The sequence below is a fragment of the Moschus berezovskii genome, chromosome 7 (assembly GCF_049115385.1).
Source record: "Moschus berezovskii isolate FMDL1 chromosome 7, NW_MosBer_1.0, whole genome shotgun sequence".
NCBI classification, from domain to species: Eukaryota; Metazoa; Chordata; class Mammalia; order Artiodactyla; family Moschidae; genus Moschus; species Moschus berezovskii.
The window spans coordinates 119651361-119722113 of record NC_142466.1 but is presented as its reverse complement, the minus strand read 5'-3'; the positions used below and the strand labels follow the sequence as shown (position 1 = coordinate 119722113).

Sequence of the window (70753 nt, the reverse complement as noted above, 5' to 3'; positions counted from 1 at the left end):
TACAGACGGAGTAGAGGCAGGAGTGGCCTGTGCTCCCTCTGGGTCGGCCTGACCGCTGGGTCGGCTGAGTGGTCTTCTCAGGGCACCCCGCCTGCCCCTGCCCGCCGACTCCGGACTCCCGCCGCTCGCTCTCCTGCGCCCCCTCCTCGTCTCTGCGTTGTCACAACTTCGTCCTCGTGGCTGCAACTCTCCTCCTTTCTGCTGGGGGCAGAAACCCGGGTCCCTTCATCCTAGAAGACCTGGCAGGAAGGGCTCTGAAACCACCGAACAGAGGAGGGGCAGCGGAAGGACCTGAATCACCAAATTCGAGCTCGGGGATTTCGAAGCGAACGCGACCCCGAAGAAAGCCTCAGCTCCAGGCAGACAGAGGAGCCGGTCTGGGCGGCAGGCGGAGACCGTGGCGCTCGCCAGCAGTGGGGCCTCCCCGGGCTTCTCGGGGAAGCGGGTGGCTGCAACGTCACCCTTGGCGCCAGGGTGGGGCCCCCGCCTGCAGCCTTGCGGCGGCAGGGGCGGCGGGAAGCGGCGGGGCCGGGCCCGGAGTCCGCGGGCCCGCGGGGACCCGCCACGCGCAGCCGGCAGCGCCACGTGCTGGCCGCGCGGAGCCACCGCCGCGCCGGCCTCCGGAGGGGAGCCGGGCTCTGGGCCGAAGGCGCCCAGCAGAGCGGGAGCCGCCGGCTCAGCAGGTCTCCCCTTCAGGCGAGTCTCAGCAGACGCTCCGAGAGCGGCTCCGGCCCAGGCAGCTGCCTGAGCGCCGCAGCCCTGCGGGGGAGAGCCAGTCCCTCAAAACCCAGAACCGAGCCCTTGGTCCGCCTGCGCCCACGGGGTCTTGCAGCGCAGGCCTCCTGTGCTTGAGCTCGGGAAACGCAGACAGAGCTCCAGCGAGCTGAGACTGGAGCCGAACCCAGCGCAGAGCTGGGCGCCTCCGCCGACCTCACGGCCCGGCCGCTCTGCGCCCAGCTGCGCCCTGACGGCAGAGCCACAGGGAAGCCGCCATCCTGACTGCCGCCTCCTGGCTTAGGGCTAAACTAGAGGTTACGCCTGTGTGTGGTTGCTGCGAAAGCGAGCTTAAACATGTCATTTAGAGAAACAGGAATCAGTATCTTTCAGTACCCAGCAGAGCAGCCGTGCTTGGAGTCTGGGTTGATTGGGTTTCGTCCTGCAAGCACTTGGGTTGCCAGGTCTGGGCCCCTTGTCACAATCAAGACGGTTGACATTCACGTTGTTTCAAGTAAACCACCAGCAATGTGCTTTCAGTGATGAAATTGTGAAACAGCTCAATGGACTTTTTTTTTTTAACTGCACCAAACCTCTCTGCTTTACATTTCTCACACACCGACCTCTTTTTCCCCCGGAAACTGCTATCGTCTTTTTCTTCCTCTACTGGACCACAGCCGTGTCCAGCAGCTCACTGAGGGCAGGACTGCCTGCTCTGTCCACCCTCCGAGCAGCGTTTCGTGCAGCACTGACCCAGTGACCACACCATAGGGATTACAGGGTGATGCATCAACAGCTAAATGAAATGAAACAAGCTTGTTACATTTTCACCTCCGACACCGAATTCCAAGCGGGAGGCCTCTTCCTCACAGCAAGCAGATCAACACAATCTGACACTGGCTGCCTGGAGTAACCTAGGACAAAGGGCTCGGGCCACAAGACGACCCCTTCCTTAGCTGCCACTGGGCTTCCAGGTCATCTCCCGGGCGTCCCACTACCAGTCAGGGCTCCGGGTCTACTGGGGCCTTTGCCAGGCACCTGGGGGTGAAATCAGCACATCACAGTGCTACACCAGGTCCCTACAGTGGCAGGGGTAACTGGGAAATCCTGACCATTAAACGAGAGAGTGAAAAATGCTGCTGCTGCATTAGTAAACAAAGGAGGCTGCGCCATCCAGCCTCGGAAGCTGCCGAAGGTGAGGCCTAAGGAGACTCAGGGTGGAGAGGGGACGCCCCCATCAAACCGTCAGTCACCCCGGGGGGCCCAGGATGGGCAGACACAGGCCACTGGGCCCAGGCAGCCAGGGTGCAGGTCAAAAGAAAGGTGTCAGTGAGCCCAGACTTCGCACCTTCTCACACATAGAAAAGGGCGAAGTTCCTTAACTAGAGGCGTCTCGCTTCCTTTTGTGGATAGTGATCTTTTGATGTTGCGACTAGCTGGTCTTTGTTGCAAACACTATAGATCCTGGCTCCCCCTCACCTCTTTGGAGCCGTCCCTCAGAGCCATCTGAGAGACTGTGTCCAGGGCTCAAGTTTTGTCCTCTGAATAAAGCATAATTCTCAGCTTTAAGGCTGTGCAATTTTTTTAATTGACATACATATGCACAAATTTGTATAATAAACACACTCATTGGAAAAGACTCTGAGGCTGGGAAAGATTGCAGGCAAAAGGAGAAGGGGCAGCAGAGGACAAGATGGTGGATGGCATCAGCGACTCAATGAGCATACTTTCAGAGATATTATAAGACAGAGGAGCCTGGTGTGCTGCAGTCCATGGAGTCTCAGAGTCAGACACGACTCAGTGACTGAACAACAGCAATGCGTAACACGCGGGTCTACAAGTTATAACTGATATTCTTTTCTAATATAGATTTGGCAAAAAAAAAAAAAAGGTAGAGAAGAAGAGGGACTCTGAGCGGAGCAGGGGCCCAGGCACTTCAGAGACAGGTGATCAGAGGCACTGATGGTGAGGCTGCTCCTCCTCTGCCCGACTGCCAGGTCCCGCAGGATCTGCAGGTAGGGCTGCATTCCCCTGGTCAGTGGGCTCGGGACTGTGCGGGTCACACTTCCTGGCAACCCTTGCTCACATCGATGAGGTAATATTTTCTAAAGGACTCTGAAATGCATCTTTAATGAATTAAGTACAACACACCTGCAGACAATTGAAGTAACACATACCTTTAGGTGCAATCTCGAGCTCTCAGAAACCACACATTGTTATGGGAATCAATACCCTGGTCATTTTGTATTCCCGAAATACGGGCTTTGTGCCAAGCACATCTGTCTTGGTAGAAAGAAAATAATTTTCTCCAATTTTCATGCCATTGCCTTTGCTAAAATACCCTTTTGAACATATAGTTCAGTGCAAACATCTTATTTTTTTCTGTAGACTTCATACGTCTATAGTCAGAAAACAACTGGGAAGAATTACTTTAATTCTTTGGTAAATATTTACTGGACGCAACTCCAGGTGCCATGAGAATGTATGTATATGCCACATATACATAATGACGCAAGTCCTGGATCTTAAAATAACTAAAAGCACTTTCTATTTGAGTTTTTGTGTAATCTGGTCCATTCCTGCATGGAAATGATTCCCTGGTTAGATAATATACAAGCATTTAAAGAGATGATTAAACCCAAAATAACATGAGCTGGTGTTTGATACGTAATGCCGATATGCTGCACCCCAAATCAAATGTACGTGTCCCATGATGCTCCCTAATCTTTGCTGAAACACGACGGGTGGGTGTCAGCCGTCCCTTTTCCCAACCGAAACTTAGGCCCAGACGAGTCACCTCTGAGAGATGACCCAGCTTCAGGAGGAGCATTAGCAGTGGGGGTGGGGGGGTGGGGGGTGAAGGCAAGGGGACAGGAGGGCGGCATTTAACCCAAGATTTAAAGACCCAGGATGCAATGAGTGTGGAAGGGTTCTGTTGGATCCTGTCAGGTCTGGCCCAACAGTCACAGGCTTAATGCTGCCTGGGTCAGCCTGAGGGACTTGGGCCCTAGCCTGGCCGCCTGTAGCTCCCTGGCCTGCAGAGATCTTGGCATCTGTCCCGGGGTAGCCCAGCCTCTGGAAGCTTCAGCTGGAGCCCCCGGGCCCCACAGGCCTCCCTTCATGGACCAGCCCGTTGCCATGGGAGCAGGAGCAGTGATGACACCACGCAGTTTCCCATTGACGACGGCTGTTTCCTGCTCGGTCCCCTGTGGCTGCGGGGAGAGTGTGTGTTCATGGCCCTCACGTGGACAAGGAGGGGAGCGGGCCCTCTCCTCCTAGGTCGTGATCGTTAGACTGTCCAGGGGGCAACCAGACCCCCGACCTCCAAAGGCTGGACTCTGCACCGAGGGTGTCACCCTGCACCTGCCTCCCGCAGCCTGGAGGCACAGCGTACATGGCACCCCGGGTCCTGTGGATGGTCATCGGGCAGTGAGCCCCGGGAGAGTCTTCCTCTCTGGGCACCGTCCGCAGAGGCTGCAGGGAGGACAGCTTCGCAACACGGCTGCTTTCCCGTCTTCCCTGCTCTGAGCCCATTAGGGGTTCGTGTGATACCAAATCATGGGAAACACTAAGTGTTCAGATGATTTGTTTACGCGGGTGGATGCAATTGAATCGATAGCAGTTGTGCCCAGAGCCTGGGGAGTGATTTTCTGGAATGGATTCTGAAATTTCTGCTGCCCGGGGGGTGGGCGTGGTCAGGCCGTGTGATGAAGTGTGGGTCAGTCAGAGAGAGCGGCGCTCTAAATCACTGCCACGTGACGCTGTGCTCAGACTGCTGAGCAGACCGCTGAGCAGCCCATGGTTCTTAAAGAGCCTTGACAAAGGGACTTAGCGGCCTGTTTCCCCTGCCTTGGGCCCAGGATGAAAAGATGATTCTGCAGAGTCCAGATTTAACACTGGTCATGTTTTGGCCCTGGGACTGCAACGGGTATAGCTTCTCAGGGGTCCACCACCCGCTCCATGTGGTACCAAGGGACCACGGGAGCTGGTTCTATTCCCTTCAAACTTCTCCCAACAAAGAACCTGGCAGTGTCGACAGAAAACCAGGGTTGAGCTAAATGTGGGGAAAGAGCAAATTAGCCAAGATGGTCGGGCTCTCTGGCCCCACGATCTGTCAGTGTGGTTCTGTAACAGCTGGGATCACTCACACCGCTGTGCGTGTGCATTGCCGTGTACCCCTTCGGCTACGGCCACATCTGTCTGTATGCGAAAATAAGCTCCTCTGAAAAACCCCTGAAGTTGCGTTCTGTCTGTGTCCGCCGGGTCAGTCCCAAGAGGAGGGAATACAGCGTGTCTGCTGCTACGGCTGCAGCCCCAGTCAGGAGAGTAAACGTGCCTGCAGCTCCCACGGCCCCTCGAGGGTCCTCGCAGCTTCCCCGCTCACGCCTGCCTGCCCTGCTCAGCAAACAGTGTGAACAGGGAGACAGCTGGCATGGTTGGCAGGACCAGCGAGACAGGTCTGACACTTGTCTCAGCTCGAGAGTCACCCCGGGGCCCACCAGGTACGAGGCCTGCTGCCCCTGCTCAGACTTGTGTCCGCGCAGGATGAACAGCGAGAGGAACTCTGGCGGGGGGAGACGGACCATGAGACCCTCTCTGGCCCCAAAGTCTGGAGCTTCGCCACGAGCCTTCCCTGGTGAGACTGTTTCTACGTGTCCTCGGAAAAGCTTTGCTGGCTGTTGAAGGGTTTTCATCCAAAACGATATAAAACAAGGCCAGGTGAGGAGATGCCCCTGAAGACGCAGACTTAGCTCATGGGGTGCAGAGCCAGGACCCAGGCCGACCGGGGCTCCTGTGTTGCCCTCTGGGGTCCCGGGAGGGTGACCCAAGGCGGTGCTACCAGGGTCCTCCACGAGGCCCCCCCGGAGGCAGGACAGCCTTGTGAGAACCTGACCACAAAGCAGAGACAGTTCTGAGGCAAGAAATGGGCCAGTGGCTCACTTTTCGAATGGGGCCGTCTAGGCTCCCAGTCCACTTGGCCAGACCTGAGCCCACCCCAGACCCCCGGGGGCTCAGTGCTTTGCTCCAAAACTCAGTGTCCGGGTGCCTCACAGGGTGACGCCCGCGCCGAGCCTTCTGCCGCCAGAAGCGCTCGGCTGGGGTCACTCAGACTTGTGGGCGGGTGGGCCTCCCGCCTTCTGAGCACAGGGAACCGCCTTCCCATGTGGCCTTTTCCTAACACCACTTCTCCCACCCAAGACCCCGTGCCACCTCTGTCCCCGCCAGTGTCCATCTTCTTATGGACCTGGCAGTCTCTTCTGGAGAGTCTTCAGCCGGAGCCCTGGTCCTTCTGCTTCCTGCACGTGGAGTCTTGAGCATCTGGGCTGCGCCAGAGCAGTGGGCACCAGGGACATTCCCACCAGGGACAAGCCCCAGACAGGAGCCAACTCCTCAAGCGTCCGCATCTAGGAAACAAGAGAAGAGGCATCTGGGTGCAGGCACATTGTCTAAAGGGTGACTGGGCATTTGCCTGCTATCATTTTACTGCAAACTATGGCTTACTTGACATTAAATGGGATTTTTTTTCCTCAAAGTTGAACTTGGCAGAAATTCACTAAAAATGCTAGCTATACTCCTAAACCACAGGGCACATAAAACATTGAAATCAGAAGTGTTTCCAAGGAAATTGCCATTTAATTTTCTGAAAAGCAAGTGAAATACAATAACAGGTATGCACCCGCCTCAGGATCAGGCTGTACTGGCCTGTGAAGGGGTCTGCAGAATCAAGGCCTTGTGGGGGGCGATACCCTGGTGAGCCTGACTAATCAGGCGGGACTCCAGGAAGCCCTGAGGCAGCAGGTGGGGCAGAGAGACCCCAAATCTGCCACCAGCCCAGTGCACAAGCAAGGGGACCCCGGGGCCTGGATGAGGCCCGGGCACAGCTTTCCGAGCTCACACCGCAATGTCTGTTGTGCAGAGAAGCCTAAAATGAAGTCGCTCAGTCGTGTCTGACTCTTTGCGACCCCATGGACTGAAGCCTACCAGGCTCCTCTGTCCACGGGATTTTCCAGGCAAGGGTACCGGAGTGGGTTGACAGTTCCTTCTCCAGGGGATCTTCCTGACCCAGGGTTTAAACCCAGGTCTCCCACTTTGCAGGCAGACGCTTTACCCTCTGAGCCACCAGGGAAGATCAACTAAGGCAGTTGCTAAAACTTGAATTATTTGCTGTCATTTCCCAACAAAATTCTCTACAACCGCTGCAGTGCAAGTGAGAGCTGTGTGTTAGCGTCAGGGTGGCTGTGCTGTCCCCGGGCTGCCCTCGGGGCGCAGGCCTCGAATGCACCTCTGGCTCGGCCACACCCTCCTAGTTCTCTGATGCCTCATCCCCGACAGAGCTGGGGCTGTGGGTTTTTCCAGCCAGGACTGCAAGAGGAAGGGAACCGGAAAACTGCAAACCGCGTAGTTGGGTTGCTGTGGGTCCGAGATGGCCAGGGCTGCAGAATTCAGCGCTCCAGTGTGAGAATGAGGCCCAGGGACTCACCGGGCGGGGGAGGGGGGCGAGAGGGGGTGCAGAATTCTGACAGCCCTGCTTATGTCATGCATCTAGAACAGGCAGCATTAAAGTGCTTGGGCCATGAAAGCAGGACACCGACCCCTCTGAGGGCAGGTGGCTCCTGAGATGGCGCTGCACCCCTTCCAGGAGCCCTCTCCTGGGAGAGAGTCCTTGATGAGGACAAAGCGGGGAGCCCTGGACAGCACAGTGCAGACGCATCTGAGGACCACGGCCCGTGTGTGTGTGTGTACTGTGGGGGCGGGTGTGGGGCTCTGCTTGTGAAGGCCCGTGATGCTTTGGAGCCCCCAGCATCTCTGGTGTCAGGCACACAGGCCGGGAGGCCAAGGGAGCTGGGTTGACCCAGTGGGTTGGCTCTGGAGACGACAATCAGCGTGGTCTCACTCTGAGCTCATAAGACCCCTGAGACCCCTGGAGTCTGGTGTTGAACCTACGTGGCCTGCACCCCAGGTGGAGAGGAGGCCCCTCGGCAGGGGCTCTGCACAGAGGCCGTGTTAAACATCTGGGTGTGCAGTGACGCGTCTACACCGCTGGCTTGTTCGTGACTCTGTCTCCTCGGGCTCAGCATGAGTCTGTCTGGCCGTCTGCCTCGCACTCCCCCGCGAGAGAGCTGGCCGTAGGCCCGCCCCTCATCCTGAGGGAGAGGCCGGCCATGGGCGGGAGCGGTGGGCGCAACCAGGCCTGTCAGAGGAGCTTCCAGAAGCAACAGGTCATTGTCCAGGGCGGGGCAGCTTCGGCACCCGAGTAATACGTGAAGATGTCTTAAAAACACGATGTTTCCAACTAAGACTCCAAAACACCCAAGCAAGCCAATGACTGAAAAACAGCAAAACAAGTTAACCTGTTGTGTGCTGTCATAGAAAAACATTGCTTTCTCCCAAAACTGGGTTTGGGTTGCTACCCACATCAAGTTATATGTAAACCCTGAATTTGTAGCCCCTTTATTGGGACACAAACAACTGAACCAGCTTTTACTATTTTTTGAGGTTGAATCTTGGGAGAATTCCAAATCACATTTCCTGTTAGGGGTGATCATACACCGTGTGGGCTTTCCCTGCGCGACAACTGTTTGGCATCTAAGACGACAGCGACGGGGGTGGGGGCGGGGGCGGGTCTGCGGCTCCGGAGACCGGGGTCCCTGCGTCCCTGTGCGCGAGACCCCCGGGCCACGGCTGCGCCCCTTCCCGGCGAGCCCCGCGGCTGAGCTACATCAGGATCCAGGCACAGGCCGGGCCCGGCGGGCGTCAAGGCGCGCCTGCGTCTCTGCAGCCCGTCCTCTGCCTCCGCGCTGCTTCTCAGCCACTCACAGTTCCAACCACGAGCCTTCCTTCCGGTCTTATTGTAGAAAAAGGGAAACAGCGTACCTGGAGAACTGGGCTCTGAAGCGCGCGGAAGCGGCTCCCGGGCCCCGCGGCCGAAGTGCTGCAGCGCCGCCTGGAGTCGCCGTGCAGACGCGCCGAGCCCGGGACGGCTCCGCCCGCCGCCCCGGCCCCGCGGGGCCCGCCAGGCCCGCGCCTCCGCTCCCCCTCGCTGGGCACGCGGGGAGCCGAGAAGTCAGAGCGCCGGGCGCCTCCACGCGAGCCTGAGGACTAGACAAACCACGGCACCACCAGCCGAGCGAGAGCGGGCGGGGAAGATGCACGCCCGTCGGACGTCTGGACCCTCACTGTGATCCAAGGCAGACACTACGGCTCTCTCACAAGGGAAACTGAAATCCAGAAAAAGTCGGTGCGCTTGGCCGATCACGCGCGCCCCCAGACAAGTTCAGAGATCCAGCAGTCAAGCCTGCCTCTGACCCCAAAGACCACTGACCCGGGGTCTTGCTTCCCAGGGAGGGCCATGGTATGCGCTGTATGCGTGTAAGCAGACCTGCGCCCTGGGAACGCCCTGCGCGGTGGCTGGGATCTCACAAGGCAGAGACACTCCAAGGGAGCCTGGGGGCTGAGACCCAGCACAGGGGGGCCCCTCCCTGGACCACGTCACACACGCACGTGCCTCCAAGAGCACCAGCTGTTCATGAACACATGTCCGTCCTTACAGTCACCGTGCACTACGCAGGGAGCTCCACAAGTGTCCTGTGGCTCCTGTTCCTGACTGGAAGTCAATTGTGCAAGTGTTTTAATTTGCCGGGGGCAGAGTCGACAGCTCAGCCCACACGCACCCCAACTTGCAACCTCTGTCCTTTTTCTGTGTCTCAATTGTTCTGCTCAAGGTGGAGACTCCAGGCGGTAAACGGCAGGTGCTCTGCACTGGTTAGGCACGCCCCTCGGCTGGGAGATGGATCACCTGGTCACCAAACCCAACCCAAGCAGGCCATCAGTCACAAAAGTCAGGTGACGACTGGGCGTTCTGCTGCAAAAAAGGGAACAAAAGCCCCACAAATTTCTACTAAATTATGTCAAAATTTTAAATCTTCATATAATACACCAAGCATGTTTTCAGATTCTTGGATAAACTTTTATACTGTCAAAATATAAACTGCCTGAATTTACAACTTTAATTTTGCAACTTTTACCATTAAATGCTTGTAACTTCAACACTCAAGTCTGACTTCGCTTACATTGAATCTACTATTTTGTTTAAATATCAGTAAGACTTGCAGAGCATAATTTAAAGCGCAAAAAGCCTGTCTTGAGTAACTTCACAGCAACGCCTTGTTTCCCGTGGTTTGCACAATGATTCTCGGCAGGCAAACCTGTCAGGAAGAGACACTGGCCCTGGCGTCCCATCCAGGGATGCCTGCTGAGCTGCAGGGATGCGGAGGTGACAGCCAAGCGAAGTGCAGTTTGCTCAGAACAGCCACAGACACGGCGTCATCTTCACAGTCGTACTTCTTTATTTCACATAACCAGGAACCCTTCTCTGGCTCCAAATCCACGCCCTTTTGCTCAAGCTTTGGGGTGACACGGGACTGCAGGAAGCCGTGATTGGAGATGTGCCTTCCTTCACCGACCGAGACCCCCAGCACAGCGAGCTCATGCACCCCAAACCCTCTAAAAGGGGCCACAGACTGCACTCTTCAAAGTGCTGAAGTGTCTGGCACAATTCTGGCTTGTAGGACTTCCCCAGCAGCAGGACAGTGTTAACACTGCAATTTAAACCTCTGAATATGAACTTACTAGAAAATTAAAAAGTAAAAGCTTGTGTTTGCGAAAACAAAACCTAACTATTCCAAAACAGACTGCACACACCAGTGAATGAAAAGGCCCATGCCACGCCTTTAGGTTGATGAGTCATTAACACCAAAGTTAACATGCTGCTGCTACTGCTGCTAAGTCACTTCAGTGGTGTCCGACTCTGTGCGACCCCATAGACGGCAGCCCACCAGGCTCCCCCATCCCTGGGATTCTCCAGGCAGGAACACTGGAGTGGGTTGCCATTTTGGTTAAAAAAAGTTAACCATATTATTACACTATTATCACAGGGAAACTGCAATTCAGTCAGTCCCATATTAAGACAAACTGAATAATCAGCCGCTGAAAATGCCCCCACAACCTCCCTAGCTTCCACAGGGCTGAAACCAAGATGTTCCCATCTGTGTGTCCTGTCCCTGGGGCCCCAGCCTGACTGCAGGGGACCAGCCATCGTCTTGGCTCACAGGGAACCGGCCGGCTCGGTCCTGCGCTCAGAGGATTACTCTGGACACGGTGGACTCCTCTGAAGCCAGGATACCATTAAGCACCCTCAACTGGTAATTCTCAGAAATGCACAATGAGGCATGCTGTTAGGTGCAACAAATTTAAAATCTGACTTCACGTGACGTGATGGTTTTTAAGTCAATGTTTAAAATGTTCCGTACAGAAGTTTAAGAGATCAAGGAGGGACTGGAAAAAATGTCAGGTTAGAAGCCCCAGAGATGTATCGAGGAGGTTCTGTGCACACGGGCTCAGTCACCCAGTCATGCCTGGCTCTTTGTGACCCCAAGGACTGCAGCCCAGCAGGTTTCTCTGTCTGTGGAGTTTCCAGGCAAGAATACTGGAGTGGGTTGCTATTTTCGACTACAGGAAGTTCTAGTCGCTTCTAAAACTAATGTCAAAATTCAGGAAATAGTTTCTCTACTGAGATTTTGTAACTATCTATAAAAACTTTATTTATCTGGATTCAAAATGTAATTTCATAATCTGTCAAAGTGTCACTTTTTGAACTTCTAAATATAAATACTTTCATATGAACAAATACTATTTTTTGAAATTTGAAAAGTATGTTTCAGTTCAGTCACTCAGTCATGTCCGACTCTGCAACCCCAGGAAGCTCTGCAGCACACCAGGCCTCCCTGTTCATCACCAACTCCCGGAGCTTGCTCAAACTCATGTCCATTGACTCAGTGATGCCATCCAACCATGTTTCAGTTACCTTGTTAAAAATTATGATAACCATGCACAAACAACCTTCTCAAACCCAAACCAGGAGCCAACAGAATTGTCCCTACTGAGGGCTGTGCTTGGACAGATGGCCCTCTGCTCACCTGTCAGCCTCCAGCTGCAGCTCCAGACGGGACAGGACCCACGACCTCCCGTACAGAAGTCTGCTCACAGAGAAACAGTGCAGCTGCACCAGTGACCCGGAGCGTGTCCCGCCCCAGGGCACCAAGGAGAAACACAGAAATACAGTCAGTTTTTGTATCTGCCACAGAAACGTTTTACTTGTAACTTTCCTTCCTGAAAACAACGCCAGGGGCTCATCCAACCACCGCCTCCATGGACCCCGACGTCTCTAACTGGACGGAAGGAAGGTGGCCCCTCGTGTTTGGTCCAGCAGCCACACCACCCGGAGAGGCCACCACCAAGCAGACAGACCAGGGTGACCGGGGTGGTGGGTCTGCCCAGGTGTGGGCGGCACTGCCCCTGGCTCAGGCCCTGTCTCCAGGCGGACGGGGCACCTGATAGCTCACACCAGGCATGGGGGGCTGTGGACACATGGCCTCGGGAGGGCCCTGCGCTGCTATTTGTCTAGTTTAACGGGAGAGAACAGGGCCCCTCAGGCCCGGCGTGTGCCAGGGCGCAGTAGGCTGCAGCTGTCCTCACAGCATGTCTGCGCCTGTGTGTCCCGGGGGCTGAGAAGACGCATGTGCGGACAGCAGGCTGCTCGGAGCCAGAGCAGAGCGGTCACTCCTCCTTGGGCCTCACCCGCGCCCGCCGCTGCTCCCGTAAGCTCCGCAGGTCGGTCATCACTGCCAGGGTCTTGCGCACCCACAGGACCTGGAAAGAACCATGCGGACGCGGCCAGAACTGGACCTGCGTCAGAGGAGGAGGACAGGGCGGGGAGCCTGTGAGGCACGTACCACGATGACCAGGGCGTTGAGCAGCAAAGGCGCGGAGAACACGAGGGAGATGAACATGCCCCTCGAGTCGAAATACTGGTGTTTGGAGAACAATCTGTTTTAAGAAGGATTTACAGGTCACCGGCTGCCACAAACGGCATTCCTGCAACCTTCTCTGTTTCACAGTGTCTCGGTAAGCCCACCCCTCATTGGGGGCAGGACGGCACCCCTGGACCGCCAGGACCCCCACCCCCGCACCATCTGGGACCCCAGCAGGAGCCGCTGAGCACAGGAGGACAGGTGGTCAGAATCGCTGCTGAAGTGGGGAGAGCTCACAGTCCCATGTTAGATGTGACCTTCCTAACCCTGCAGAGGGATGACCCCAGCCCCTCTGGAGCAGCGGCCTACACTCAAGGCCTTGGCAGGTGGGCAACGCACACGGGGCCTCCCCGGGGGCGGGGACTGGGGCAGCATGGCCAAACCAGGCTGCCCTCTGGGGTCTCAGGGATGACGGACACTCAGGTCACTGACTCAGTCACGCAGCGTGGCTCTGGGTCACAGGGCACAGAGCCCTGCAGGGCGGGGCCCAGGCCACTGGGGGCTGGTCGGGAGGTGTGTGTCCTGATTAGAAACGGGACGCAAAGTGGGGAGGAACGGGACCCATGTGGGCAGACAGCAGGCTCTGCACTCGACAGCAAGGCCTGGAGCGGCTGGGCTGGGGCTGTGACTGCTGGAGCCCCGGGGTCAAGCCAAGGGCAGACCCAGAAGCAGGGCGCGACCTGGGCGGGATCATCCCCAGGGAGGGGCAGTGCTGGGGGTGCTGCGCTGCCCTCCCCGCCTGTGTCAGCCTCCCAAGGACTCCTGCCTGACCTGAGAAGGCAGAAGGAGAAGCTGCGACCCCCGAGGGGCAGAAGGCTGGGGAGTGGATCTGCAAGGGGTCAGGGGAAGTGTGTTCCCTGGACAGGGACCCAGCCACCCAGGCGTGTGCGCAGGGAAGGACACACAGGCGAGGAGGGAGCGGCTGGTGTCCTGGGAACCAGGGAACCAGCGTTTTCAGGACTGAGGACACAAGCAAACCACGGGCTCGTCACGAGCTCCCACCACTGACGAGCCCACCACCCATCTCACGGAGGAGCCTGGGCGGGGCAGGGCAGGGGTCTTTGTAAACAAGAGCTGCATGCCGCCTGAGGGTGCCCTACAGCTGACAGGGGTGGTTTCAGACGCAGGCCACGTGCCCAGGGCCGCTTACCGCCAGTTCATTGCCGCCACTTCATTGATGTACTCGGCACAGTAGACCAAGGTCACTGAGGAGAAAGAACCCCGGGTGAGAAGTCAGAGGGCGGCCGACCACCGCGGCCCACACGTCCTTCGGAGCAGGATGCTTCAAATGTAAGAACAAGGCCGCGCTACGCAGCTCAGGAGCCTGTCTGTCCAGCGTGTTCCTCACGAGGGCCCCTCACAGACAGGAGGAATGTCCTTCCCGGGCTGGCACACTGCTTCCCACTGCGACGCAGGCCCCCGGATAACCTCCTGTCTGGATTTCCCGCTTTGCACACGGCCAACTGAAACATCACCTTTAACATGAGTTTTTGCATTTTGTTAAACTACAAGCAAAATCTTCAGTGTCTTCCCAAGGATTGCAAGATTAAGAGCCCAGCCTAGCCTCTGAGGCCCTGGCCCACCCTTCCTATTGAACACACATCTAGCTCATCAATATCAGACACAGGCTTCTCTGACAACTGCACCAACGCCGACTCTGTCACCCTGGTGCTCTCACGGGTGCCTTCGCCCCACGTGCCAGCCAGACACCTGTTCCTTGTCTCACCTAAAGAAAAAGAGATTTTTCTCTCTTATTATACCCCACACCAGGACTTCATTTTCTCTGTGAAATTTTTCTCAATGATTCCATACAACTCTGTTCCTGCTCTGAATCTGGATGGATCTTATGCACACGGATCTTACACTGTGGATCTTACGGATCTTATGCACAGATCTTACACTGTGGATCTTATGGATCTTATGCACGCGGATCTTACACTGTGGGTCTTCTGGCTCTTATGCACAGATCTTACACTGGTGGATCTTATGCACGTGGATCTTATGGATCTTATATGCCTGGATCTTACACTGTGGATCCTGTATTTCCTGCCCTGTGTGCACCGCCCAGAGCGAGCTGAGAGGCTGAGCTCACAGAGGGGGGCCCATGGACAGAGCCAGAGTCTCGGCAAACACAGCTCCTGTTTGTGTCACCAGGATTCAGCACCCTCCTGGGAGCATGGTAGGTGCGTGAAAGACTCACTTCAAGTCCAATATCCAAAATGAAGTTTATTTTTATAGGAACCAATATGGGAGTGGCCTGAAATCAAAGAGAGGAGGATGGGGAGGCCTTACAAATCCTTTTACATATCATGAGGCTGCAGAGAGAACACCCACCCACCCCCAGATCTCACACACACACAACCCCGATCACAGCAATCTGAACCCTGAGCCTCAGGACTGCTGATTCTACTCACCCAGGCACAGGAAGTGCCCCACCTGCAGCCTGTACCTCTGGGATGAGAAGCAGGTGAGCAGCAGGCAGAGCACGTGGAAGACAGCCAGCCCCACGAGCCAGGGCTCCGTCCAGTCTGTCTGCTGAAGGACACAAAGCAGAAACAAGTCAGGGTCCACTCGCACTGGGGCCAGGCTTCACACGCTGTCTTCTCTGAGCATGTCCAGAGCACCCACCAGGCTTCACAGGACACGGGATCGGGAGAGGAGGGGAGGGGAATCATGTGCCCCCACCCAGGAACTGTCACTCATGTCCCTTGAGGGCCGTCCACACAGCACTGAGGGCTTCACTGTTTGTCAGCACAGCTACAAGCTGGGAGAACCTAAGGACCTTCCATTCTGGGAGAGAAGACAGGGAAGCCTGGTTCTGGAATGCACCTGGTCCCCGCGGAGGTAAAGCTACAACTCCTATTTCCAGCTCCCTAGCCCAGGGACGGGCGAGTCTGGTGGGCTGCCGTCTATGGGGTCGCACAGAGTCGGACACAACTGAAGCGACTTAGCAGCAGCAGACCCGTGATTAAAGCCTCGGAAAATCTGGGCTGCCCTCCAAACAGCGCTAGACCTCAGGTCAGCTAAACTCTAGGGGTGGCTGGTCCGCACCCTTAAACTAGGACGCCCTCCCGCAGGCTCAGGTCCCCCGCAGGTAAGGGGCTGGAGGCGAGGCCCGCGCCTGGCACTTGCCCACTGCAGGTCCTCGCATCCAAGCCGGGATCTGCCCCCTTCCCTGCGCCTCGCAGCAACCCCGCCCACCGGGGCCCCGTCCCAGAACGCCCCGCCCCTAACCCGGGCCCGGCCCACCTGGGTCACGCCCCTGCCGGGCCCCGCCCCTCCCAGGCCCCGCCCCTCCCAGGCCCCGCCCCCGAATTCCCAGTCCGGCGCCGCGGGCGTCCCTGTTGGAAAATTCCGAGTGGCCCTGTGCGCCAGCGGCCGAACTGGCGGACAAGGCGGCGAGTTACCGTGATCACCGCGGGGATGCTGACGGGGAACCTGCTGACTGAGAATGCGGATGGCATCGTCCCCAGAAAGGCCCAGCCTCAGCACCACCTTTTCGTCTTCCCGCCCCGCCTGGATAGGACAAGAAAGTCCTTTAACGTCCTCTCGCGATATCTCCCACTTGTCGCGAGGCCTACTGTGCTTGGAAGCGGCGGGGGAGGCGGGCTGGCAGGCAGGCAGGCATCCCGCCATCTCGCGATATCTGCAGTGCCGTGTACCGGGTCCAAATCTCGCGGTATTCCGTGGCGTTGCAGTAACGTGAGGGAGCTAACAGGCGGACGTCGGGGATTTCTCCTCAGCGGGTGGGTGCGGGCTCTGGGTCTGTGGCGTGTGAGCGCGCCAAGTCACTGGGGCGGTCGCCAGGCCCGCTTCCTTGGGGTTTTCCCGACCCAGGGGCCGAAACTGCGGCCCCTGCACTGCAGGCGGTTTGCCGCTGAGCCGCCGCTCCTGGCAGCGGGAAGGCCTGGGGGCGTCCCGCCTTCTCCCCACGCAGCTCCCGGGGCTCGGGTTCGGGGCGGGCGTCGCTCGGTAGTGGTCTGGCCTCGGAGACGGAGGAATGGCCCGGGCCCTTGACACAGGACGGCGCTCCGAACCCCGGCTCGCAGAGGACGGTGACTTGGACCCTGGGGGACCAAAGGTCGGGGGAGAGTGACCTGCATGGTCCGAAAATGAGCTTCCTTCTGGGTCCTTCTGTTAACTGGCTTCAGTCAAGCTTCACAGAAAGAGGTTGAGTGGTGAGGGCGTGACAGTGAAAGTCACTCAGTCGTGTTTGGCTCTGCCACCCCTTTAACCAGCCCGCCAGGCTCCTCTGTGCGTGGGGATCTCCAGGCAAGGATACTGGGCAGCCATACCCTTCTCCAGGGGACCTTCCCGACCCAGGGATCGAACCCAGGTCTCCCGCATTGCAGGCCACAGTCTGAGCCACTAGGGAAGCAGGAAATCCTGTGTTGACCTATTAAGTGCTCCTCAACCACACTCGGGGGGGTGGACGTTATGGACTCACTTTACAGTGAGAAAACAGAGACTCAGAAAAGTAAATACCCTGCCTGGGGAGAGAGTTAGGGTCTGGGTGAGACTTGGCTGGTCCCATGGCACAGACTCTGCCAGATGCCTGTCCCATCAGCCTCCTGGGCCCTGTCTAATGAGACGCACTTCTCTAGATCAGTTCAGTTCAGTCTCTCAGTCCTGTCCAACTCTGCAATTTCATGAACCGCAGCATGTCAGGCCTCCCTGTCCATCACTAGCTCCCGGAGTTTACCCAAACTCATGTCCATTGAGTCGGTGATGCCATCCAACATCTCATCCTCTGTCGTCCCCTTCTCCTCCTACTTTCAGTCTTCCAACATCAGGGTGTTTTCAAATGAGTCAGCTTTTTGCATCAGGTGGCAAAAATATTGGCGTTTCAGCTTCAACATCAGTCCTTCCAATGAACACCCAGGACTGATCTCCTTTAGGATGGACTGGTTGGATCTCCTTGCAGTCCAAGGGACTCTCAAGAGTCTTCTCCAGCACCACAGTTCCAAAGCATCAATTCTTCAGTGCTCAGCTTTCTTTATAGTCCGACTCTCACATCCATGCATGACCACTGGAAAAACCATAGCCTTGACTAGACAGACCTTTGTTGACAAAGTAATGTCTCTGCTTTTTAATATGCTGTCTAGGTTGGTCATAACTTTCCTTCCAAGGAGTAAGCGTCTTTTAATTTCATGGCTGCAATCACCGTCCCCAGAGTAGTACTATGGATTCAATGCCTGATTCTCTTTCCAAATATAACCTAGTCCCTGAATTCATTTCTCCAACAACTTTGCAGGCCAGCGATCTGACTTGAGATGACTGATGTTGGGGTCGGAGGGCAGATCTGGCTGTTCTCTCAAGGTGGAGCTATCGCTGCAGGGTGCGGGCCAGCAAGGCTGTGCCTGTCCAGCCTCACATGTGTCCATGTGAGGACTCTGTCAGGAGGCGGGGCTCTTTGGAAGTAAGAACCTGCTGCCCTGCAGTGACCGCTCCTCTGATGCTGGATGTTTGATACTCGGTGTTTACCCCCCTGACCTGTCGGTGGACGGGTTGGAAAATCAAAGGCTTCAAAGGTAGTGTTTCTCCTTCCTAATGATGGCTTCTTATGCTAGGGCACAAAGATCAGGCTCTAGGCTTCCTGCCAACGCTGGCTTCAGCAGCGTCGCTTGAGAAAGGCAGAGGTAGAGTAACTGACTGTCTAAGGCGGGGCAGGTCTCGTGCCTTTAGCAGCTGCTGTTCATTCCTCTGATTCCTATGACAACCTGCCCCAGGAAGTGACCGGGTCAGCTCTCTGGTCTCCTGTCCCCTCAGGGTGCTAGCTGCCTTCAGAGCAGCCACAGGTGAGTTTCTCTAGAGTCCAGAACCGGTGGGAGAAGGCATGTGTGTGTCGACTGAAAAATAACGCACAGCGTGAAAGCTGAGAATGGCGTTTTATTTGGTAGACAAAACTGAGGACTTAAGTGCAGAATTCAACCTCTCAGACGGCTCTGAGGGACTGCTCCCTAGAGGTGTGGGAGGAGCCAAGATATAGAGATGTTTTTCCACAAAGGCCAGGTAGTCAGAACGTCAAAAGATTGCTGTTAATTAAAGAAAACCAGTCATCGCAGTTCAGTGAATTTAGTCCCTTTCTATGAGTGGGAAGACGGAAGAGTCTGGGCTCACTGACGTCATCCCTTTGATGTGCACTTCAGCTTCCTGGGCCCAGTGTCCTGGGCTCTCATCCTGAGTCTGCCCAGGGCCCCTTCGGTTGTCCTGTCAACCTTTTCTCCTGCTTCGGCTCATGCAGGAGAGGGGAGGGTGGATGGCCAGCAGGGGTCAGGAACCCGAGGCCCCGCTCAGGGCATCCTCCTCATACCCAGCTTCCCGGGGCTGTTAGTGGCTTGCAGGTTACCACATTTGTGCGTGCTCAGTTTAACTTTTCTTCAGTTACTGCTTTAAGATCTTGTAATTGCAAGAAGCATGTCACATCTGACACAGGCTTCTCTGCAGAAGGGACCACCTGGCATGTCAGCCTGTCCTTTCCTGATAGACATGGATCTTCCTAAAACCTCATTTCACTGCACTTTATTCTCCAAACCTCTGTCCATCTGACCACATACATACTTGCACATCGGTGTCCATCTTTGTCGCCTTCAAGTGCCCATTTAGGCAGAATCTCCTTGCTGTCCCCACAGGAAAAGCAACAGAGTAGTGTGTTTTCAACCCCACAGTTGTCAGGAGACAACTGTGTCAGCAAACAGATGTTTGGAAATAAAGAATGTGGGTAAATTCATCCTGTGAGTTGAGACACTGACTTCCTTCCAGAGAAAGTCTGCAGGTGGTGCTCAGAGGCCTCTCCCTTCTCTGTGATTGTTAGTGTGTGATCCTTCCTCCTCACAGAACTTGCTACTTTCTTGGTCTTTGAATTAAGCCAATTAATATTTCATTGGTAAAAAGAATTAAAACGGAAATGCCACGTTCCTTTGCTTGTGAAGATGCTGCTCCAAGTCTGCTCGGTTCTCAACTGGCAGATACATTGTCCTCCCTGGAGACTGCGAAAATGACAGGTGTCAAAAAACAGCAAAACCCTTATATGAAATGTAACAGTCCATGAATCTACTCCACATTGTGTATGATAGTTTAAGCAGCGTTTTTGTTAAAGTCTTTTGTTAATCATCTATTGTTTCCCAGTGGCTGGTGTAGAGAGTGTTTTTACTTTTTTATCATGTGATATTTTATTTACAAAACGTTGAACATAAATGAGTGTTAATACTAACTTTTTCCAAGAGAGTCTGAAACTGAGCAGCTCAGACCTGAGAAGGTTAAGAATTTGTGTTTCTCTTGATTTTAAAATTACTCTGTCCCATATGGCTTATGAGGACATATTTTTATTTTCTTTATCACCTTTAACTTTACACTGCACTCAATCTCATCACTTTAAGAGCCCAGCCCAGCCCGATACTGTCTCCTGCACATAGCCACAGAGTGTGTTTACGAACATCGATGCCTTGAACGGTTTTATGGACGTTTCACCTGCAGCAATAACCTTAAACCACATCTTTCTTTCCTGCCATAGTGCAGTGACTCCTGTGTCACAGGAGCCGCATTCTCCACAACCTCTCTGTTTATTTTAAGGGAGGAACCAAGCTTCTTTTCCCTCTAGTGTGTTATATCTATTTGTAATGGAAATCAAATTATTTATGCCACAGTAATACTTATTTCATGGACATCCTTTTCACGGAGGAGTATACGGGAACTGAGGGTTTATGGATCTACTGTACATTCACTCAGGAATAAAAAGGCTAACTTAGAATCTTGTCAGATCTTCCCTCTTGTCAGGTCCAGTCTTCTAATATAGCTCCCACTTTTCTCTCGTAAATCTGTTACACAAATTTACCCATCTTTATAGACTCTTTTTCTTACCATTTTCTAGCACCATCAGAGAATGGAAAGGTAGACTTCAGGGGCTCTGGCATCTGAATTGCTTAACATCATTAATCACCAGGGAAATGCAAATCAAAATCACAATGGGACACCACCTGATGCCTACTAGGATGGCTGTTATAAAACACAGCAACGTGTGAGCCAGAATGTGGGGGATGGGAGAGCGAACCCTGTGCACGCTCAGCGGGGACAGAAACGGCGCCGCCACTACAGAAAACAGTATGGAGGCTCTTCAAGAAATTAAAATAGAGCCGCCATACGAGCCACAAGCCCACGTGGGGACAGTTACCAAAAATTAAGATCTTGAAGAGACACATGAGCGTCTTGCATCGTTCATTGCAGCGTTATTCACAGCAACACCCTCAACGTGCATCCATGGCTGAATGTGCCAGGAGCATGTAATGTGTACACCGTGGAATATTACTCAGCCTTGAAGAAGGAACTCCTGCTGTTTGGACAAGCTGGAGGAGCTGGAGACGTTGTGTTAAGGGGAGTGAGCCATCACGGCACAAGTCCACTCGTATGAGTCGTCAGAAGCAGAGAATGGATGGTGGTGGTCTGGGACTAGGGGTGGGGGGCAGAGAGGGAAGGTCAAGGGTTAAATACCCGTTCTGCAGGTAAGTTTAGAGACCCTCGGTACAGCAGAAATCTGTATAGAGGATGGATCTCAGGCACCGCGGTCCTACCACAGTTCCATAGCAGCATGAAGCACCACCACCGTTCACCTGAAATGCTAACCGCGGTGTCACTGACCCCGTGAGTGTTGGTGACTAAGCAGCTGAGCTCCCGGAGCTGACGTGTCAACTGGTGTAACCACTGTGGGAACTGCCATTCATCTTAGAACCTGGGTGTACACAATCACAAAACTTAGCATGTCTACTGCTGTTACACAGACCACAGAAAGGCATGCACAGGTGCCTGTTTACACTAGTTTTACTTGTAACTGACTCACGTAAAAACATCCATGAACAGGCCCCTCCAGCTCCGAGGGTTGTGGCTTCACGCTCCTCGGCCTGAAGCAGCACCAGGCCGTGGCGATCTCTGTGTGCACATGTCTGGGAAAAGACTCCTCATGAACAAGGACACAATCGTGCTGGATTCGGGCCCACCTGGCGCACGGTGACCTCACCTTGACTGGTCACATCAGCAGGGACCCCATGTCCCAGTAGGGCCCTCCGGAGGTCTTGGCAGTTCCAACACGTGTGTCTGCCTGTGCTGCGGGCCTTGCACCAACGTGGTCCAGGGTGACTGTGCCTTCACTGGTCACATCGGCAGGGACCCCAGGTCCCAGTAGGCCCCTCCCGAGGTCCCCTGCTGTGGGCCTTGCAGTGACGTGGCTCAGGGCATCTTAGCACTGGAGAGGTGGTCAATGCAGCGCAGGCACAGGTCCCCACCAGCATGGCAGCAGGAGATGATGCTCCCCCACTGAGGAGCTAGACGTGAGGTCTCGGGATCTGAGGAGCCTGACATGAGGTCTCAGAATCTGAGGAGCCAGACGTGAGGTCTCGGGATCTGAGGAGCCGGACGTGCGGTCTCGGGATCTGAGGAGCCGGACGTGAGGTCTCAGAATCTGAAGATCTGCCCCTCCGCTCACCGTGACCTCTGCTCATCTTCCAGGAACAAGCTCTGAGCAGTTGATCCCCACACAACCTGCCCCCGGTCCCCTCCTTACCCCAGCCCGTGGCCGCCTGGTCGGGAGGCGGCACCCAACGCTGGTGGACCTGCCCACTGGTCCCTGGGGGCCCACAGGGGTCCTTGTCTCCCTCTCTGTCTTCACCTTTGGCAATTAAAAGTTTCTTTCACCCCATGCAGAAAATATGAATTCTTTACAATTTTCTTTTCCATTATTGGTATAGATTAACTCCTTCAAGCCACCAGATTTTCACTTTTCCATACTTACTTAGAAGGCACTTGAGCTGAAGTGACAGGTGCCTTCTGAATTCAATCACACCCGACAGCTTCTCTCTTCACTGTGAAGGGCCTTTGAATGTGTGCGAGTCTTTCGCTAGGAAGAAATTTATAAACTGATACTAGACTTCCTTAAAGGCATTCTAGACAATGAGACAAACACGATGTTTGATGTGCCAGGGATTTAGTCCCTGGAATGCTGTTTACGAATCACCAGCTGAAGCTTATCACGGGAAAACAGATTTAGTTTTCAAACACTTAGTTTTGAGAAGCATCTGAAATTCAATATGCACTGAACCTTCAAATGCTTTTGAAGAAGGCTGTCGGCTGAAAAACTAAAGATTGAGCTCTTTAGCTTCAGGCTCCAGGTCAGGCCGCCCGCCACGGGGGAGCCAGTGTGACGTGAGAACCCAGAAATTCCCTGGGCCCTCCCGCCCTGAACACCTTGAGGGCCTGGGCTGGTTACAGAAGTAATTGTCTTTGGTGTTGCCCGAAGCACTTTAAAAGGCTAGTGTGACATTCTCATTCCTAACCATAAAAACAATATAAAATGAACTTTATGAAATTATGATGAAAACATAATCTAAATCTATCACATACCTAATCATGAAGCAATAAATCAGTCACAGTTAAGGGTGTTTGTTACATGCATTTAAACATATGTAGTTAATAAATATACACACCGAGGTCCCCTCCAGCCTCTGTTAAAGCTCTCTGTCCTCGGGTCACAGGTTCTCAGATTACTGGGAAGCAGTGGAGGAGACACCACAGGCTCAGCTCTTGGTTTAGCTTCTTAACACAGGACTTGGTCTCCTTCTGACCTGGGTTTGAATCTCTTTACTGCAACTTATGAACACATACTATCCTGGACAAATGACAGGGTTCTCTGAGGATGAGCATCCTTGTCCATTGATCTCCCACTGGAGTTCTCATGAGTGTTGAATATGTGCACACACACACACACACACACATGCAGCACACGTGCCCAGAGTAGCCAGTCCAGCTCGTTAGCCACACCCTGCTGATGGCTGCATCGGGCCATTTAACCTGATGCCATTCCTGGTAATAACCTGGTAATAACCTGTTCAATTCCTGGTAATTTTTCAGATGTTTTGCTCAAGAAACTCCAAATATAATTTAGTTTTTATGATTCCCCATTTCATGTTGTAGCCATGCAAAGAAGGAGTCTCGTGCTGTCGTTGTCTGAGGGAGACACACACACATCTTTTTTGAGACAAGCGAAGCCTTGCTAAAATGTAACTGTTGTTAACCCTAGTTTCTGTGAACATAACATGACTCAACTAAGTATCTTGTGGAATGACCATCGCTTTTGAATATCAACTTACCCACAATTGGTCCCTAACTGTTGACCACGTTCAGTTGCTTAACTTTGATCTGATTTGTTTCTTTATAGATTTCGCTTAGTGTATGTCTCAGCTTCATCTTTGTGAAACGATAGATAACTGGCTTGAAAACTCTTTATCCCAACAGTATTTTGTGTAATTTACTAGCTAATGAGCATCAGGGACAAATGTCTAAGAGTCAGTACAGCAGGTGATCTGCAAAGTCACTCCAGCTCCACCAGGGCTTTCTAACCGTCTCCCTCCCTCCACCCTCCGACAGCTGCTCTTGGTTGCTTTCTCGACCGAGGTCAACATTCCTCCTCCAGCTCCCGACGCTTCCTCCCTCTCGCTCCTCCCCTTCCTGCCTCTCGCTCCTCCCCTTCCGGCATCCTCGCTCCTCCCCTTCCTCCCTCTCGCTCCTCCCCTTCCTGCCTCTCGCTCCTCCCCTTCCCGCGTCCTCACTCCTCCTCTTCCTGTGTCCTTGCTCGCAGTACCTGTCCTGCCCGAGGGGATTGGAGCCCCCAGCCTGCATCTCGGTTTGCAGTCACATTAAGCAAAACAGATAAAGTCAATTTGCTTCATCTCTTAAAGCAATGGTCCCCAACCCCCAGACGGCGTGTCCATACCCTGTTAGGAACCTGATCCCACAGCAGGAAATGAGCCGTGGCTAAGTGAACAAGCTTCGTCTGTATTTATAGCCACTCTCCATCGCTTGCATTACCACCTGAACCCCGCCTCCTGTCAGACCATTGGTGGCATTAGATATGCATAGGCACACAGACCCTACGTGGACTCTGCATGCGAGGGGTCCAGGTTGCGCGCTCCTCATGAGAATCACCCTGAAACCGCCCCCAACCCCCTGCCCCCATCCATGGAAAAGCTGTCTTCCAAAAACCAGTCCCTGTGCCTCAAAGTGAAAGACCTCCACAGAGATCCTTCTTTCTAGGAGGACCCTTCCCAGGGAACAACGAGACCACTCACGTCCGGATGCAATCAGCAAGAGGTTTATTCGAATGCCAGGTACCTGGGGCGACAAAGTCTGTCTGTAGGCTTTGCGCGCCTAACGGTTGGAGTGAGGGGTTTTTATAGGAACGGCGGAGGCGGGAAGCGCGGGTACAGAAGCGAGATGCTTAGTTACTGGGTCTCTATTGGCTGATTTAAAGCGAGGTCCCAGTGAGGCGGTCTTTTGGGTGAGGCGGCAGGTTACACAAGCACCCATTTCTGTTCAAAAGATCAACCTGGCAGTAGCTTATTGGTCAGTTTATACATACACGGTAGCTCATTGGCCAGCTTTTTCGCGCGCGGGGTTTGGGGGGGGTTTTTACCATTTTTACTCTGATTGGCTCGACTTTTGGCGCCGGCGGGACTTTCCTTAGGAGGAGTTTCTTAATTCTTGGCGCCGGCGGGATTTTCTTAGGGAGGAGTCTGTGACTCAGGTTTATGTGTCGCAATCCCCTCCTCCCTCTAGGGGCTTTTTGAGACCTGGCCCAAGATGGTCAAATTATGGTTCTCTCATTCCCCCATTTCTTTTGTGAATAAGAATGGAATCTTCCATTCGAGGTTTTTATTCATATTCCCCTTGTCTTACCTGGTGGTATTGCTGAGTTAGGACCAAGGCTTGCACAACTGACAGCCTGTCTCTAATGAACTGCATTAGTCGGTTGAAAATGCATGGGCCAAATAATAGTATGAGCAGGATAATGATTAGAGGGCCCATGATGGAGGAGAGTAGGGTCGTGAGCCAGGGAGAGCGATTGAACCAGCTTTCAAACCATCCCTGTTCAGTCTCGAATAGTTTTTGTCTCTGTTTGAGCCTTTCTCTTAGCTTAGCCATATTGTCTCTCACTAGCCCGGTATGGTCCGCATAGAAGCAGCATTCTTCCTTTAGGGCTGCACAAAGCCCTCCTTCCTGCAAAAATAGGATATCTAACCCTCTCCTGTTTTGCAAAACTACTTCGGAGAGGGAGGTAAGTGACTTTTCTAGAGCGCTTACAGATTCTTCTAATGCTCTGATGTCCGTGTGCATGGCGGCCTGGAGCCGTCCGAACTGACTAGTTTCTATGAGTGCTGCCGTCCCCGTGCCTAATCCTGCCGCTATTCCTCCCACTCCGAGCAGCACGGCCAGGGTGATGGAAACAGGCTCTCTCTTATACCGAAACCTTTTTTCAAAATAGTTATAGACATACTCAGAACTATGGTAAGTTATTTTAGGCCATAACTCAACCAAGACACAGTAGTCAGTGGTTCTGTTAAGCACTGCGGCAGAGACACATGGGGTTAGCCCGGTGCTGCAAGCCCAATAGGTCCCATTAGGGGCTTCTAGGTAGTAGGTGCCTCTGGTTACCTTTTTGGTGATGTTACATAGGGCCTGGTGGGTTTTAGGAACAGTCCCGAGGCAAAGTCCTTTCCCAGATACTTGGGACAAGGTTAGTTTGTGCTGAGTGCCAGAAGCACATCGGCCGGAGACCTGGGTATGATTGGAGTAGTTGCCCCCGACTGCTATACCCTCGTAATAAGGGGGGCTAGACACTAAGCATAGCCAGCACTCTTGGGTCCTGTCAGGGTCAGAGGCGTTAAGGGCGAGGTAGGCTCCCTGTACCAGGTTGAATAATCGAACCCTAGTTTCTGGTGTAGGGGTCTCTGATGGTCCTGACAGAGGTGTCAACTGACTAGGTGAGGGGGTGTTACTTTTGACTCCTGAGCTATTTTTAGGGGCTTGGGGGTTTGAAGCTGTCAGGACGGTGTTGGGTCCGACAGCAGCAGTGGGGCCTGGTGTTTCTATGGTTTGGAGGATGGTTATGATACCCCCGTAGAAGGGGCCCCACCAGGTGGGCCCTGCATTGGTCTGAATTCCCCAGCTGAGCCCCGAAGCCCAATGGAGTTTTTTTGCTGTTTCTTGGTTGAATGTTATCTTAACTTGGGCATACTTATCTTTTCCGTCTGGGCCTGGGGAATATGCACCCTCGTCGGGGGCCTTTAGTGCAAACGAAAAGGTAATTCCATCCCTGCTTCCAACGTCCCACTTACGGTTGCCATCATTAGAGGTCACGCAGGACCAAGAACTACACCAATAATGTTGCATGCCCCCGCAAGTTTTCCAGTTTTTCAGGTACCCTGGGCATGCCCAAAACCCGTCGGCCTGCAGAAGTCCCCCAGTCCCATCTATCTGTACAATGTCTTTGAAGTTGAAATACAGATCTGGCCACCAAGTGTTGGGGGGGTGAATCTCGGTGGTTGAGTTGAGTACCTCGCCAGTGAGCCCATCTAGAAGTTTCCAGGTTATTTGTTTTGGGGTATGGGGGTTAGCAGGGGATACAGGTGACAGGGAACTCAAGATTATAAGGATTATAGTTATATAATCTTTGAAAGTCTTATCTTGAGTGGATTTTGAGAGCGTTGAAGCCTCCATCGGGGCGGTCCGTCCGGGCTGTCTTGGCTGGTGTCGGCGGAGCCTGATGACGGGGCACGCTTAACGTGCGAGGAGTGGATCCAAGCAGCGATGCCGTCTACCTTCAGGGCGGTTGGGGTAGTCAAAAGGACTGTATAGGGTCCTTTCCACCGGGGCTCGAGGTTTTTAGTCTGATGTCTGCGGACCCAGACAGAGTCTCCGATCTGAAACGGGTGTGGGATCACGGGTTTGTTTAGCTGTTCCTGGTAGGCTGCGGCCAGTGGTTTCCACACTTCTCTTTGCACGATCTGGAGCGCCTGCAGATGGGCTTTTAAAGAAGGGCTGTTAGCATGTCCAGCAATATGGGGACCGAGGAGAGTGGTGGCCGGCGGTGGGGCCCCATATAGTATTTCAAATGGGGTTAAGCCGTGGGGCCCTGGGGTATTTCGGGCTCGGTATAGGGCCAGGGGCAGTAGGGACACCCAGTCTCTGGAGCCAGTTGCAAGCGTTAATTTGGTTAAGGTCTCCTTGATGGTTCTATTCATTCGCTCTACCTGCCCTGAACTTTGGGGTCTGTAGGCGCAATGTAATTTCCAATTAATCCCCAACAGCTTAGCCACCAGCTGACTTACCTGGGAGACGAAGGCTGGCCCGTTATCGGTCCCTAGTGTCTGGGGCATTCCATACCTGGGAAAAATTTCTTCTAGCAGCTTCTTGGTGACCGTTCGGGCCGTCTCCTGTTTCGTGGGGAAGGCCTCTACCCAGCCAGAAAAAGTGTCCACAAACACCAAGAGATATTTATAGCCATAGTGTCCTGGTTTTATCTCGGTGAAGTCGATTTCCCAATGTATGCCTGGTCGGTGTCCCCGCACCCGGGCTCCGACCCCATATTGGGCCTTGTTTGCATTAACTTGGGCGCAGGCCCTGCAGTCGCCTGCCACTTGCTGTAAGAGCCTGTCCCCCTCTAATAAATAATATGGGTTTTCCTTTTCTATGAGGGCCTTCATTTTTCGGGGGCTAAGGTGAGTTAATCTGTGTAGATGGTCAAAGAATTCCTGAGTCTGTTTCTTGGGCATTACTGGCTTTTGTTGATAAGTCCAGCATCCCTCTTCAGGTTTATAGGAAGCTCCCATCTTCCGTAATAGGCCTATGTCTTCTTCAGTATACTGGAACGGCCGATTTGAGACATAAGTATTGACAAGTCCCGAGGCCAGAGGGAGGATCTGCAGGGCATTGGGTGGCCCGTTTGAGGCCGCCTCATGGGCCGCTCTGTCGGCCATCCGATTTCCTCGTGCCACGGGACTGTCTCCTTTTTGGTGTCCTGGGCAATGTACTATACTGAGTTTTTGGGGAAGAAACAGGGCCTTTAGTAAATCTAGAATCTCAGTCTTATTTTTGATGTCTTTTCCCTCAGAGGTAAGGAGCCCTCTGCGTCTATAAATTTCTCCGTGGATGTGGGCTGTAGCGAATGCGTACCGGCTGTCGGTGTACACATTTAACTTCTTACCTTCTGCCATCCGGAGGGCCGTGGTCAGGGCGATGAGTTCGGCCTTCTGGGCTGAGGTTCCCGGCGGAAGGGCTTCTGCCCAGATTACCTCGGTTTCTGTAGTCACAGCTGCCCCCGCTTTTCTTTGTCCGTTGTCTACCAAGCTGCTACCGTCAGTGTACCAGGTGAAGTCTGCGTCCGGCAGTGGTCGGTCTGTCAGGTCTGGCCTGGTCCCATGCGCCTCCGCAAGAATCAAGTGGCAGTCATGCCATTCGGGTTCTTCCGGGATCGGGAGCAGAGTGGCCGGGTTGAGTGCCACGATGGGACCGAAACGCACTCGGTCTGTGTCCAGGAGCATGGCTTGGTAGTGGGTCATCCGGGAATTGGATAGCCAGCGGTCTGGTGGCTGTCTGATGAGGGCTTCAACCGCGTGTGGGGCAAAGATGGTTAAGGGCTGCCCCATGGTCAACTTGTGGGCGTCCTTGATGAGGACCGCAATAGCCGCCACCATGCGCAAACAGGGTGGCCAGCCTGAAGCCACGGGGTCTAGCTTTTTCGAGAGGTAGGCTACAGGACGTTTCCAGGGTCCTATATCTTGGACCAAGACCCCTTTTGCGTAGCCCTGTTTCTCATCTACAAACAGTCTAAAGGGCTTGGTCAGATCTGGGAGCCCGAGAGCCGGGGAAGTCAATAGGGCTCTTTTGACATTTTTGAAGGCCACAGAATGCTCCTCCCGCCAGTCAAACAAGGCTCCTTGTTTTGTAAGGGGGTACAGAGGTGCGACCATTTCGGCGAAGCCTGGTATCCAGAGGCGACAGAACCCTGCAGCCCCCAGGAATTCCCGCAATTGGCGGGGGCTTTTGGGGGCAGGGATGTTCATAATGGTCTGTTTACGAGCTTCTGTCAGCCACCTCTGCCCTCCCTTGATCTGGTATCCCAGATAGGTGACCTGTTGTTGACAGATTTGGGCCTTTTTTGCCGAAGCCCGATATCCTAGAGTCCCCAGGGTTTCAAGGAGGGCAGACGTACCTTCTTTGCAGCTTTCCTCCGTTTTTGCTGCTAACAGAAGATCATCTACATACTGTAGTAGGATGAGAGCTGGATGTTGAACCCTGAAGTCAGCTAGGTCCCGATGCAGTGCCTCATCGAAAAGAGTTGGGCTGTTTTTGAACCCTTGCGGGAGGCGGGTCCATGTCAACTGGCCGGATATCCCTTGCTCGGGGTCTCTCCACTCGAAGGCAAAGAGGAGTTGGCTACTTGGGTGCAGTCTTAGGCAAAAGAAGGCATCTTTGAGATCTAGCACCGTGTACCAAGAGTGTGTCGGCGGCAACCCACTTAGTAGATTGTATGGGTTAGGGACTGTGGGGTGAATGTTTTCCACCCTCTTGTTGACTTCCCTCAAGTCCTGGACTGGCCTGTAGTCTCCTGACCCCGGTTTTTTTACAGGGAGGAGAGGGGTGTTCCATGGCGACTGGCAGGAGATCAGAATCCCCTGATCCAAAAGTCTTTTAATGTGTGGCCTAATTCCTTGGTATGCTTCTTGGGACATGGGGTATTGTCTGATCGACACAGGGGAGGCAGTGGCCTTTAGGGGTATTATCAGTGGCGGCTGTCGGACGGCTAGCCCCATTCCCCCGGTCTCGGCCCAAGCTAGTGGAAAGTTTTGCAGCCAGGGGGTGATGGCAGCAAGGTTTTTGGTCCTGTCGGGTCCTGCTTTTTCAAAAAGTTTGTATTCATCTTCTAATTTTAGGGTCAGGACATGAAGGGGTTGTCCTTGGGGCCCGGTAACATGGGCTCCTGTCTCCTTAAAATGTACTTGTGCTCTTAGTTTCGTAAGGAGGTCTCGGCCCAACAGAGGGTAAGGACAGTCAGGCACGTGCAAGAAGGAATGAGTTACCTCTCCAGTAGCCAGATGTACCTTCCGGTCCGTGGTCCACCGATACCGCTTGCCTCCTGTGGCTCCTTGGACCCACGCCAACTTGTTACTCAAGGGTCCCGCCGGGCGAGTCAGCACGGAGTGTTGAGCGCCGGTGTCCACCAGGAAGGTGACAGGTTGCCCCCCAACGTCTAGAGTTACCCTGGGCTCAGGGGGGGGCTCCTGGCCCTGACTGCCCTAGTCTTCCAAAGTTAGCAGAGCCGTCTGGGGCCTCGGTCGGCGGGGCCCCTTTGGTCGCTTTGGGCAGTCTTTAATCCAGTGTCCTTTCTCTTTGCAGTATGCACATTGGTCTTTATCTACTCGGGGCCCCTTCCGCTCTCCCCCTAACTTATCCTGCCGCTGACCTGAAACTACGGTGGCCAACAGTTTGCTAATCTCTTTATTTCTCTTACGGTCTCTTGCATTTTCCCTCTCTTCTGCCTCTTTTTTAAGCCTTTCCTCTCTTTCTTCTTGTGTCTCTCTCTTATTAAATATACGTTCTGCCTCTTTTACTAGGTCTTGTAAGGAACTCTCTTTGAGATTTTCTAATCTCTCTAGTTTCTTCCTAATATCTGGGGCAGACTGCCAGATAAAGGACATGGGGAGGTTGCACCCCGGGTCTTCAGGGTTATAAGGAGTGTACATGCGGTAGGCTTCTTTAAGCCGCTCTAGGAAGGCGGAGGGGGACTCCTCAGGACCCTGGACGACTTGTTTTACCTGGGCCAGATTGGTGGGGCGTCTTGCTGCCCCTTGGAGACCCGCTATGAGCAACTGGCGATAGAGACGTAGGTGGTTCCTACCTTCAACCGTGGAGAAATCCCAGTCAGGGCGCCCCAAGGGGAAAGCAGCATCAATTTCATTAGGTAGTTGGGTGGGACGGCCATTTTCGCCCGGGACATTTTTCCGGGCCTCCAAAAAGACTCGCTGCTTCTCTTCAGTGGTTAGCAGTGCTTGCAGCAGCTGTTGGCAGTCGTCCCACGTGGGTTGGTGAGTAACTAAAATGGACTCAATTAAGGAGATTAGCCTGGAGGGGTCTTGGGAGAAAGAAGGATTGTTATTTTTCCAATTATAGAGATCGGAGGCAGAAAAGGGCCAGTATTGGGGTTGGCCATTTGACCCCGTTCGCAGAGGAAGGGCCTGCGAGGTGGAGTCTGGGGGTTGTTCGCGGCGGCCCCGCAGTCGTCCGGCCACCGGTGAGGGCGCCGGAGCGGTCGGGGCGCTGGGAGCTGCTTCTGCTGGGGCAGCTTCTCTCATTGGGTTGGGGCCTTGATAAGGTGGGGGGTCGTCGGTCAGGAGATCTATGAGGTGGCCTTCCTCCGGCGGTAACACCGGAACTGTCGTAGGTGGCCTCTTATCTTTAGAGGCTTTGGTCAGGGCTGGATATAAAGAAGAGTGGGTAGGTAGTTGGGTTGGGGCGGGTGAAGGGAGGAGCGGAGGGGTTGGAGCCGATGGGAGAGAGGGGCCTTTGGGGGTGACGAAGGGTTTGACCCAAGGCGGGGGAACACAGGCCAGGGCTTCCCAAGTTACGATGTAAGCTACTTGGTCAGGATGGCCATGCGGTCCTGGATCCATGATTCTGGATTTCACCTGAGAAATAATGTCAAGGTTAAATGTCCCATCCTGTGGCCAGCCCACGTTGAGGGTTGGCCATTCGGACGAGCAGAAGGTGACCCACTTCTTTTTACGAACTTCAACTGACTGGTTGCGGGCGATGGTCTGAACATCTTTCCAATGCTGTAAGGTAAGGCTTAGGGGGGTGGTTACGGATTGACCCATTTCTTCTAGAAGGACAAATCCCACAATGAGACAGACAAACAGTAGACAGACACCACAACACCAGAATCGCACAGTGCGGTCTTTGCGCAAAACTGAAAGCAAAAACTCGGATGGAGACGTAGATGAGGGTCCGGTTCCCTCGTCTCCCTGGAGTACCACGTACCCCTCGGACAGAGGCTGAGCCCCAAAAAGTCCGATTTGGTCCGTGGACTGAGACAGATGAGCACCGAAAAATCGGGCTCCGGGTAGCCGTGGAACGTCTTCCAGGCTTGCGGAAGGAAGTCCGAGCTCGTCAGCTCCTTCTCAGTTCCGCCAGATACAGATTGTTCAGCTGAACTCTAGAGCACATGTACAGCACAGAAGCGTAGAAGCAGAGAAACACAGAGTAGAGTGTAGAAGCGCTGGCCAGCTTACCTCCCGGTGGTGGGTCGGTGGTCCCTGGGTAAGAAAAGGGTCAGATCCCGGACGAGCCCCCAAATGAAAGACCTCCACAGAGATCCTTCTTTCTAGGAGGACCCTTCCCAGGGAACAACGAGACCACTCACGTCCGGATGCAATCAGCAAGAGGTTTATTCGAATGCCAGGTACCTGGGGCGACAAAGTCTGTCTGTAGGCTTTGCGCGCCTAACGGTTGGAGTGAGGGGTTTTTATAGGAACGGCGGAGGCGGGAAGCGCGGGTACAGAAGCGAGATGCTTAGTTACTGGGTCTCTATTGGCTGATTTAAAGCGAGGTCCCAGTGAGGCGGTCTTTTGGGTGAGGCGGCAGGTTACACAAGCACCCATTTCTGTTCAAAAGATCAACCTGGCAGTAGCTTATTGGTCAGTTTATACATACACGGTAGCTCATTGGCCAGCTTTTTCGCGCGCGGGGTTTGGGGGGGGTTTTTACCATTTTTACTCTGATTGGCTCGACTTTTGGCGCCGGCGGGACTTTCCTTAGGAGGAGTTTCTTAATTCTTGGCGCCGGCGGGATTTTCTTAGGGAGGAGTCTGTGACTCAGGTTTATGTGTCGCAATCCCCTCCTCCCTCTAGGGGCTTTTTGAGACCTGGCCCAAGATGGTCAAATTATGGTTCTCTCAAAAGGTTGGGAACCGCGGACTTAAAGCATCAAATGCCAGAGCTGGGCGTGGTCAGGGCCCTGCGTGTGCTCAGACCCAGCTCTGTCACCTTTCACCTGATCCCGGGTGAGTTCCATGAGTTCAAGCCTCAGCTTCCTTTGCTTGGGAAAGGGGCCAACAGTTTCCAGTGACACGTGTAAGAAGGGCTCGCACAGAGGAGTTGCCTGATATGCCAGGAAGCCCCTGGCCCAGACAGGCTCCCACTGCGCGGCCTGTCAGGAGCCCTGAGATCTTGGTGGGACGGCCAGCTATGCCTGGAGAGGGTGAGAGAGCGGAGAGGCCCTGGACCCAGGACCTGGGCTTGAGGCGCCCGCTCCTGTCGGCTGGCTCACTCGTAAGCCGATCGCCACACATCACAGGGCGATTACCCGTGTGATGCACTCAGCTTACGGCCCTCAGTCTGCCGTTAGTAATTTCAAAGGCAACAACAAAATTATATAAAGAGCATGTAACACAAAGGAGTAAAGGAGTTCCCTTTGATCGTCTGTGTTTTCTTTCCAACTTAGCCATCTTTTTTTCACTTTAACTATTCCTGTCTTAAAAACAGCAGGAGTGAACCAGCCCTGTTCATTACTCACAGTGATGCCAGGACCCCTGAGCATCACCAGTGATCTTTGCCGAAACCTGGAGAGGAGAGCGTGTATTACCGAGTGTGACCACTAGGTGGACACCCGCCCACTTTCCTCTTGCTCCTGCAGGTCTGTGGTCAGCTCAGTTCGGTTCAGTTGTCAGTCGTGTCTGACTGTGACCCCATGGACCGCAGCTCACCAGGCCTCCCGTCCATCACCAGCTCCTGGAGCTCACCCAAACTCATGTCCACAGAGTCGGTGATGCCATCTAGCCATCTCATCCTCTGGCGTCCCCTTCTCCTGCTGCCTTCAATCTTTCCCAGCATCAGGGTCTTTTCCAATGAGTCAGTTCTGCACATCAAGTGGCCAAAGTATTGGAGTTTCAGCTTCAGCATCAGTCCTTCCAATGAATATTCAGGGCTGATTTCCTTTAGGATGGACTGGTTGGATCCCCTTGCAGTCCAAGGGACTGACTCTCAAGAGTCTTCTCCAATAAAGATAAAGTAATAAGTTACCTCTGGTGGCTCAGACGGTAAAGCGTCTGCCTACAATGCAGCAGACCAGGGTTTGACCCCTGGGTCGGGATGATCCCCTGGAGAAGGAAACGGCAACCCACTCCAGTACTGCCACAGTTCAAAAGCATCAATTCTTCGGCGCTCAGCCTTAATCAAAGTCCTATTCTGGCTTCTGCATCTCTTTTTCCTCTCTGTTCCTGGAACAGGGGATTTTTATAACACTTTCATTATCCATTTAGTCATACTTGAAATTTTCTGTGCCTTCATTTAACCCCAAAGACAGATTATTACTCAAATGGGCCCATTTGATAAAAACATCAGGTGTCTGTTAAGTTACCACAGCTTAGTCCCAGCGCCTGGCCCGCCGTGCTGGAGCTGCGGTCTTGCGGGGAGGGGAGTGGACTGGGCTCCACACGTGGTGATGCCGTCCAGCCTCGCGCAGCACGCCTGCGCGGAGGGGCTGCAGATGGAGCTGAGCCGCTGGGACGCGAGCCGGTGTGTGGGGGCGCGGACGCACCGCCTCACTGGCCTGTTTGACGTCCTTTATAAATAGCCCTGGTCTGGGAAGGGGATCTGGAAGTCATTACCCCAGATACTTGCTCCAGGTCAGTGCTGTTTAGAAGCAGCTCAAAGCGGTTTCAGGCAGGAATCCTCTCTCAGTTCAGCTCAGTCGCTCAGTCCTGTCTGACTCTTTGCGACCCCATGAACCGCAGCACGCCAGGCCTCCCTGTCCATCACCAACTCCCGGAGTTCACCCAAACTCATGTCCATCGAGTCGGTGATGCCATCCAGCCATCTCATTCTCTGTCGTCCCCGTCTCCTCCCGCCCTCAATCCTTCAACCCCACCCCCAGGCGTGAAAAGGGACCACCGTGTGCAGTCAGCGTTGAGCAGGGCTCTGGCAGGAGCCGACTGGAGAACAGAGGCCCTCCCGGTCCCGCTGGACCGACCTAAGGACTTGCCCACAAGGGTCCCCACAGCTCCCAGGACGAGGGGGGGGGGCTCCCCGGGGTCAAGCCGGGGCCACATGAACGTGGGGTGCTCTTCCTGCCTTTCCGGGGTTCCCCACACCTCCTCCTGGAGCGAAGCCCCAGCGCTGGCGGACAGCTGCAGCGTTTCCCTGGAGAAGAGTTGTTCTCGGAACTAAACCCGAATCTGAAGCTTGAGAGGCGTGACACAGACAAGCAAGAAAGGAGGGGAGGAGCTGGACACAGACGGGCCGGGCCTCGCCGCAGGCCGGGCAGCAAGCTTCTGGGAGCCTGCTCGGTGGGCACGTTCCCGCCCCTTGTCATCGCCAGTGAGCACGGCCAGCGTTTCCCACGAACCAGGCAGAAGTGCTGTTTCCCCGTGAAGAGCACGGGGGGCCCAGATGTGGGGTTTCAGGCGTTAGCGAGGCGGGGACCTTTTCAGAGCGATTAGCGTGGGGGCCAGAGAGACAGGGTGCGGGCAGGTCCCGCGGCAGGGCCGGGCGCGCGTGCGGCGGCTGACAGGCTGCCAGGGGGCCTGAGCCGCAGGGACGGTGCCGGAGCTCCGGGGCCCCGAGAAGCAGCAAGCGCTTCCAGCCGTTTCCGAGAAGTTCCGCCGGGGACCGCGCGAGCTGAGCTCCCGGCGGAACCTCGCGCCTTCCTGTCTGCTGGGAGCCGAGCGGCCGTCTGACGGGAGGGCAGGTTCGGTCTGGAAAGGGCGTCGCGCTGCCCGGCAGCACCGCTCGCTGGGGGCCTGGGGCCCGGAGCGTCCCAAGGGGTCCGCACCGGGTCCGCTGCCCCGTGGGCGCGGGCCCGCCTGCGCCCGCTCCGCACCCAGCGCGTCTCGGTTCTGGACTCACCTGAGCCGGAGGCCTCGTCGCGGTGGAGCAGCCACACGCGGCTCCCTCGGAACCGGTGAACGGACCTGTGACTGGCCGGGTCTGTGGAGCCGCACGCGCCCGGCGGGGCCCCTCGCCTGCCCGCGGGCGGCGGGGTCTCGGCACGTCCCCAGCGCAGCGCCCGCCGCGAGGCCAGTGGGCGCCCCGCTCGGGCCTTAGAGCCCGCTCCTCCCGCGCCCGCGCCGAGCTCCTCACCTTCTCCTCCCCACATCCTTCTTTTCCTTTTTCTTAAATGTGAGAAGCGGCTCTGGGAGCAGCGGGTCAACTGGTATCTTTCGCCATTAACTTTTGTTCATTTTGAAAATGAGAAGGATGGGCTTGAAGATAACCTTTATTATCTTCAAGTTTTTATTTGCGTTCTGGTGTCTAATACAAAGCAGTTAAAAACGGGATAATCTTTCCAACTCAGTAGAATATGAGGAAAGCACTAACAGAAGTGACTTTTATTTGAAGAAAATGATTGGAAGTCTAACAAAACATAGAAAACACTCGAAGAAAGTGTAATGTGATGAAAACGTGACTTGTAATGCTGCTTGGAGATGGAGCATGTGCCTTTCAGGTCCCTTGGCTCCTTTGAAACAGGTAGGATTTGCCAAGAGTGTCTAGAGGCCTGAGTTACACCAGAAAGGTTCAATCAGGAAGGAAGCCAGGCTCCTGTGCCTGCTCCATGGGGCAGGTGTACAGCCCCAGAGTACTGGAGTTCTCTGATGCTTAATGAAAATGCATCCTCCTTGCTTTTAAAATTGACATCTAAGTCCTGGTGTATACCCATTTAAAGTCACTGCTGATGTTATTCATGCGTCCAAAGAGCTGAGCTGAGAAGAGAAGCCTGGTGGAAGGAAAACACCTTATTTTGCTGTTTACTAATTCTTATAAATTATTCAGCTGGTTGGAATTCCTGGGGTCGGGGAGGGGATTCTGGGATGCTAGAGCCGCTCTCCCGGGCTGGTCCAGGTGCCTGTGCAGTTTGCAAACGTTCTCTGAGCCTGGGAACGTGCACCTTTCTGTATAATGCTCTCACTTATTGAAACTGTCTTGATAACGCTCAGGATACAACACAAAAGGCTTCTCCTGGAAAAGAACAGGACAGTTTTAGCGTCAGAAATGATAACTGTTAGGGATCGAACCACCACTTATTACATAAAATTCCATGAATTATTGATGGTTCTCAACAAGTAAAATCAAAGGAAACTGTGATCACTTCTTTGGGAAATACTAGACATACAACTCGTAATTTTGAAAGTAGAAACAAAGAATAAAGCACTTATCCTGCCTTTCATATAAAAGCTGCACCTCAGAGTAACCACACAATTGATAAGGGAAGTTTCCCTGTGTAGAAATGTTTCAGCTAATAAGTAAGAAAAGAATGGTAATAATAAAATATCGTGACTTTGCTACCCTTAGCACATTAATGAGCCTGGGTGGTGACTATTGACGCCGGTTAGTGAGGGAGAGAGAGAGGACGAGGTGACCAGACCCCAGATGCTTCTTGGTCGTGAAGCACAGTGCCCCCAGGCGAGCAGTCTCCCCCAAAACGCGGATCAATCCCATGACGCTGCTGAAGCATCTTGATCTAAGCATCAATTTATAGAAAGTGCTGGGAACGGATGAACACGCTTTCAGAATCACACATCGGGGATGCAGTCATCAGCACCAGCTCTTGGGACTTCTGGAAGACCAACGTCTCCATGTCTTCAACAGGTAGTAAGCGGGAAATGGAGTCAACAATACATTTCAGTTTCAAATGTTCCGTTAATTTCTTCAAAGGCGTCTCTAGGGTTCAGACACAGACGTGAACTAACTGGGAGCTGACTGCCTATCCAGAGGGTGAAGGAAGTGTTTCGGTGTCACATGTCTGTGCGTGTGGATATGGAGGTGTGCGCAGAGACGGGCCTTAGGGACGGCAGCACGACGCAGAGAGCAGCACAGAGCTCCCGGCAGTGTTCCTGCTGCAGAGAAGCCGGAGACAGGCTGAGTCTCCAGCGGGGAGAGATGGCCCACCGCCTGGCGCTGGAGACAAGCCTGGCGCCGGGCCCAGCCGGCTCACAGCCTGGACGTTGGACCTCTTTCCGTGAGCGCCCGCTGGGTCGGGCTTCAGTTTGCCATCTCACGAGTCTCTCTCACTGTATTCTCTGCGGTTCTGTTTTGGCTTGGATGGGTGAGTTTTCATGACCCAGTGTGTCCCTCTCCTGGCTTTCGTCTCTATCATTTTTCTTTCGGGGTTTCCCGCACAATCACCATCTTACCTTTATCTTTCTGTGCTTTACTCGGACGGTCTCCTCCATCTCTGCCACGTGAAGACCTTCATGGCGGTGAACCCACCGGTCTCTCCCATCCTGTCTGCCCTCCTTGCCACTGGAGTTCCGTGTGGAAGTCTCACCGTGGTTGTGTCTTGTTGTCGCTGCTGTGAACAGTCAGCCCGTGAGGAACGCAGCAGCAGAAAGGGAGACACTGCTTCTGTCCGTCTTCACAGGATCTCTTTCCGGGTTTGTTATTACCTCTGGACACCGCGTTTCTTTCTGACAGAATCTTCTCCAGCCTGAAGAACTTCCTTCATTTCTCAGGGTGCAGATCAGCTGGGAACACATTTATTCAGCTTTAATTCATCTTAAAATGTCTTTATTTGTCCTTAATGTTTGAAAGATGGTTTTGCTAGATGCATTCCTAATTCGACAGACTTTTTAGTCAGTGGCATTTTATTCTGCCGCCAATCATTATTTTTGTGACAAAACATCCTCTGTGAGTTTTATTGTTGCTCCCGACATGGAATAAATCTCTTTCTGCATCTGGCTGCTTTTTTATCTTTGGTTTTCAGCAACTTGCTCCAGGGGCCTTGGGTGGCTTTCTCTGTGATTCTCGTGTTCAGGGTTTGCTGTGCTTTCTGGATCTGCAGATTGCTATTTCAGATAATTTGGGTTATAGTCTGCCAATAATTGCTTCAGATATATTTTCTGTCCATTCCTAGGCAAAGGAGAAAAGGAAAGATATACCTATTTTATTGCAGAGTTCCAAAGACTAGCAAGGAGAGATAAGAAAATCCTCCTCAGGGATCAATGCAAAGAAATAGAGGAAAACAATAGAATGGGAAAGACTAGAGATCTCTTCAAGAAAATTAGAAATACCAAGGGAACATTTCATGCAAAGATGGGCTCAATAAAGGACAGAAATGATATGGGCCTAACGGAAGCAGAAGATATTGAGAAGAGGTGGCAAGAATACGGAGAAGAACTATACAAAGAAGATCTTCACGATCCAGATAACCCCGATGGTGTGATCACTCACCTAGAGCCAGACAATCTGGAGTCCAAAGTCAAGTGGGCCTTAGGAAGCATCACCATGAACAAAGCTAGTGGAGGTGATGGAATTCCAGTTGAGCGCTTTCAAATCCTGAAGGATGATGCTATGAAAGTGCTGCACTCAATATGCCAGCAAATTTGGAAAACTCAGCAGTGGCCACAGGACTGGAAAATGTCAGTGTTCATTCAAATCTCAAAGAAAGGCAATGCCAAAGATTGCTCAAACTACCACACAATTGCACTCATCTCACACGCTAGTAAAGTCATGCTCAGAATTCTCCAAGCCAGGCTCCAACAGTCGTGAACCGTGAACTTACATCTGTTCAAGCTGGTTTTAGAAAAGGCAGATGAGCCACAGATCAAATTGCCAAAATCTGCTGGATCATTAAAAAAGCAAGAGAATTCCAGAAAAACATCTACTTTTGCTTTATTGACTATGCCAAAGCCTTTGACTGTGCAGATCACAAAAATCTGTGGAAAATTCTTCAAGAGATAAGAACACCAGACCACCTGACCTGCCTCCTGAGAAATCTCTATGCAGGTCAAGAAGCAACAGTTAGAACTGTACATGGAACAACAGACTGGCTCCAAATAGGAAAAGGAATACATCAAGGCTGCATATTGTCACCCTGATTTATTTAACTTATATGCAGAGTACATCATGAGGAACACTGGGCTGGAAGAAGCACAAGCTGGAATCAAGATTGCCGGGAGAAATATTAATAACCTCAGATATGCAGATGATACCACCCTTATGGCAGAAAGTGAAAAGTAACTAAAGAGCCTCTTGATGAAAGTGAAAGAGGATAGTGAAAAAGTTGGCTCAAAACTCAGTGTTCAGAAAACTAAGATTATGGCATCTGGTCCCATCACTTCATGGCAAATAGATGGGGAAACAGTGACAGACTTTATTTTGGGGTCTCCAAAATCACTGCAGATGGTGACTGCAGCCAGAAAATTAAAAGAAGGTTACTTCTTGGAAGAAAAGTTATGACCAACCTAGACAGCATATTAAAAAGCAGAGACATTACTTTACCAACAAAGGTCCAGCTGGTGAAAACTATGATTTTTTCAGTAGTCATGTATGGATGTGAGAGTTGGACTGTGAAGAAAGCTGAGTGCAGAAGAATTGATGCTTTTGTACTGTGGTGTTGGAGAAGACTCTTGAGAGTCCCTTGGACTGCAAGGAGATCCAACCAGTCCATTCTAAAGGAGATCAGTCCTGAGTGTTCATTGAAAGGATGGTGCTGTACATAAAACTCCAATACATTGGCCACCTGATGCAAAGAATCAACTCATTGGAAAAGATCCTGATGCTGGGGAAGATTGAAGGCGGGAGGAGAAGGGGATGACAGAGGATAAGATGGTGGGATGGCATCACCAACACAGTACCCATGAGTTTGAGCAAGCTCTGGGAGTTGGTGATGGACAGGGAGGCCTGGCATGCTGCAGTCCATGGGGTTGCAAAGAGTCAGACACGACTGAGTGACTGAACTGAACTGAACTGAACTGTTTCATTTATATTTTTTCTGGGCCCTAAAGTTCGTGGTTCAGATCCTACTGAAGCTTGGCTTGGAGAATTTTGAGCATTACTTTACTAGCGTGTGAGATGAGTGCAACTGTGTGGTAGTTGGAGCATTCGTTGGCATTTCCTTTCTTTGGAATTAGAATGAATACTGACCTTTTCCAGTCCTGTGGCCACTGCTGAGTTTTCCAAATTTGCTGGCATATTGAGTGCAGCAATTTCACAGCATCATCTTTCAGGATTTGAAATAGCTCAACTGGAATTCCATCACCTCCACTAGCTTTGTTCATAGTGATGCTTTCTAAGGCCCACTTGACTTCACATTCCAGCATGTCTGGCTCTAGGTGAGTGATCACACCGTCGTGATTATCTGGGTCGTGAAGATCTTTTTTGTACAGTTCTTCTGTGTATTCTTGCCGCCTCTTCTTAACATCTTCTGCTTCTGTTAGGTCCACACCATTTCTGTCCTTTATTGTGCCCATCTTTGCATGAAATGTTCCCCTGGTATCTCTGATTTTCTTGAAGAGATCTCTTGTCATTACCATTTTATTATTTTCCTCTATTTCTTTGCACTGATCCCTGAGGAAGGTTTTCTTATCTCTCCTTGTTATTCTTTGAAACTCTGCATTCAAATGGGTGTATCTTTCCTTTTCTCCTTTGCCTTTTGCTGCTCTTCTTTTCATAGCTATTTGTAAAGCCCACACTTTTGATTAACAAAATAGAGCTCATGTGTGTCCTGGACTACCACTCCATGACCTGGAATAACAAAGATGCTTTATATGCAGCAACCAATTACATAAAAAATAAGAAACAAAGTTATATCCTGCGCATTAGTGAGTATGCAAGTTAAAATGCATGAAGAGCAATCTCACATTTTTTCACACAGAAGATGGACTACAAAGACATCCATTAATCATAAAAAAGTGAGTGCCTACTGGAGGGAGAATAACGACTGGGAACAGGGAATAAATGGGACAAAATAGAAAATACAATTTCATAACAGAGGGACAGCCTGGGCCTCTGGTGATCAGCTTTGGTCAAGTACAAAACATGAGAGAATCAGCTGTTTTCTTTTGGTATCTTTATAATTAAATGAGAAAGAATATAAAGTCATGATTTAAAACTGGTTTTATATTATAAAAGCAGATGAATTATTAACAACAATTTAAGTTCAGTTCAGTTCAGTTCAGTTCAGTCGCTCAGTCGTGTCCGACTCTCTGCGACCCCATGAATCACAGCACGCCAGGCCTCCCTGTCCATCACCAACTCCCAGAGTTCACTCAAACTCATGTCCACAGAGTCAGTGATGCCATCCAGCCATCTCATTCTCCGTCGTCCCCTTCTCCTCCCGCCCCCAACCTTTCCCAGCATCAGAGTCTTTTCCAGTGAGTCAACTCGTCGCATGAGGTGGCCAAAGTATTGCAGTTTCAGCTTTAGCATCAGTCCCTCCAATGAACATCCAGGATCGATCTCCCTTAGAATGGACTGGTTGGATCTCCTTGCGGTACAAGGGACTCTCAAGAGTCTTCTCCAACACCACAGTTCAAAAGCATCAATTCTTCGGTGATCAGCTTTCTTCACAGTCCAACTCTCACATCCATACATGACCACGGGAAAAACCATAGCCTTGACTAGACGGACCTTTGTTGGCAAAGTAATGTCTCTGCTTTTTAATATATTATCAAGGTTGGTCATAACTTTCCTTCCAAGGAGTAAGTGTCTTTTAATTTCATGGCTGCAGTCAGCATCCGCAGTGATTTTGGAGCCCAAAAAAATAAAGTCTGACACTGTTTCCACTGTTTTTCCATCTATTTCCCATGAAGTGATGGGACCAGATGCCATGATCTTTGTTCTCTGAATGTTGAGCTTCAAGTCAACCTTTTCACTCTCCTCTTTCACTTTCATCAAGAGGCTTTTGAGTTCCTCTTCACTTTCTGCCATAAGGGTAGTGCCATCTGCATATCTGAGGTTATTGATATTTCTCCCAGCAATCTTGATTCCAGCTTGTGCTTCTTGCAGCCCAGCATTCCTCATGATGTACTCTGCATATAAGTTAAATAAGCAGGGTGACAATATACAGCCTTGACGTACTCCTTTTCCTATTTGGAACCAGTCTGTTGTTCCCTGTACAGTTCTGACTGTTGCTTCCTGACCTGCATACAAGTTTCTCAAGAGGCAGGTCAGGTGGTCTGGTATTCCCATCTCTTCCAGAATTTTCCACAGTTTATTGTGATCCACACAGTCAAAGGCTTTGACATAGTCAATGAAGCAGAAATATCAAATATTAAGCAGAGGCTAATGTTTTTAATGCTACTGATAGATAAAGAAATGTATTGACAAAATAATTACATGTTCTATTAGATTAAATGGAATCTGAACAGTCATTGCACAGAGATACTAAATCTTCCATTATTTTTTGACAGACTGGAAATTATAGAGACTCTTTAATTAAAATATCATCAGCTGTGATGGAAAATCCACTAATAGTTTGTGGGTAAAATGTGCAGTGAGAAGATGACGGTTTCCTTGATAAACTGTCAGTGTGGGCCTGCTCAGTCGCTTCAGATGTGTCCGACTCTCTGCAGCTCCTTAGACTGCAACCCGCCAGAGTCCTCTGTCCATGAGGTTGATTCTCCAGGCAAGAATACTGGAGTGGGTTGCCATGCCTTCCTCCAAGAGTTCTTCCCAACTTGGGGATTGAATCTGCATCTAGGTGTGTCTCCTTCATTACAGGCAGAATCTTTATTGCTGAGCCGCTGGGGAAGCACATAAAATGGCAAACTTCAGCCCTAATTGTCACTATTTACATTAAATGAAACTGGCTTAATACACCAATGAAGTCAGGGATTGTCAGAATAAATTTTTCAAATGATGAAAAAAGATTTTTAAAAGAAACTCACTTCAAATATAATGACATATGTAGGGTCAAAATAAAAGGCTGGAAATAGATCTACTCCACAAATTTTAATTTTAAAAAGTAGGGATTACTATATTTACACAAGATAAACCCTAGAGCAAAAAAATTTACCAGGGACCAAGATAGATATTACTTATGGATAAAATGATTGATCTGTGCAGAAGGCACAGCAATCCTCACTCCTGAAAAAGAAAGTAGGAGCATAAATCCATTAACAGAAAACAAGAAAATAATACAGATCATCAGTGAAACAAAACTAGGTTCTTTTAAAAGAGCTTTAAAATGATATGCCTCTAGTGAGACTGAAAACAGTGAAAAGAGAAAAGATATAAAATGCCAGTATGAAGACGAAGGGAGATACATCACTGCAGATGCCGCAGATACTGAAACATAAGGAAAATTCAAACCATTCTGTACACACGAATCTGACAACACAAAATGTACCATTTCCAAAGAAAACACACTCAGTGTGAAAAGGATAATCTGAATATTCATGTAATATCCAAAAAACTCAATGTTCTGGAATAGGTCAACTGATACTATTCAGTTGTGAAGCAGGAAGAAAAATAAATTAAGACTTGTGAGCAGACCCTAAGGGTCAGTGAGATGCCTCTACACGGGCCAGCATGCACAGCATAGACAGACACACATCACACAGACACACAGCTCTGCTGTGAAACCAGACTGCAAAGGGCATTTCTGACAAAATGTACAGGCTGTTCGTTCACTGTCTCAAGGGAAGGGTTTTCTGTGTAAGGAGGGCAGCCCCATGTAAACTCCCCCCAGAGGCATTGGCGTCTGAGTGATGGGGGCTGGCCTCCACGCTGCCTGAGGCCGAGGATGCAGTCCAGGGCCTGGCACTCGTCCTACATGGTGTTAGCCTTAACCTTTGGGGAGTAACGCAGCAGAATCCAAGTAACCTAGAATTCAGCGCATTCCAGTACTTTCCAAGCTGACCATGGAATCCTTTTCTAGAGACTTTTGCAACTGAAGATTGAGTAGCTATATAAACATAAGCTAATATTGTTCAACTTTGCCAACTCTTTCTCATCAACAGCAAGCTGAGACGTCTTCAGACTCCAGCATCTCCTTTTCCGAAGAGTGTGTGGCATCTGTGTTTATAAAGAGTCCGTCACACCTGGATGCGCTGATTTCTCCCCCAACTCAGCTGTTTCTTGCCTGAGCATCTGTTATAATTTTTTTTTAATGTTTTAGAATTGTTTGAACACCTGGAATGTGGAGTTTTAATTTCTCAAATAGAGAATTAGGTGCTTCATCATCTGTCCCACGAAATCACATTGATTCCTCTCTTTGAAAAGATTTTGTTTACTGAACCCTTAGCTGTACTTTTTAAGCAGCTGTTGTTAATAATATATTTTAAAAGGGCATTTATAAATATTTATCAAGGAACTTAATTTGAGCAGTCAACCCCTCCTCCCTGTGTGAACATTAGGCTTGAAGAATGTCACAGAAAACATTTTCCTTTCATCTAAATATGTGATTTCAGCTGGATTTTAACTGAGCTGGTTGTGCTGATGTCGGGTGGGGGGGGACTGAACATGTGGAAGCAGCTGTATTTGCCCTTGATGCCCTTTGCCGACGCTCCGCTTTTACCGCTCGCTCACACTATTCCCCACAAACAGCAGAGAGTCTTGGTCATCCCCACAGCACCCGGTGGGTCGCACACTGCCGTCCAAGGTCAGGCGCAGCTGAAAGGGACGGACGCAAGACCCCACCTCGAGGGCTGGTGCTCGACCACGAGATGGGATCTCGGAAGGGCCAGGCAGCAGGCTGTGCAGGAACAAATATCTTCCAGAGGAACAGCCATCAGAACGTGCATCCCCAAATGAGCCCAATGAAAAACTGACCGTCGGCCAGCGAGTCTGCTGGGACCTCCGGCCATAACGCGATCCGACAGCATGCACGTCCCACGGCTCACCTCCACTCACGTGATCAGACATCCAGGACCAGCGTGAGGGCGACGCCGGGCAGGGGCGGGGGCTTTCCCGGGGTGGGGGGTCTCGGGCTGCCAAAGCGTCAGTGATGCAGGCTGTGTCCCAAGGCTCCGGGATCACACGACATTTTAGCTGAATCTTAACACTCTTTGGTGCCGTGGTGAGCAGAGGCCTTTAGAGAATGGGATGAAAACACACCCGGCCCAGGCCCACAACAATCCTAGGGAAACCCTGCCTTCCCCTCACAGCCCCCCTCGCCCCTCCATGCCTGCCCACCTCCCAGCCTGGCCTTCAGTTTCCCCCAAGTGCCACTGGCTGGCTCAGGTCTCTGCCCGCCCACCCACCCAGTGCTGAACCAAAACACTTGCAGACACTGGGAGGATTTCGGGGCTCTGCAGAAATTCTACTTAATATTGCCTATTTTTTCTCAAAATAAACAACCTTGAAAGAGGAAGAAATATAATGGACGTACAAAGGGAACTGCAGGAAATCACAGAGTTTCTGGGGTGAAAGTAGAAAGCACGCGGTTTACCAGCACACTGTCCCGCTGTTGACTATGCCAGCCAGTTTCAGAAAAGGGGCCCGATGGGAAACAGAGATGTGTGCCAGGGGTTTGCTGAGGCCACAGCCGGGAGACATGGGTTCAAGAAGCGCTTATGCTGGGCTCCACTGGCCGGAGCACTCGAGGGGACTCAGGAAGGCAGGAGCTGCCAGGTTACCTGAGCCGCTCACCAAGCATCTCAGCTGGAGCTGCAGAGGCAAGGGCGCTGGCTCCGCAGGGACTGGGGCCTGAGTGGTTGCTTCATGACCAGAGCAGAACTGGAGACCATATGCTGGCCGCTGGCAGATGTGGTTTTGGAAACTGCAGGTGTCCTTGAGTTTGGAACGGCCCTTAGCTCGAGTTACAGTAACATACTCACTGTTTCAAAGCCACGATCTGGAAACACCTCAGTTCTCTTTTCTCCCCACAATGTAATGAATTGAGCTTACATGTACTTGTGAGAAAGTAATTTTATTTCAGTCTTCTATTTCTATTGTGAGGGTTTATGCAGCTTTTACAGTATTTTTCATACTGCAGTCATGAAGGTCTGAGTGAGTTAATTTTAAACATTAAGCCCCAAGCGTTCAGAAAGTACCGTTTCCACACTGTCAACTGTCTGTCCACTAACATGATTTTAGTCTCTTAAACAACGGCATCCTTTTGTGGGGGCTTCACCCCCCAAACGTTTGAAGTTCCCCAGTAAGCCTGCCTCGGGGTGGACAGAGTGGCTCATGGCGGCATCTGCAGCTGACACGCATCATGCGTGGTCTCTCCCATCAACAATTTTCCCAATATGAAAAATATTCAATTATAGAAAAGTTAAGTCTCTTAGATATAAACTGGAACGTAACTGACAGCAAGATAAAATAGATACAAGCACAAACACCTCCTCCCTCTAAACCTCCAAGGCAACCTGGTTTTTACTATTTCTGGCTCTTACCAGAGTAAGCAACATTGCAAATGTTTCTCAAGGTGACTGTTTGCTCCAGGGAGCAACGCTGATGCTCCACGTGACCCTGCACAAGCCCGTGGTGCCAGGCTGCGACTCCATCTTCCCTCTTTAAATTCAGGAGTGGCTTGGGTGTCTTTTGATAATCATACCACCAGAATTTAATTCTTATGTCCCTTAAATGGTAGACAAAGCTTTCAAAAGTACTTTATTACATTTTCACCTTTTCATTCTAAATCTTTATTTCACCGGATTGGATTTGGGGGCAGTGTAGAGTTACATGTTTATTGGGGAATTTTCAGTGTCCCGTTTTCTGAAGTTCACACTTGAAGAGTTTATAAGGGCTGTTATTGCAGGGAGGGGTCACAGCACAAGCTGTGCTTGGGTCACGGCCATCCTCCTGGGCCTCTCCTTGGCCACGATGATCCAGGGGTCACTGGGTGTCCTGTTCCTTGGGTTCACCCCCGTCTCAAAGCCACAGGGGCTCCTTGTCCCTGGAGATGCTGATTACAACAGAGACGCCGTCCTGGGACCAGGTAGCCAGCCCCACAGCTTGGCCAGGTCCTGAGCTGGAGGTGAACACAGACTCCTGGCAGTGAGTTTGGTCCCCATGGGCCCGCAGGCTCGGCAGTGCGGCATCCTGCTTCCTGTGAAGGTGGAGCATTCAGGAGTCTGGGGCACTTGTGTCTCCCTCTTCACTGACCTTTCACCAACATCCAGTGTTTTCTCCCACTGAGAACAGAGGCCACAAACCACAGAACTCAACTCTGCCTGTGAATTTGTCACCCAGAGAGATCACGAGTTTTTCAATGTATGGTTTTTGATGATATCTTGATTTTCCCCCAATTAATCATGTTGCTGTCAGACTTGCTCCTCCTAATCTTCCTTTTCTTTGCTGCTCCCGACATGGCTTCCTCTGAGGCCTGCAGGTAGGACATGGACCCGGCAAGTCTGGTGCTTAAATTACAGCAGCCCTTGACTGTCCTTGACGGTTTTAATTAGCAGAGGGTTTCCTGCAAAATAGCTTATTCCTCATAGAAGAGCTTTGATGCAAAATTTATTTTTAATTGAGTAGGTATAAATTTTAACTTAGATTTAAATTTTTACTTTGATTTGTTTTCAAAGTATGTCAAATTTGACACCTTGTTAAGAATCGAATCTCTTTTCTAAGATTTCAGAAGCTTAATTTAAACAAACCAAAGACACTGTAAGAGAATCCAGGGGTGTTTTATGTTTCAAGTAATACTATAAATAGCTCCCCTAAACCCTCACAGCCCGCAGACTCACACACCTAAGTATCAATACCTAACTTGGCACCCGGCAAGCCCTGCTTGTTCCACAGACTCAGGAAACTTCAGAGTGAAACTTGCACGTTCGTGAAGTGGTGACTCTAAGAGCTCTCTGCAGCAGCTGAGCTGCACCCAGCTGTAACCACGTGCTGGAGGGAGCCAGCGTGGGCATCCCCTGGTCTTACATGTTCATGTCTGGAGCCAAAAGGAACGGGGACCAGACACGTGGCAAGACTGTTCTGGTCCGGGGAGCGCCTTCCTCCTGCAGCAGGAAGTCAGAGTCGCCAGCTCCGTCGCAGTTAATGCGTAGTGACACACTCCTGTGTTTGCTGTGATTTTATGAACTTACACTTGCACCTCCTGGATGAGTCAGTGACAAACTTATTACACTACATTAACACCTGTCAGGCTGTCTCCACATTCACTGTCACACCTTTTCAGGGTGGAAGGTGCGGGTCTCAGGTGCCGGATGGGAGAGAAATAACCGAGGGTGATGCTGTCACCATGGCAACCCCAGAGCATCCATAGCTATCAGTCCAGTCAGGCCCCTTACGGGTTCACCTCCTGGAATTAACCTTGGAGAAGGAAATGGCAACCCAAGCCAGTGTTCTTGTCTGGAGAGTCCCATGGACAGAGGAGCCTGGTGGGCTACAGCCCATGAGGTCACAAGACTCGGACATGACTTAGTGACTAAATCACCAAAACCAACTTTTCCTTCAGGGCTTGTTTGTCAGAAAGGCATCATTAAAAAACACACAGTCCCTCTGTTTCTGGTGAAGGGTAGCTGGTTATTCAGGTGGCACTGCCACAGAGTTTATGGTGCATTTAATGACAGGCTGCAGATGCTGACTGCAGCCAGGAAATTAAAAGACGCTTACTCCTTGGAAGGAAAGTTATGACCAACCTAGATAGCACATTAAAAAGCAGAGACATTACTTTGCCAACCAAGGTCTGTCTAGTCAAGGCTATGGTTTTTCCCGTGGTCATGTATGGATGTGAGAGTTGGACTGTGAAGAAAGTTGATCACCGAAGAATTGATGCTTTTGAACTGTGGTGCCGGAGAAGACTCTTGAGAGTCCCTTATACTGCAAGGAGATCCAACCAGTCCATTCTAAAGGAGATCGATCCTGGGTGTTCATTGGAAGGACTGATGCTAAAGCTGAAACTGCAATACTTTGTCCACCTCATGCGACAAGTTGACTCGAGTCTGATGCTGGGAGGGATTGGGGGCGGGAGGAGAAGGGGACGACCAAGAATGAGATGGCTGGATGGCATCACCGACTCGATGGACATGAGTTTGAGTGAACTCCGGGAGTTGGTGATGGACAGGGAGGCCTTGCGTGCTGTGATTCATGGGGTCGCGGAGAGTCGGACACGACTGAGTGACTGAACTGAACTGAACTGAGGGGTTTTCCAAGAGGAGCAGCTCAGCCATGACATGTTTGTGAAGCACAATCAACCAGACATGGTGCCCTCTGTGGGGACGAGACTCAGGAAAAGGCACCATTCAGAAAGCCGTAAAGCCCCCATTTTCTTTCTGAACGAACCGGGACCTCCAGATTGGCTCAGAAGTTGGGTCACAGTCTGGCAGAGTCTCAGTCTGACTTGGTGGCCAGAGTTCTCTGTGGCCTGAGGGACTCTGGGCCTGACCGGCTCTGATGGTGGCGGGGGCTGGAGGGCATCTCTAAGGAAGGGGCCACCCCTGAGGGACCCTCACCCGCTTCTGCAGGGAGCCGCTCCCCACCTGCCCCCGACACACGCACCCACAGCCCTGGGGCTCTTACACTGCCCAAGCTGCTCACTGAGCCTCACACGGGCTCTCGGGCACCTTCATTTCCCGCTTTCTTGCCTGAGACGGGATTAAAAGCTAAGTTAACATTTACCCTAAAGAAAGAGAAATACAATGAGGTTTACATGGTCAATTGGTGGCGAGGTGATTTCCTTTCATTTTTATTCCTATAGTTAACAGTGATTTTTCATTTCACACTTGATCTTAGCCAAAAGGCCGAGAAGTGATAATGATTTTTCATTTCAGATTGGTGAATCAGTGTATATAATTCTCAGGAACTTATGGGTAGATGTAAAATATGACATAATGCTTAAGCCATATTAGCTGGTCTGCAATATTTTTGTGTCCAGAAGTACATTTTTTTCAATACTTCAATTGTAATGTAAAGTGTGACTATTCATTATTAAACCCCGGATGGGTGCCTCAGAACTGGTGCTTTGCTTGAACTCGCTATGAAGCATGGTCACTTTCCTCCCAGTTCTGATGTATTTGCAGTTTCTCAAGTTAGCGCAACACTCGCTGTGGCCTCTTCTTTATGACCGAATGGCCCAGAGACCGTTTTCAAACGTCAGCCTTTCAATCAGCTGCTTCTCGTGGAGGTGCGCTGCTGGAAGCTTTACAGGCCTTCTTGGACCGGAGCTCTGAAAACAACCAAACCTTTTTTCCAATTTCTGATAAATTCAATTAGGAAAATTACAATAGAGTCTAACAGCCAGGGGCCCTACAAGAAGCAATTATTTCTAGCCTTGAAAGAAAATGTGAGTGATTTTGCCTAAAACTGATGAAAAGCATGGAATCATTTCCATCTCTGAAGTAGTCATAGAGCTATTATAGGTTGTTTTTTTGTTGTTACCTAGGTGACTATCAGCAACATTTTTTAAAAACTGTCACACAGAAGAGCTGAGAAGGAAACACATCATTGTTAAATTGATCAATATCACATACAGCTTATAGATTAATTAATGCACAGCTAGTGAATCAGTCAGCTTTGCTTATTTTATTTGGCTAAATCTTTCTATTTAAGACATCATAACCTCAGAGCATTGCTCTCAGCGTGATTTGGGGAGGTTGTCAACACAGATGATACGCTGGCCAAAGCTCATCAAAATGTACCCTTAAAACATATGCCTTTTGTGCGTCAGCTGGAAAAACAAATTTTACAGAACTGAAAAACAAAGATTTGGGGTCAGTCTGGAGAGTGAGTTCTGTGAGGCCCTGAGTCCCAGGATGTGTCTCTGCGGGAGGAGGGCTCCCTGGATCATCCCTCCTCCATCTGCTTGCTCCCTCCTTAACCCAGAAGGTGCCGAGTGCCTGCTGCGTCCAGGCACGAGGCAAGCTTGGGACGGGACAGGTCGGTGAGTGCAGCAGGCAGACTCTTGTCTGTATTCCACATGTGGACGGAAGCCGTGTGGGGGTGAGCATGGAAGAGTGTCGGGGCAGGTGGCACCTGAACAGGGCTGAAGGGCAGGACGTAAGCCCGGCTTGGAAGAGGGTGCAGAGACCCTCCGGCAGCAGCTAGTCATTAATAGAAGCATAATCTATTTTGGAGCTAAACTCATAGATTTCATGTCTTCATAAGCTAATGTAGGTGAAATTTCATATTTTAAAGTTTTCATTGTTAAAAATTATATTTTAGAAATGGATTGTGTTATCCTTTAATTTATATTCATAGGCGATCTAAGTAGATTGCATGAAGCAGTATAATACAAAATGCTCACATTTTTATAAATAATGTTAGTGTATGAGTTATCATAATAACTTTTTTGAACTATAATCATCTAAAGTTCAATATTACAGCTCATTAACTTGTCAGATTATTTCTGAGCGTATTTTTCTATAATTGCAAAATCATTACTGGTCGTATTTTCTTATATCTTATTGAATTTTACTTTACATGTTTATTAATAAGAAAATAAGACAGAATAACTGAAAAATCAATTTCTTATTTTAAAAAGTAGCTAATATTTATTAACGTGTTGACTTAAGAGTATTTACATTAATTTTTAAGTTCCTAAGAACTGAGAATGCTAAGAAGATCAAAGATACTAGATGAGCCTTAACTTTTTTTTGGTGACACCAAGAGGCAGGTGGGATCTTAGTTCCTGGACCGGAGTTCAAACCCGAGCTCTGCAGTGCAAGCATCAGGTCTTAACCACAGGCTGCCAGGGAAGTCCCTAAATGAGCTTTAGAAATGACCTCCTCACCCCTCCGGAGGATGCCCTTGACGCGGGACTTGTCCCCAAACCTGCTCGTCCTCTCAGAAAGGAAGAGAGCGGGACATGGTGCAGCAGTTTGCAAATCTCAGCCTCCCAGGAGGCGGCCAGGAAGGGTGAGTTCCCAGCTGGTTCTTGTGGTGGGGACGTGCGGGGAGCCCTGAGCTGGTTCCACAACAGTGGGGACCAGGCTCCAGAGCCTCAGGGGTGAGGGAGCCGCTCACCCCAGGAACTCACACATGCACCCCCACCAGCGGGGCCGAGATGGGCCTCCCCTGCCCTCGCTCACCGCCGCCTGTGCTTGCGGTCCTTGCTGACCGCCTGCAGTAACACCGCTCTTCGTGCACACATGCCTCTGCTTGAGCTACTTTGTCGAGAAGGCGATGGAATCAGGCGTGAGCCTCTGTGCCCACCCACCAACCCACCTGCCCTGGAATCAGGCCAACCAGGGGTGCTCCGCGCTGAGCGCGTCCCAGCCAAGCAATCTCTTTCCGAGGAGGTGCTCGTGAGTTAGCAATTTATGCACACTGCCTGTGGGTCTCGATTAAAATTCTGTCGCCGTAGCAGGTCACGCTAAAACTACAGGGGCGGCTCAGAAAGCCTGTGGTGCTGGTGTTAACGAAGCGAGCTCTTCCCAGGGCCTCTGCCACTTTCTCAGTCATCAGCTTACGCGTCCTTGTTCAGCCGCGAGCCTGGGTGAGAGCGCAGGGAAGCGAATCGCGGAGGGAGGAGGAGGAGGAGGGCCGAGTGACCGCAGGGACGGGGCGAGGAGCCGCTCCAGGGAGGAGAGGCCTGGGGGACACCGCCACACGTGCAGGGTCACGTGTCCCGAGTCAGAGCCACTCAGCCCCGACCCGAAGGCACAGGCGGGCCACGTGTGCGTTCTGCTGAGTAGAAACAAGTGCAAAATCTCCGCAAAGAGCACAGTTCCGAGCGGCGGAGGAGGCCCCAATTGCTCATCTAAAGTGCAAGCGGCTCCGTCTGCCGTCAAGGATAACCCTGGGGCGGAGACGGGCGGAGGGAGGAGCTCTCTGCGCCGCGCCTATTCCCACGTTGGTTAAAGATCATTCGAGAACTGTAATGGGTGCCGCTTTCATTTCGCTTCCTTTTCTGATACTAACAGCCCTGTGATTTGAAGTAAGACAAGCACCTTCCTCAACCTGTCTCCTTATTGATGAAGCAGAGCCTGGGCGGGTGGTTCCTCGCCTCGTGGTGAAGTCACTTCTGCGTCCGAGGTGATGCGGCTCCAGATGCCACTTCACCCCGGTTCTTCCTCCGTCTCCACCGGAAATCTCCGCGTGCACACGCGCGTGTGTGTGCGTGTGACAGAGGGGGAGAGGTTCCCGTGAGCAGGCGGTCCCTGAGTGACCACCAGGTGCTGGGTCCCGGCCACAGCTCTCCGCGCAGCCCCGGAATCCTCACGAACACCGCCGTTCGTTCCCTCTGGCCCTGCGAAGGCGTGCGGACTTCGGAGACGCGGGGTCCGCACCATCGTAAAGCTCTCTGCTGGCTTCACTGTGGCGCAGTCACGGCCATCAGGGCTTGATTGTAATTCTGCCTAATGTCCCGCTGCCACTGAGTTTTCCCGGGCCTTTGAGTGAAACTGTCAGCTCCTTAGGAAGTTAATTTCCCCATCACGCCTGACAAGGGGCTTCACATCGAAGCCGGAGCAGAATTAGGAGGAGCTGCGCGTCAGAGGGCCTTAAAGGCTGGAAAGAAACGCCTCGTCCCACGCTGACGGCAGCCTCGTCTGTGAACCCGCGGACGATGGACAGCCTACCCACGGGTCATGTACAAACCCACACAGCCGCCAAAGGCAGGTGCGGCCGAATGCCACTGCCTGCCGAGGGCACCGCAAGTGTGGCAGGGCACCGCTCGGCGGCGCGGACGACTCTTGCGCTGGCACGGTGCAGCCGCCTCCTTACTGACCAGCCGGCCGCAGAAGAGGCACATCGTATAATCCTGTTCCCGTGAGGGTCGAGGCGAGACCCGCCCAGAGAGAGAGAAGGTCAGCCACACTCAAAATGAACAGCAAAGACAATAAAGCGCTCAACCAACAGAGACAGAAGCAGGAACCCGTGAAACTGAAAATGGTCAGTCTGCACACGGCCGCGGTCCCCAGACTCGGTCACCGCGCAGAGCATCCCGCCGGCGAACAGCTGCGACGGCGCAAGTGGCGGCGGCGCGGGCGGGCGGTGGGGCGAGGGCTAGCGGGGAGCGCGGACACAGCACGCGCGGTTCCCCGAAGCCAGGGTGTGCAGGGGGGCCTGGGGGCGTCCGCGCTCCAGCGTGAGCCGCTTCCACTCGGGGGGCCTCTTAGCACAGATCGCAGACCCACCCAGCGCTCCACATTCTATGCGTTTGGGTTCAGCTGGGGAGTCTGCATTTCTGACTAGCTTGTGGGTGCTGGGGACCCTCCACGAGAACCACTGCCGTAACAAGGGAAAAAATCAACAGTAGTGACAGCAACTAACACACTGTTAGCAACACTTTGAATGATTTCACGTAACTCATTTTCAAAATGTATGTAGTTATATGCATGAGTGCGTGCTCAGTTGCTTGGTCATGTCTGACTCTTCGCAGCTCCATGGACTGTAACTCAGCAGGCTCCTCTGTCCAGGGAATTTTCAAAGCAGGAATAATAGAGTGGGTTGCCATTTCCTCCCCCGGGGATCTTCCTGACCCTGGGAACAAATCAGCATCTCCTGCCTTGGCAGGCATTCTTTACCACTGCACCACCTGGGAAGCCTGTGTAGCCGTGTATAATTTCATTAATAAGAAGGAAAAAACACTTAAATCCAAGTGCTGCCTCAAAGTAGCTCCTCCAGCTAGCTACCCAAACTTCACCCCACCTTGAAAAAAATGGATAAGCTTTATTTAGAGTTACAGTGGATAGGACCCAACCTTTAAGGAATTAGTAATCTGTTTCTCAAAAAAAAAAAAAAAAATAGTTCCAGAAAACAAGAACACATAAAACTAGCCAAATAATTTTGTAAGTCTAGCAATACTTTGACATCAAATAAAGCTTTGTTAAAGAAGATAATCATTAAATAACTTATTTTAAAATCTAAATGCAAAAATTATTTTAAAAAAGAAAACAGCATACCCATGTTATCTAGTAATGAGTGCCTATAGCATGACCAAGCTGGGTTTATCCCAAAGAAGGCCAGGGTGATTAAATAGCAGAAAAGATATTACTGTAAATACATGAACAACATAAAAAGCTACCTTCAGATTATCTAAAAGGTTCAGAAATGAACTTGTCAATAATGTTTAATTCCTATTCAGGATCACAAAAGAGCTTTTTTGCAGAAGAGGAGAGGAGAGGGCTGGCATTGACCCGATAAAGGATATTCACAAGGAGAAAATCAAACACAACAATGGTGAAATTTAAAGTGATTTTCTCTAAAGGTTACCAGGGTAACGCTCAGGGTTGTTTTTAAAGGCAATTCCTTTGAAGTCAAGAACACGGCACAGATAAACTCTCTCGTGGCTAATGTGAAATACTGTATGATCGCCATGAAAGTGAAGGATAGGATTGGAGGCACGAGTGTCTTCAGTAAAGGAATGACATTTCCTTTCCTAATGAGCCATAGGATTGTAGAAAGGGAATTACTAAGAGAATTCAAGCATTCTGCAGTGATCCACGAGAGCTAAGCTCGACAGATGAATGGATTCAAATTACATAAAAAGCATAATTTATTATCATAATCCAGAAAGGGCCAATGATAAAAAATACCATATAGCAATAAAATATTATGTGGCACCTCCCAATAAACCTAACATGTTTGTAAGATCTTTTTAGAGAAAATTGCATAATTGCTGGATGCACAGCACAGATATAGATCATGATGAAGTCTCAATATTCTAAAAATGTCGACTGCAGCCAGGCTGGTCCGTGCGCCCTCTGAGGTGCTACAACGTGTGGGACTGGCGAGGCTCAGGCTGACACTTGCACAGAGGGTCACAAGGTCCCGTTTAAGCAAGGGAAGATCTGAAAAAGCAGAACCAGGAAGTCAAGTGGCTAACCAGACAGTAGACTCACTTCACTCCTGTAGCAATTAAGGGAAAGCAGACTTGGTGCAAAAATTCAGAAGTGGTTGCTCTGAGGATTTCCTCTGTGGTCCAGGGGTTAAGACTCCACCCTCCCAGGGCAGGAGGCACGTTGTTCACTGTCGAGATCTTGTACATTAACCTGTAAGGGGGTACAACAGACTTGTGTCATGTAATTTTATCTTGTAAAATCCATCTTTCTGTCCAGTAACAATGTTCACATTGCAGTCTTCTAAATACCAAGCATAAAATACGACCTGTTTCACACACACAACCTTAGTTATTGAATGCATTTCTTCCCATTCTTTTTTCTCTTTCTTGTCCAGGGATAATTAGTCATTCTTTGAGAGATGTAAGTGTTGGGGCTTCTTTCTAAATAAAGGAGTTCCTTCTGGGGTATTAAGAGCAGAAAGGACGTGTCAGCTCTCAGGGAAGCTGCAATTACTTGCGAGACTTCCATGGGCCTGAGACTGCCATCCTAGGAGTGAGTAAGAGGTGAGGGGACAGATTGGCATCAAAAGGCACACAGATTTATCCCAGCAGAGCTCTCTTCTTCAAAAACGTCATGACATAGAGCTCTCTGAAAGAGGGGCGTTTCTAAAGGACCGCAGGGGAAGAAGGTGTGAAAGAAACAACCAGATGTGCAAGCAGCATCCTCCGGACCGAGCGCCAGTGTGCCCGACAAAAGTGATCAAAGTGAATTCGGAGAAAACCAAGAGGCACCAAGTGCCATTGAGAACCGCTTCCAGCTCTAAGCAGGAAGAAAACTGTGCATCAAAGATGTCTGAAGTGATTTTAACACTAGATTCTGAGCAAAACGTAATGCATGTCTGTGTGCAGACGCTCACTTTTACACAGAACGTGGACGTGTGTACACAGACACATACGGTCACGTGTGCATGCCGGCAGGGGCTTTGAGCTTCAGCATGAAGTTCACAGTTTGCCAGTATTTGACTTTATATCTTTGAATGTCTTCCCAGGCTTGGGTTCATAGGATGTTGCCAGCATTTCTACCTCATCCATCCAGGTGTCCACGCTTAGAAGGGCCTCGATCTTGTATTGTTCAGTCCCTTAGTCATGTCCTACTCTATGCATGGACAGCAGCAGGCCTGGCCTCCCTGTCCTTCCCCATCTCCCAGAGTTGCTCAAACTCATGTCCATGGAGTCAGTGATGGCATCCCACCATCTCGTCCTCTGTCGTCCCCTTCTCCTCCCGCCTTCAATCTTTCCCACCATCAGGGTCTTTTCCAGTGAGTTGGCTCTTCACATCAGAAGGCCAGAGTATTGGAGCTTCAGCTTCAGAATCAGGCGATCTTTCTTACTTATTGAAATTGTTTTTAATGCTATCACTGTCTTGAAATTTTTGAACAGGCCCTGCACTTTATTTTGCACTGGGCACCTCAGATTACACAGCTGGCCTGGTGCGGGGGGAGGAGTACACGCCCGCCTCTGGCCTGGACAAGGCCCCTCCCTGCTCACCTTCCGTGGGCTTCTGTCCCGACAGCACAAGACAGGCAGGGCTGAGGCCTGGACGCAGCCCCTGGCAGCCGGGGCCTGGTGGCCTGAGGACGCTGGAGTCCAGGGAGGGAAGGGGCGGGCCTAACCAAGTGGGCAGGGTGACAGGTGCAGGGACACCCCCTGACTCCGTGGTCCGTGGACATCGCCTCTTCCCTCTGTCTTTCTTCTCCTGACCTGTCTTCCCGCAGAAGCTCAGGCAGGCTGACCTTGGGCACCCAAGAGGTAAGGACACCGAGCCAGGCCTGCCGGCTGCTGGCAGCGGAGACTCGCTGTTGAGGTCCTTGAGAGCAGGCTGGCTCCCGTTGGCATCTCCACCAGGGGACCAGGGACAAGGCCAGGGCAGGGGTCAAGACTGCTGCGACCTGGCCCTCAGCGTCTTCTCCAGCAGGAAAACGGAGACAGGCTCGAAGCCCTGGGGCATTTTAGAGCGTGCTCCCCCTACCCTGGGAGAAGCAAGGAAGAGCTTGGGGCGGAAACCTGCGCTGTCAAGGAGGCAGTGAACTCGCTCTCCCATCAGGTCCGCGGACACTGGAGGTGCTGGGACTCTGCTCTTAGGAGTCAGGCGGTCTCGGGTCTGCAGTCTGCGCTGCCTTCACTCAGGAACCACGCAGGAAGTTACGCACTTTACCTGCTCCGGGGAGGGTCTCCACTCTCTCATTTCCTCACGCACGCCCTCCAGGCACGCAGCAGGAGCTCACATCTCAGCGTGGGCGCGGGCCCAGGCGAGGGGAGTCCTGAGATGCGGAGTCCCATCCCCTTCCGTCCCTCTCCGTGGACGGCTGGCCGGGGCTCATGGGGGTGTTAGTTAAATGCAGTACCTGAAAGTTTTTGAAAAGGTTTATCTTTAGGTTAAATAACATACTGATGGCCTCAAGCCCTTCTTCTGAAGGTTTTGGGAAGTGCTCTTTGTGAAAAGCATCAGGCCAGGATGTTGGACATCTTCTGTTGTACAAAGTACTTTGTCTGCAGATCCTGAAGAAGAGGATCTCCAGGGAGAAGACTGGGGCTGGCTCCTCCAGCCTTGGGGTGAACCGCCTTCCCCAGGCTGCTGAGGCCTCCCTTAGGAGTCCGGCCCCTCTCAGCAGGGGGCCCGCTGTCCCCTGGACGCGTTGGCTCTCCTGGCAGGTACCTGGTCTGTCTGTGAGGGGAACAAGCCCGCACGTGATGGCGGCATCAGGTCCTGGGTGATGGGCATGTGTGAAGTGAGCCCGTCCGACTGAGAAACTGCCCCCGAGACGCCCCGACCCGAAGGCTGGCTGGCCCTCTCATGGAGGCAGGCGCCCCGTCCCGTCAGCTGCGTCCTGGCCTCGGGTGGGCGGTGCGGCAGGGGGCTGCTCTGGCAGGGAGGTCAGAACACCGGCAGCCACGGGGCTTCTGCCTGGCCCCTCGATGTCTTTAGGGATTCTCTCAGCACATGAAATGTGTTGCCTGCTCGATGGGATTTCCGTGTGAGCCCCACGAGTGTGTCTATAGAAACTGACCATCATCAGTCCGAGAGTCTCTCTGGGGGGACCGCGGCCGCAGACCCCTCCCAGCCCCGCTGACAGCGGCTGCTCCTCAGCCTCTGCTCTGTTCTGCCGTGCTGATGGACAGACCAACTGTGGCTTCTGAAAGGACAGACACACAGCAGCTCCCAGCGGCTTCACACCACCGCAGTTTCCCAGAGCTTTCGACCGAACATCCGCAACGTGCAGAAAAGGGCTTTTCTTCCTTGGTTTGAGTGCACATTTTTCCTATTGAGAATTAGCAGCTTGATAGTTGTAAAAGAAACAATTTCCAGGTCGACTGCCGGTGAAGCCGTATTGAGTCTGGCAGCTGTGTGTTTGTGGGTTTTTTTTTAAGTGGCATTTTCTAGGAGCAGAAACAGTAAAAACTTGCCCCATCTTTGCTGCTCTTTCATCGACATTAGGGATGAAAAGAGGTAATTAGTGTGAATAATAAAGAGATTTTATGTTTTCTTTATGAATTGGAAGCTCTTGGCAAAGAGATTGCGAAGAAAGACCTTCAGAGGAGCGACCGCGCCTGAGTCGTGCCGGCTGGACGCCCCCTCCATCCAGAGGGCTCCCTGTCCCGCGGGAGCGAGGGGACGGCCACGCCCGCTTCTGCTGCTGCTCTGCCCTCAGAGCACTGAGCTGGGGGCAATGTGTCAGCCCCTCACCCATGACCCACGGTGAGCAAACCCTCCAGGGAAGGGCCCGGCGGGGTTGGGGGGCCAGCACCCCATCGCCCCCGGCCCTGCTTCTCTCCTCACGTGCGAACGCTATGAAGACAGAGACGCAGCAGAGGCAGATGGCGTGTGCGGAGCCTCCTCTGCCCCCTGAGCCTGGGCAGGCATCCTGTGTCCACACCCACTGACCCCTGCAGTCACGCGGGAGGAACGCAGCCGGGGGACTGACGCTGTGGCCTCAGGGCCCAGAGCAGCTGGGGTGCAGCCACGGACGCTCTGTGAGCAGGCGAGGACCCCCTGTCCTCAGCTTCTCAACACCACGCAGGCTTTTGCAGGCTCGGCTGCCGTGAAAAGACCTGAATTGACTAAGGAAACCTTGGATTGATGGAGTTTAACATGAATTAATAAAGGGAAATTTGACAGCAGGCAGAAGGAAGGCTTGAAATAGTAAATATGTTCAGCTTCAGAAAAATAAAATCGAACCTTTGCACCTCGAGTTGATGACCTGAAAACTTCACACCTACTCTGTCTTGACACACACGCTTTTATATCCACCTGCCTGACACACACGGAACACAGGTGTGTGTGTGCAGGGGGGTTGCCCACAAAACCGCTGTGTAAGTGAGCAAGGTGTGTAACTGCCTCCGTCCCAGGAGCGTGAGCTCAGCAGCCACACGTCTGACGTCTGTCCCCACCATGTGGTCCTGAGCAGTCTCAAGGACAGTCTCAGGAACTCCTTACAGCTTACCTTCAAGAATCACTGGAGATGGAGGCTTCATCGGCTACGTTTCTTGCCGTCGGCTGGAAACCCACCTCCGGAGAGGAGGCTCTGACTGCTCCCTGGCCACCTTTGCCGGCAGGCAAGTCTGCTCCGGGCTCACTGCCTCCCACCCCGTGGGGGCCGGTGCTCAGTGCCGGGGCGTCTACACCTGGTGGGGGCCCGTCTACACTGGGTCAGCCCCGGGCCCAGTTCTCTCCAGGGCGCCCATCCGGTCAGTGAGGAAGGAAGCCGAGGGCTGGGTCAGGCCGTCGCCCTTTGGTTGGTTTCAGGTCAGCGTCGCTGACCACCCAGTGTGACTGTCTGACCTTCCTTCCCCCTGGGAAACCTTGCTGCCTTTGGTCGGCCTATCGGTGGACTGAATGTTCGTCCGTCCTGGGCTCTGGAGTCACAGAAGCCGGAAGCGGTTTTTCAGCTCAGCCCTCTCAGGTAAAGCACACGTGCATGGTCTGTGAGATTAATACTGACACAGATTTCAAACCTGAAGGTGTTTAGTGACTATTAAACTGTCTTTCTTTAATTATCTGTCGCCCAGAGATAGCAAGTGATGTGGGAGAACCACATCACTTGGAGCACCTGCTCCAGCTTCAAAGCAGAACATTGCAACAAACACTTGCATGCTCACCCCCAAGAGCAGCCCAGAACCCGACTCACAACATACCAGAGCTGTGTCCTTTCGCTGACCTGACAGATGTCCAGAGTGAAGGTTTGGCACAAGGGTCTGCTGTCTACAAGATGAACTGCTGCTGATGCTGCTAAGTTGCTTCAGTCGTGTCTGCCTCTGTGCGACCCCATGGACTGTAGCCCACCAGGCTCCCCTGTCCCTGGGATTCTCCAGGCAAGAATACTGGAGTGGGTTGCCATTTCCTTCTCCAACGAGATGAACTAGCCAGCACAGTTCCATTCAGTCGCTCAGTCGTGTCTGACTCATTGCGACCCCATGAACTGAAGCACGCCAGGCCTCCCTGTCCATCACCAACTCCTGGAGTTCACCCAAACCCATGTCCATTGAGTCGGTGATGCCATCCAACCATCTCATCCTCCATCGTCCCCTTCTCCTCCTGCCCTCAATCTTTCCCAGCATCAGGGTCTTTTCCACTGAGTCAGATCTTCACATCAGGTGGCCAAAGGATTGGAGTTTCAGCTTCAGCATCAGTCCTTCCAATGAACACCCAGGACTGATCTCCTTCAAGATGGACTGGTTGGATCTCCTTGCAGTCCAAGGGACTCTCAAGAGTCTTCTCCAACACCACAGTTCAAAAGCATCAATTCTTCGGCGATCAGCTTTCTTCAAATTTACCCCCAACTATGGAACCAGTTTACAGTCCCAGGGAAGACGCCAGAGAACTCCAGTTTTCTTTAATCTAAGCCAATGTCTTATCACTGTGTGTGTGTTTCCAACGTCTGCTTGTTTGTTGGTACAAATGTTAGCTTTCGTTTCAACGCCTCTCACCGCCAGTAGGAGGGACAGCTTTTTTCTCATGTGACTCGGTCTCCGCTTCTGTTCTGTGCTGCTTCCTTCCCCAAGGAGCCGTCTGCCCCAACCAGTCACTTCTCTCCGCTTCATTTTCTTGCTCCCAGAGGGCAGAGATCGCACGCTCCTGGGAAACCCGGCGCATCCGTTCCGAGTGTGAGACATAAGCCGAATCTGCGGTGTGGTAGGTCCTAACTCACACAGCAGTAGGAGCAACTCAAGGTTTTACGTTCTGAGGCCCTCAGACGTTCCCTGCCATGTTTGAACATCATTCACCAACTGCAGCTTCCTGAAAATCGTGAGATGTTCTTAAGAGCTCATCATTTCAACCTGCGCATCCTTAGTTGGCAGGTTCCAGGGCATGTTCCATTTTAATAGAAACGCTTTAAACTCCTGCAGCCCCTTCAGCTCTTCAAACATTCTCAACAAGGAGCAGTTGATGCCTTTTCCACACGGCAAGAGGATATTCAAAGTTTGGTCAAAGGGTGTTTCGGATCAGCATTATTAGGTCAAGAAAGTTTCCTCGCGTTAACTCACCTGAAGTGCAGAATCTGCTGTCCAGCCCCTCCATGTAAGGCGGGCAGACAGCGGGTGGAGATGGGCAGGCTGTGGACGGAGGCCCGTGCTTGCTTTGCATCGTGTCCCCAAAGCCGTCCCCACTGGAGGGAAGTGTCTCTGTCTCCCCTCCACGCACGCCTCACCAGTCATCGGGAAAACACAGAATCACACACTTTGGTTCCCATGCGACTAGACCAGCGCTTATCAAACTGGTTGATTTCTATCCATGCACGCCTCACCAGTCATCGGGAAAACACAGAATCACACACTTTGGTTCCCATGCGACTAGACCAGCGCTTATCAAACTGGTTGATTTCTATCCATGCACGCCTCACCAGTCATCGGGAAAACACAGAATCACACACTTTGGTTCCCATGCGACTAGACCAGCGCTTATCAAACTGGTTGATTTCTATCCACGCACGCCTCACCAGTCATCGGGAAAACACAGAAGCACACACTTTGGTTCCCTTGCGACTAGACCAGCGCTTATCAAACTGGTTGATTTCTATCCACGCACGCCTCACCAGTCATCGGGAAAACACAGAAGCACACACTTTGGTTCCCATGCGACTAGACCAGCACATATCAAACTGGTTGATTTCAATCCAAAAGTGCTGCGCCTTTACATAGTAACAATGTGACCGTGTACTCACTCACGCCTAACAAATCCAAAGTGTCTCCAGATACTAAAGTTGCTCTCAGAAATCAAGAGCACTCTTTCTACTGCAAAGTCTCCCAGGATTCTCTGGTGGAAACACCTGTGCAGGGGCGTCCAACCGCTGGAGGAGCCATCCCAGCCCCCCGCCCACACCGAGCTCACTTTCCCATCACTCCCCCTTCCCAAGACCTGTCTGCCCCATTAGACTCCAGCACAAACGCTCTTCAGTCTGGCAGTTCGATAGAACTCCAATAACTAACGTCATTCAAGTAGCTTCCGATTTTCAACTTGTGGCTTCCAGAAAGTGGGTGAAAGTCAATGTCTGCTGAACTGACCAGAGTAGATCCCTGGAGACACAGCCTGGCCCCCGTTGGCACCCACTGGCCTCTTATGAATGTCCCAGAGTGCTGTGAGGGGGTGGTGCGTATCGACAGTGGAGTACTACTCAGCCATAAAAAAGAATAAAATAATACCATTTGTGAAGACACGACGGACCTAGAGATTTTCATGCTAAGTGAAGTAAGTCAGAGACAGACAAATATCAAATGATATCACTCATATGTGGAATCAACTAAAAAATAAACTTCTTACAAGTCAGAAATGGACTCAGATTTCAAAAGCAAACTTAAGGTTGCCAAAGGGGAAATACACGGGGAGTGATGAATTAGGAGATTGGGAATAACAGATACATACTATTATATATAAAACAGATACACGCTAAGGACTGACTCTACAGCATAGGAAACTGCACACAATATAGTGTAAGAACCTATAAGGGAAAAATGTGGAAAGGAACACACACGTGCACACATGCGCACGCACACACACACGCACACACGTGCACACACGCACATATACACACACGCACACACGTCTGGGGGTGAGAGAAGCACACACTGTCCTCACACCCTGGGGACCAGACTGTCCTCTCACCGGAAGCCCGGAATACACTCAAAGGCCAGTGCCCTTGCCATCACAGGATCCCATGCACACACATTTTGGGGACATTTTGACCAGCTTTGGCATTAAGATTTCTGAAATAAGAAGCCATATGCCATCAATTTAATTTGGGCTTAATTTTTAAACGGCCTCCATGCTTATAAAGATGAGAATGTTGAATAATGTTTTATTTTAAATAGTAATTAGGGCTTTCTTATAAAAGAATTTTAAAAACTGTTTAAAGGAGTTTCAAAGCCTGCTTAATTTTAGGCTGTCTCAGAAACAGACGATTTTCATAATTTTGTTTTGCAGAGTACAGAGCTGTCATTCTTCCAGGCACCTTGAGAAAGCAATTTTCTTCAAAAGGTTACAGAACCTTTCTTCCTTCTATCACAGTCCTCCTCGAAAAGTATCCAGTTTCAAAGAACAGATAAATATTTTATGTGTGCTTTTAAAGTTCTCTGTTTTTAATACTAAGAACTGAGACGTTTGGTTTCCCTGTAGATAGCATCTGCTGACTATATACACACTGAGAGGATGTATGAATGTGTGCATTCGATAGGTGATGTGTGCACATGTGTGCATTGGATAGATGGATGTATGAATGTGTACATTTGATAGATGGATCTATGTACGTGTGTGCATTCCATAGATGTGTGTATGTACATGTGTGCATTCCATAGATGTGTGTATGTACGTGTGTGCATTCCATAGATGTGTGTATGTACGTGTGTGCATTCGATAGGTGGACGGATAGACAGACATTTGGTTTAAAAAGTCCCCTTTAGAGACGATTCAAATGGTAACTGCAGTTGCCCCAGAAATCCATCGTGTGTCTAAAAGATCAGAAAACAAGACATTTTAATCGCTTTTATGTTCTCTCAGGACCCCACCAACAAGGTGAGTTAGATGGATCTTTTCGGCAACTAAGCAATAAGGCAGAGAAAACCAAATTACGAGACAAAAGATAAAACCCACAAGACTACAGGGATCTAAGTTAATTACGCACACGGTTTATTATTAACCTCCAGCTCTAGTTTATGCAAAGACTGCCACTCTGGGTGAAAATCAGAGGAATGGTCTGTGCCTGAGTGGCCAAGCTGCCTTTGAGGAAGCTGTGACAGCCGCCAGAATGCTTCCTTCTGTGTGTCCTGCAAGCGTCACTGCCTCCAGGAAGGGGAAACTGCAGACTCCGCCCTGAAGCCTAACGGGAAGCAACAGAGTGACGGACGGGGTGAGCGGACCTGTGCTCACTCCTCCCCTCCTGCTGGCCCAGACTTGGGCCCCCACACCCCCCGGAGCACCCACACTTCCCACCGTCTAGGCTTTGGCTGCTCCGGTCCCGTCAGACTGCCTGAGGGAAGGACTGTTTTAACTATCATTCCCAATATGTCATGGGCTGAAACAAGTGTACAACACAGCAGAAAGGAATGGCTGAAAATCTGAAATTAAAAATAACAGACTTACAAAATATGAACTCAGATATCTGCTGCATTTTAATACATATATAACAAACAGAACATAGAGACACTTTGTTAAAACGTATATTTTATTCGATTCACGTTTTCATATACGTGACTAACATAGAGAACTGTTTTTCCCAATCCCAAATTTCTGCTTTCACCTTCTGAACTAAAATAACACTGAAGTAGAATTCTCCACCGTGACCCCTTATAAGCTCCCTTTGGAGGGAACACAGGTATATCAATATTTAAAGCACTGGATGACAAGTGATCGTCTTCTTGCTGATTAATTGATCTCTTCGGGACTGACTATCAATCCTACAGCCAGGGTGAAAGTGAAAGTGAAGTCGCTCAGTCGTGTCCGACACTTTGCGACCCGGTGGACTGCAGCCCACCAGGCTCCTCCGTCCATGGGATTCTCCAGGCAAGAGTACTGGAGTGGGTTGCCATTTCCTTCTCCAGGGGATCTTCCCGACTCAGGGATCGAACCCAGGTCTCCCACATTGCAGGCAGACGCTTGAACCTCTGAGCCACCGGGGAAGCGCGTTTCTAGAGGGCTCGGCGCCTCCTCCCGTTGTCTCCTGTGCAGAAGGTGGTCATCGGTTATGCAGGCAGAAAGAGACAGAGCAGGCATCCGTTTCTTCAGAGTCAGAGGACCCGTTTCTAATCTTTATCGAAATGATCGGGGGGACTGCATTTCCAGAATTCCTTTTCAACCTTTTTTAAGTGGCCAGTTCCAACAAATTCTCTTGTAACATTTAAATTAATCATCAATGAAACACATTGATTCTGTACTTTGCACACGTTTGAGTCAAAGTTGACAAGCTCACCTTAAAATATCGCATATTGTCTCTGGTCTTCCAGGCCCAACCACTGGCAGGTCGCCTCCCAAAGTAGCCTCTGGAAGTGGCCACAGCCTGGTCTCCGAGGGGGGACGTGGGTCTGCCCCAGGGTGGAGCTGAAAACACTCCTCCAGCGTCTCTCTTCTGCCCCAGGAGGACGCAGCACAGAGCCGCTTCTAGTAAGCATGGAGGACAGGCCTCCTGTCGCAGGAACTCGACTGTTCACAGGGAGAATCCGGGGCTCCAGATGGTGACTGTACGACAACCTTGGTCACGGCGGTCTCACTTTTGCACAAGTGAGTGTAAAGACCTTCCCAGGTGGCTGGGACAGGGGTGGGATGCTGCACTGACAGAAAATGGAAGGGCGGGGAGAGAGGGCGGTCTACCCACCATGTGAGCCTTGACCTGAGACCCACATCCTCAAAAATTAAGGGTTCACCCTCACTTTCAGCCTGAGCCTCCACTGGGGGCAGGTGGCCCAGGCCATGTGGTGACCCAAGGATGCAGCAGGGGCTTAGGGGTGGCCTCCAGGAGAGAAGACCCCAAAGAAACAGAGGAGAGAGAAGACTCCAAAGAAGAGGGGAGAGAAGAACACAAAGAAACACAGGGGAGAAAAGACCCCACAGAAGTGGGAAGCTGCTGCCCCACCCTGATTGCCCAGCCTCAGGGCAGACACCGCCGGGTCCAGAAGCCTGACTGCAGGTCTCAGGGGTCTCGGGGGTCAGCACCCACTCTGGACGCTGCGTGTGGAGGACTCAGCAATGAGCCTCCTTCTAAGGGGCTGAGGGCCGCTTACTTCCCAAAGTAGGTTTCTCAGCTGATGAACCACGTCAAGTGTGGGAACCTTAATTTTCTGCTCAACACCAGAGAAATGAGAGTTACTGAGAAGGATGAAGACTCGCCCATCCTCCCTGAGCCAGCCTGCTCTGACCCTGGTGTCCGTCAGGTATTTTGAATCATTGATTCAGAGAATCCTTCCTGTTACCTGACTCTGCTCATTTGTGTCATTTTTATTCCCAAGTCTCATGTCTGAAAGTTTCTATCTCTCTCTGACACTAGGCTCCTCGGAAAGAGTCCCTTGGACTGCAAGGAGATCCAACCAGTCCATTCTAAAGGAGATCGATCCTGGGTGTTCATTGGAAGGACTGATGCTGAAGCTGAAACTCCAATACTTTGGCCACCTCATGCGACGAGTTGACTCACTGGAAAAGAGTCTGATGCTGGGAGGGATTGGGGGTGGGAGGAGACGGGGACGACAGAGAATGAGATGGCTGGATGGCATCACCGACTCGATGGACACGAGTTTGAGTGAACTCCGGGAGTTGGTGATGGACAGGGAGGCCTGGCGTGCTGTGATTCATGGGGTCGCAAGGAGTCGGACACAACTGAGCGACTGAACTGAACTGAACTGAATGATTACCTGCAATGTGAGGCAACTGTTTCTCAAATAAGTAAACACAAATTTTTAAAAATAGCTTTGCTCTTAGAAATTCCTTCACTGTCTCATTTCCAGAAAGATGAGTAATCTCCTGAAAAACTGATTATCTCAAACCTTAAGATTATGTAGTTTGGCTGATTTTAAAAAATATGAATTTGGTGATACAGAGATTTTAATTATAGTATTTTGAAAGTGTGATAACTGTTAATGTTTAACGGAAGTATCTGAAAAAGAACAGTTGATTTAAAAAATGCATAAAATGAGTTTTTCTATAATAAACTCATTATATTCAATAGGATAGAGTTTGGATTTAGATTTTAATTAATTTCCTGATTCCTGTAAGGTAATAGCAGCCTGAATAAGAATCTCTTCACACACTTTCCTGAACCGTGGAGCTCAACACAGACAGGAAATAAAATACTCCTAACAGGTGGCTTTGTTACCCCCATGTGGGAAATAGTCACTGAGTTCAGGTGCAGATTTTACTTTGCTGCTTCTCAGTCATTAAACATCATTATTGAGGTGGGAACATGGAAGGGGCTTCAGGCCCAGTTTCCTCCCAACATGCTGACGTCTGAGTGTCCGACATGGGACCTTCAGGCTCCAGGGTGTCCTGCTCGGGCGCTGAGTCTGAGGGGAGGGCTAGGGACCTACCTGATCCCAGGAGACCACGGAGACCCTCACCCACCAAACCTGCGGTCACCCCCTTCGCCTGATCCCAGGAGACCATGGGAGAGACCCTCACCCACCAAACCTGCGGTCACCCCCCTTCACCTGATCCCAGGAGACCACGGAGACCCTCACCCACCAAACCTGAGGTCACCCCCTTTGCCTGATCCCAGGAGACCACGGAGACCCTCACCCACGAAACCTGCGGTCACCCCCCTTCACCTGATCCCAGGAGACCATGGGAGAGACCCTCACCCAGCAAACCTGCGGTCACCCCCCTTCACCTGATCCCAGGAGACCACGGAGACCCTCACCCAGCAAACCTGCGGTCACCCCCCTTCACCTGATCCCAGGAGACCATGGGAGAGACCCTCACCCACTAAACCTGCAGTCACCCCCCTTCACCTGATCCCAGGAGACCACGGAGACCCTCACCCACCAAACCTGCGGTCACCCCCCTTCACCTGATCCCAGGAGACCATGGGAGAGACCCTCACCCACCAAACCTGCGGTCACCCCCCTTCACCTGATCCTAGGAGACCACGGAGACCCTCACCCACCAAACCTGAGGTCACCCCCTTCGCCTGATCCCAGGAGACCATGGGAGAGACCCTCACCCACCAAACCTGAGGTCACCCCCTTCACCTGATCCCAGGAGACCCTCACCCACCAAACCTGAGGTCACCCCCTTCGCCTGATCCCAGGAGACCATGGGAGACCCTCACCCACCAAACCTGCGGTCCCCCCCTCGCTTGGTCTCTTCCCCCCCTCTCACTTGGTCTCTTCCCCCCCTCTCACTTGGTCTCTTCCCCCCCTCTCACTTGGTCTCTTCCCCCCCTCACTTGGTCTCTTACCCCCTCTCACTTGGTCTCTTACCCCCCTCACTTGGTCTCTTACCCCCTCTCACTTGGTCTCTTACCCCCCTCACCTGGTCTCTTCCCCCCCTCACTTGGTCTCTTCCCCCCTCTCACTTGGTCTCTCCCCCCTCTCACTTGGTCTCTTCCCCCCTCTCACTTGGTCTCTTACCCCCCTCACTTGGTCTCTCCCCCCTCTCACTTGGTCTCTTCCCCCCTCTCACTTGGTCTCTTACTCCCCTCACTTGGTCTCTTACCCCCTCTCACTTGGTCTCTCCCCCCTCTCACTTGGTCTCTCCCCCCTCTCACTTGGTCTCTTCCCCCCTCTCACTTGGTCTCTTCCCCCCCCCTCACTTGGTCTCTCCCCAATACTAATCATAACGTAACTCCCGCACAGCATTTACTACTTACACTTGCTTCAGACATGATGTCTCCTATAATCTTTCCGGAAAATTGTGATTTGGTTATTAACATAAAAAGGGAAAGCTGTGAAAGCAAAATACACAGTCTGGAGGCTTA

At 51.6% G+C, this 70753-nt stretch overlaps 2 protein-coding genes across 2 annotated transcripts; both read right to left on the bottom strand.

Moving 5' to 3' along the window:
• Positions 1-11524: 11524 nt before the first annotated feature.
• On the bottom strand, positions 11525-16147 carry TMEM18 (transmembrane protein 18). Its single transcript, XM_055427815.2, has 5 exons — positions 15992-16147; positions 14999-15119; positions 13735-13789; positions 12507-12600; positions 11525-12423 (listed from the first exon to the last, which is right to left on the bottom strand). The coding sequence occupies exons 1-5, from the start codon at positions 16046-16048 to the stop codon at positions 12331-12333; spliced, it is 420 nt and encodes a 139-aa protein (XP_055283790.1). The 5' UTR covers positions 16049-16147; the 3' UTR covers positions 11525-12330.
• Positions 16148-30703: 14556 nt separating this feature from the next.
• LOC148777517 (uncharacterized) lies at positions 30704-32281 on the bottom strand. Its single transcript, XM_088838338.1, has one exon. The coding sequence runs from the start codon at positions 32279-32281 to the stop codon at positions 30704-30706; it is 1578 nt and encodes a 525-aa protein (XP_088694464.1).
• Between the last annotated feature and the right edge of the window lie 38472 nt (positions 32282-70753).

Coding starts and splice junctions, on each gene's coding strand:
- TMEM18 (XM_055427815.2), bottom strand. CDS start 16,048: ATGCCATCCGCATTCTCAGTCAGCAGGTTCCCCGTCAGCATCCCCGCG. Junction 15,120..15,991: donor GCATCCCCGCGGTGATCACG/GTAACTCGCCGC, acceptor TGTGTCCTTCAG/CAGACAGACTGGACGGAGCC. Junction 13,790..14,998: donor GGGGCACTTCCTGTGCCTGG/GTGAGTAGAATC, acceptor CTTTCTCCTCAG/TGACCTTGGTCTACTGTGCC.
- LOC148777517 (XM_088838338.1), bottom strand. CDS start 32,281: ATGGGTCAATCCGTAACCACCCCCCTAAGCCTTACCTTACAGCATTGG.